The sequence below is a fragment of the Chlorocebus sabaeus genome, chromosome 26 (assembly GCF_047675955.1).
Source record: "Chlorocebus sabaeus isolate Y175 chromosome 26, mChlSab1.0.hap1, whole genome shotgun sequence".
NCBI lineage: Eukaryota > Metazoa > Chordata > Mammalia > Primates > Cercopithecidae > Chlorocebus > Chlorocebus sabaeus.
The window spans coordinates 16,938-77,885 of NC_132929.1; the positions used below are offsets into that span (position 1 = coordinate 16,938).

Here is a 60,948-nt window from a genome sequence, read left to right on the forward strand (position 1 = left end):
CCCAATCTCAGACATTCCAGCCACCAGTATTGTGAGCCAAAAGGACCTTTTTTACTTATAAATTACCCAGCCTCGGATATTCTGTTACAGAAGCACAAAACAGACTAAGACACAAATGTAGGAAAAAACTCACTGAAGCTGTAGGGAAAATGGTGTTGACCTAAGTCACTTTGAAAATGAATAGAATCCGTATGCTGAAAGCAAACGAACTATACTTCATCACTGGATTCTATTTTATAAAGTTCTTTCCAACAGAAGCAATTGTGAACAATTGTAAAACCACAGTATCTGTATCTGGAATAAAAAAATGATTTACATAAGTCACAGATGGTAGGAACCAGGTCTCTCACTGTTGAAGTGGGAGGTTACAAATTAGCAAGGGGAGAAGGCTAGAATGATTCATGTTATAGTAGATCAGAGGTGGAGACATGAACGTAAACTTATGTTTAGTTTAATACAGATACACACAGTTCTACATAGAAAACTTTACAATTAGGTGTGTATAGGTAGGTTAGACACACACATATACTTCCTAGCATTGCTAATGAGGAACAAGTGCTCATTCAACCATGTGCTCATTTGGCAGCCAGATGTAAGTTTTCCTACCATTCTGAAAGGAATCAGGCTCTTTGAAGAAATGTCTGATACTAGAACTGGGACAGTAAATATAGGAGTCAGGATAATCTTGGAGTATCAGAAAGTAAGTAAGTACTAAAAAAAATTAAAATATATCAAAGAAAAATAAGAGCCAATAAAAACAGCTACTGATGGCCAACACAGGAATGAATTGTAGTGTTGAATAATAACTAAAACTGAAAGTAATTATCTAGGTGTCTGTATTTGTATACACAGGTCAATAAGAAAACGGAGTTGCATAGAAATCTCCTTTGCAAAAATAATCCAAGTAATTGATGTAGACATTCAGCCATCAATAATGTGGAGCCAACTCCTCACTCCATAAGTGTGGGCTCCGCACAGTGACTTACTCCAAAAGAACACATGCAGTATGGGCAAGGAGGAAAAATAACTTCACAGTGGAGAAACCTGACAAACAGTAGCTCTTCCAAATGATCCAAGTGACCATCAAAGGTGACAGTTCACCTTGAGAACATGCAGTGACAATGGGGGACATTCTGCAAAATTCTTGACCAATCCTCCTCAGTACTATCAAGGTCATCATGACATGGAAAGCCTGACACACTGTCACAGCCAGGAAGAGCCCACAGGGACATGATGACTACATGTCATGTGGGATCCTGGATGGGATCCTGGGTCAGAGTAAGACAGAATCAAGGGCATCCAAATGAAATATGAACTTTAGTTAATAATAGTCTATCAGTATTGGTTCATTAACTATGACAAATTATGTAAGATATTAATAAGCCACGTGAGACACACTGATAGAAGATGTTAATAAGAGATGAAACTAGGTTGCAGCTACATGGGAAATCTCTGCATTTTTTGGGGGGGCAATTTCTGAGTAAGTAAAAAAAAAAGATGTAAAATAAAACTTTATTGAAAACAGTTATTTTTTTGAACACTTCCTTGTTTAATTATTTATACCACGAATTACTAGTAATTAACACTGTTAACTAGTCCTGTTTTTTAAAATAAGAGCATTTATGACACAAAAAATTAAACAGTGCAGATTGATTAATAAATCAAAACAAATGCTCTTTACATGTTTTCTGTTAGAGTAGTCACACATATGTGTAAACTTAATTATCATATTTTTTTCTTGTGCTGTGGTTGTGTCCTGGGTTCATTCTCTAAAATGCTATTCGCCTTAGACCAGGAAAAAAAATAACCTTACAGACTCTGTTTCAATTCATGGCTAAATATTTTCAAAACAGTGACTTTGTAAAAATATGTTCCAATGGAAAATTGATTCATTGTGATGGGATCAGTTATTCCAAAGACTTCTTGTCTTTATTTCATGCCCATGCCTACCTTTTAGCCATAATACAACAGAATCAAATATTAGCCACTGGGAAAAAATATTCAGAGAAAGAAAGTATGTGGAAAGAACTTATGACCATGATGATTCAATGTTTTACCACAATGCTTTCTAAAACAGAAGAGTGTAAAAGGATATTCAAAGTCAATTTCCTCAGTGAGGCTTTGCAGAAAATGAGGAAACTAGAGAAACAAAAATAGCAGGACATTCTACAGTTGATTTTAGATGTTGCTATGTTTTACGGGAAAAAAATACTTTTACCTTTTAAAGAATCACAAAAAATTATTGGAAACCCAAACTCTGGGATGTTTGCAAATTTAATTGAGCTTCTGTGTAATTATGTCTATATAGCTAGCCACAAAGTTGATGACTTTTTAAAAATCTGTGCCTTATTTGTGTAATAAAATACACAATGAATAATTAATGCTCATAGGAAAACATGTTAGAGCTTGTGAAAGGAAAATCAATCTTGGGGACCCAAAATCACTAAACTAAAGGGAAAAGTCAGGCTGGGAATTGCTGAGGGCAAATCTGCCTCCCATTCTATGCAAACTCACCCATCTGCTCAAGGAGAGAAATGCATATCTGATTGCCTCATTTGAAGAGAGTAATCAGCAATGCAAAGGATGAAACCATTTGTCTCTTACCTACCTATGACCTGGAAGCCCCCTGTCTGGCCTTCTCAATTTTCTGGACAGAACCAATGTACATCTTACACATATTGATTGATGTCTCATGTCTCCCTAAAATGTATACAACCAAGCTGAGCCCCTGCCACCTTGGGCCCGTGTTGTCAGGACCTCCTGAGGATGCATCACAGGCATGCATCCTCAAGCTTGGCAAAATACACTTTCTAAAAAATCTGAGAGCTGTCTCAGATTTTCAGGGTTCACACATGTAATGTAGGATGTCAATGTTTATAAAACAGACATTATTCTACCTACTATTACAAATATGCTGCCAATTAACCTTAGACTTTCTCAACAAAATAAAAAATTTTGATGAGGTACAAATAATATATTTAAACTTAAATAATGTTGCAAGTTTTAATATGGCTACTTTTCAATTTTTCAATACTATTTTTTACCACTTTAACACTGTAAGAAAAATTAGTAATTAAAACATGAATAAAAGTGTTTACAGTAGGGTGCATATGTTTCCTCCAGACTCTGCCCATCCCCAGCTTTCATCCCAACTGTCCTGATGGTGGCTCTAAGCATTGCTCCTTTCTCTGTACCAAGATCTCTCCCCAGAAACAAACCCAAATCTTACCATATGCTATGGCACGCTGTGATGATGAACAGCGACGAGCAGCCAAAGCCTCAAGGTAGGGAGGTTTTTGTAAAACAAGACTTGTAGAATGTAACATGTGAAAGTAAAACCCATAGCAGAGCTCCCTCCTCAGCACATGGGGAGCAGACAGGAAGCTTTTGCCTCACCTTCCTCAATGGCCTGCAGCCACATCTCCCTAGGTCAGTCTTAAGGACAACGAAACTCTGGTCTTCAAGGTGGACACGCTACTAGGTGCTCCAAAGCCATGGTGACCCACTCTCAGGTGGGTCCCGAGGAGAACAAAGCTCTGGTTCTAATCCTAACCCAAACCCTGTCCCAAGACTTTGACCCTGAACCTAAACCCTGATCCCTACCCTGGTCCCTAATTCTGATCCTTACTTTGACTCTAACTTTGATCTTGACCCTGACCATGACCCCACCTCAAACCATACTTCTGGCCCTGAGTCTGAGCATAATCCCTGTTATTATGTTTACGATCTATCTCTAGTCTTACCCTCTAGTGGTAAATAGCTGTACCCAAATGCACTTTTAAATTATTAAACTTCTTTTCCTTGAATTATCTAAGGACATCCTAAAGGAAATGTCATTATGTATTTTGTAGTCCCTCTGAGTGGCATGGCTTCAGATAAGTTCTAATACTTTGCAAAACATAAAAGGTTTGGAGAGTGACAGCACTGGGTTGTTTGGGATGCATGTTGGCATTCACGATAGTCATGGTGCTGTTCTCCAAATATTTTCAGTTCACTTTTTTTTTTTTTTTTTTTTTTGAGACGGAGTCTCGCTCTGTCGCCCAGACTGGAGTGCAGTGGCCGGATCTCAGCTCACTGCAAGCTCCGCCTCCCAGGTTCACGCCATTCTCCTGCCTCAGCCTCCCGAGTAGCTGGGACCACAGGTGCCTGCCACCTCGCCCGGCTAGTTTTTTGTATTTTTAGTAGAGACGGGGTTTCACCATGTTAGCCAGGATGGTCTCGATCTCCTGACCTCGTGATCCGCCCGTCTCGGCCTCCCAAAGTGCTGGGATTACAGGCTTGAGCCACCGCGCCCGACCTTCAGTTCACTTTTTATGAATGCATTCTGACTGTTCTATCCCACCTACTTAAATTTTCACATGGCCACATGACTGTTTTTTTTTTTCTTTGCCAATGGAGGTGAGAAGAAAATAACATGTGGCTTTTTCAGGAGAAATTTCCAAGAAACAGAGTTCTATTCCACATGCTTTTTTCTCTTTTCTATAGCAATGGGGATCTTATTGATGGTCCCTCCTTCCGTCTGGATTCCTGTTAGGATGATACAGCACAGAGCTACCTCTCACTGGACCCATGATGATATGTATATAAATGAGGAAGAAGATTTTTGAGCCACTGAAATTTGGAGGTTGTCTGTCACCACAGTTTAACCTAGCTCCCATTGACTGATGCAGGGCTGAAGAATGAGTCCAAACTGGATCTGGACAAGACATGTGGAGAGCACTCCAGGTTGAGTAAAATTCAAGTGTTGTCTCAAGATAACAGTGAGCACAATGTTATTGGGTGGGTGTGGGATAAATAAGGTATATCAGGTGAGAATAATGAGAAACTCAACTTTAAAATACGGTGCTGATTTGGACTGTGGAGAGATTCAAATGCCCTGCTTAGCATTTGAGATTGTGACGGTTGAACAAACTAATTAAAAGCCCTAAATGAAGACTTGGGATAAATATCTGAGGGTGTCTAATATCCCAATTTTTCATCCTAGAATCGGCAGAGTCCTTGACCCCATTCTACTGAGACTTCCAAAAGAAAAAAGACCTACATTTCTTCAACAACCCACATTGAGAGACTTTCCCGCACTTTTGACCTGTGGCTAACACTCCTCACCTTTCATTCTGTCATCAGCATTTTGGGGAAACACCTTTAACTCTCTATGATTTACAGGTTATTAAGTGGCCCTTGTAATTCCCTCCAGAGGTGGAAAAGACTAATGATGATGGTGTCTGAGCTCACAGCAGCAAGCAGGTATGTGTGCTCAGCAGTCACGTGGCTCATCTGCTAGGAGCTTACTAAATACGATATTCTACAACATTGCTTAACACAAGGGGAGACGCTCCTGACTCAGAGGGTTTAATTGCTCGCCTACTTCTTTTTCTGCCCTCTTGGGCTCCTAAAATGAAAAGAACCCTGGGGTGATAAAATGAGTCAAAGAGGTACCAGCCATATCACAGCAAAATAGATTCCTAAAAAATCCCTGATCTAAGATGACAGCCTTGGCTGGATAAGTTTGTATGTGCTGATAGCGGACATGGGAGAGTGAAGGTGGTTGAAATGTTCATATTAAAGAATTTCCACCCAGATTGCAAGAAAAGAGAGAGGAATGGAGATGGCAGCATGAGTCCCTACAATAAAAGCAGATGTTTTGAGATCACTTATATTTGTTCTGACAAAAATTAAAGACAGAAACCAAAGTTTAGCCTGAGGCTAAAATTAATTGGGCAATAAGCCAGAGGCACATATGACATAGACAGATTTAAACATTTCTCCCTTATATTAATACAAATACTAAACTTACAAATAAATTGATTCCAAATAAAACAAATATTCAAAAAATTTGATGAATAAACACTGGGGTCTACAGTAGTATTTGAAGGAGAACTCACAAACAGGTTTGGTTTTTGAAGGTTAGAACTGACAGTCTAGAGAATTCATTTCATTCCAGAGAGAGAAAGGAGGAATTTCTTGGGTTCCTTCAGGAATGAGTCTGGCTTTGCCTCATCTTTGTTTGAACTATGGATACGGCAGAAGAAAATTGATGACTTCACCGATTTAAGGTGCAAAAAGTCACTGGATTCTCTAAGAAGCCTGGGATTCTTCTGCTGGAAAAATAAGTTTGTTGAGAAAAAACGAGTTGAGGAGGCTGTTACTGAAGTGAAGCAGAATTGTCTTTATATAATCTGCTCATTACCTACTCTGTAGTGTGGATAAAAATTATTCAAGCAAAAGGTCCTCTTACTGTTCCTGGAATGTAGTGGATAGAGAACAGATTAGTTTTTTTCCCTCAGAACACAACCACTAGAAACATTCTACCTCAGATGAGATATTGCCTAATTATTTTCAAAAGACAGTGAAAAATGATGGATGTAAATGTTTGCTACAAAAAATACATGCTAGAAACAGAAGCATCTGGGTCACAGTTATATTACAGCTACCTGTGTTCCCCTGTCACTGAGGTTAAAGCAAAAATGTCCAATACAATCATTCACAGCATGGGAGAGGGGAAGGTGAAAGTTGGAAAGGCCAGTCATAAAAGGATCAGAATTTCAGTCCATAAGGAAGTGGCTTTGTGCATTGTCTGTTGCTATGTGCAAGGTGAAGGCTGGGGCAAGAAAACATGCAGTAACAAGGGCTCCTTTGTCCATCTCACCTCTCTAGATACCAGGTTGCAGACATGTTGCATTTTAATTGAAAGGTTGATATATTTTTTTTTAAAGAACACTTGCAGTGTTTGAAGTGACAAAGGCTGCTGTGACAAAAAAGCAGGGAAAGGCCGGGCGCGGTGGCTCACGCTTGTAATCCCAGCACTTTGGGAGGCCGAGGCGGGCGGATCACAAGGTCAGGAGATCGAGACCATGGTGAAACCCCGTCTCTACTAAAAAATAGAAAAAAATTAGCCGGGCGCAGTGGCGGGCGCCTGTAGTCCCAGCTACTCGGGAGGCTGAGGTAGGAGAATGGCGTGAACCCGGGAGGCGGAGCTTGCAGTGAGCCGAGATTGCGCCACTGCACTCCAGCCTGGGCAACAGAGCGAGACTCCGTCTCAAAAAAAAAAAAAAAAAAAAAAAAAAAAAAAAAAAAAAAAGCAGGGGAAGGGATTTTTTTTTAAAAGCAAAAAACAACAACAAAAACCCCACAAAAAAGCAAACAAAAAACAAAGGAGGAAGTCAGCTGTGACTACTTCCAGGAAAGGACTCAAAGAGGCAATTGGAAATTTTATTCGCTTTGCAACTGTAGGTTTTCCAGCCTGCTTCCTTTCTAAAGTATATTACTTTCTTTTTGGTTCATGAAATTATCCCTTTCTGTTTTCTGGAACAGCTATGTATTTTCTTTATCTATCATCTATCTACCTGCCTATCATCTATCTATTTACTATCTATCTTTTCTACCTTTCACTATCAAGAGCTTGGGTCAGGCAGGATAGAATTGCAGTGTATGTTCACTCTACCATTTAAAACAAGAACTTTCGTAGGCATTCTCCATCATATCACAAACCTGAGCTTTCTAAAACAGGGTGTGGCAAACTACCATGCATGGGCCATGTCTGACGCAGTCTGCATTTGTAAGTAAAGTTGTACTGGGACACAGCCACATACATGTGTTATATGACATCTCTGGCTGTTTCATGGTACAATGGAAGAGCTAAATCATTAACAGAGAGACCATATGGCTTGGAAAACTTAAAATGTTTAACATTTAGCCCTTTGCAGAAAATATTTTCTGACTCTTGTTTTAAAAGATCTTTGTTTAGAATGCTACCTATTGCCTTCTGGATAGAATCACAACTCTACCACAATAGACACAGCTTGAACCCTGCTTCTATATCCAGCCTCATCTTTTATTTCCGCTTCTCCTTATTTTCCTCGTGGCCATGCTGATGGATTGTCAGCTTCCCAGATGTGAGAGAATCTCTCGTCCCTTCCTGACATTCTCATGCTCTCCCTCTGCCTCTAGAGAACTCCCTGTCCCATCTCTCATGACAAGTCCCTTCTTCAGCCCCTTTGCTCCTTCCTTAAGGATACCCGTTTGGCTCTATTTTGGGTGACATGCTCCTTCTGCATCTCCCAGAGCCATCCTGTGTCTGTCAGCTACTGCATTTCTTTGCATCTCTGTCATATATCACCAAATCTGCCTAAGCTTTCATGAGTCACTGCATGACTCCACCAGCATTGTCCCCACTAACCACCAGGCTTAGACATTTGTCCAGTATGCTCAGGGTTGTGGGGAAGTAGCAGTAACCAGCCGGGGAGCATCATCTCTTACATCAGAATCAAATCTGTAGATCTCTGCCATTCATAAGTATTTGGAGTTTAAAATTAGCATAAAGATTTTCCTTAAAATAAGAACAAATGGCTTGAATAGGCTTTTGAAACATATGATTTTTCCTCTGGTTCATTTCGGTGTTCAGTATTCAGACATGAATCTAAACACAACTCTGCTCTTAGTAGCTGTGTGACCCTGGGAAAGTCGCTCAATCTCCCTCCGCTAAATTGTGTTGAGTGAATAATGAGAGTTGTTATTTGTATTTAGTGAATAATAACAAACAAAAGGCATTTAGCTTTCTGGAACCTGGCATGTAGTAGATCCTCATGAAATACCAGCTCTGTTGATAAAACTAGACAAAAAGGAGCTTTCAAAGTCAACAACAACATCACACAGTGAAGGACATAGATAAGAAGCTGCTGCTGCAGCCTGGAGCTCCTGGGGGCCCGTTTTGTCCGTGATTTAGCAGGAATGCACTACCTTTCCATGAGGAGACATTGCCCACAGAAACCAAGGCCATTCTTTGAAGACAAACATGTTTTAATAGTGTTTACATTGTGTAATTGTATAATATAAATAATAATTATTAATAATGTAAAATTGTTTACATTATTATATTACGACTATTGTACGGACCTTTACACCTAGATATTCTGAAGTTGGTGGTCTGTGAGTGGCATTGAGTGATGACTAACACACTCTGACCTGGGATAGAACAACACGTGCCCCTGCAGTTTGCTGAATTTCAGGGCATCACCACCTTTTTTCAAGAGTGTGTTTTCCTATCCTCTAGAGTTTTGCCCACTTAAGCAATGGTTTCGCTGTAATAAAGAATTACACTATTTATCAAAATGTTACTTTGGAGAATAAAGTTTTCTTAAACTATCAGGCCCATAGCTAATGCCAGTGGCTCCAAGGATGAGAAGGTAAAAAAGCCTTTTTTTGGGGGGGGCCAAGAGAAAAAAATCACATTTCAAACTGTCTCGTGCTAGTCACTGGAAAATTAGAAGTGAACACACTCCCCTCCCAGCTCAATCACAGCTACTAAATAACCAAGATCTCCTGCAGGTGCCTTGGCTTTGTGAGCCTAGAGTTGCTGGCTGGTACTGGGCAGCAGACAGCAGAGCTGATCCCATTTCTCCATGCTTTCCCCATGCTGTGGGGGACACAGGCACATTGAATAACCTGAGTCCTGGCCTGGTGCTGGCTGGGAAGCTATTTGATGTCAGGCTCATAGTGGACTTCTGAGTTGAAAAGAGAGTATGGGTCACCCAGCCCCACTTACTCATTTTACAAAGAATGAAAATGGGTCTCTATTCCAGACATGAGAGTACACATTGTAAGACTGTGCAAGCTTGCTGCACTTGTATCCGCTCAGCACACACTTACTGAGTGCTGAGTGTCTCCAGCATGAGAGGGGCTCTAGTCCCTGGGGTCCCACCATCCACAGACAACAGCAGCACTTCGAGGGACAGAGGTGCAAAGAACAATGTGGGGGCCCTTCTGTTGGAGAGGCAGCTAGGGAGGGTCCTTAGAAGAAGTGACAGCTGAGCTGTTCTCTGAAGGGTGAAGCTGAATTACTTGAAGTTTAGGACAAAGGAGTGTTTGGGGAAGTGGAGCCTATAAGCCAAAAGCATAATGACTTGTCCAGAGAAGTGTAACAACTTCCATATTGTTTCTATGCCAAATTTGAACAGGAATCAACAAAGGAAAGAGCAGGATCCCAGAGCCAGGGCCTTGGATTTCACCCGCTGGCAACGGGAATGTTCACTGGGAATTTTGGGGGTCAAAACATGAAAGTGTTTTCTCTTAGCTCCAATTCTCTCTGTCTCTTTCTGTACCTCTCTCTCTCCCTTATCTTTAATTTTTATATTATCCTAAGAAAACGCAGATGTGTCAGACATGGGGATTAGCAGCTTGCCTCTTTCTGGATGACTTCAGGGGAGCACTTTGGCCTATGTGAGCTTATTTACAATAATTCAAGAATCTTGCAAAAAAAAAGTCATGGTAGCAGAGGTTAGAAAATCTCCTAGTATTTCGTCTGATACTTTGAATTCATGATTAATATGTTTAATCTTTGGCCGGGCACGGTGGCTCAAGCCTGTAATCCCAGCACTTTGGGAGGCCGAGACGGGCGGATCATGAGGTCAGGAGATCGAGACCATCCTGAGTAACACGGTGAAACCCTGTCTCTACTAAAAAATACAAAAAACTAGCCGGGCGAGGTGGCGGGCGCCTGTAGTCCCAGCTACTCGGGAGGCTGAGGCAGGAGAATGGCGTAAACCCAGGAGGCGGAGCTTGCAGTGAGCTGAGATCCGGCCACTGCACTCCAGCCTGGGCAACAGCGAGACTCCGTCTCAAAAAAAATATATAAAAAATTAATCTTCATCTTCTGAAAGGTCACCAGGTGCACAGTGAGACCATAAAGGGGTTCTATTTCTGTGGTTTGTGTCTTCAACAGTCAGTGGTTTTGCAGCAACAGCGTTGCATGTTGGTTTTAGGCTGATGATGCTCAACAGTGGACAATTCTCTTCACCTGCCTGGGCCCCACTGCCCACCCTTCCATACAGTGCAGGGTCACAGCTGAACTCTCCGAGATACCTTGCAGAATCTCAGCTTCTGAACTGTCAAGTGTCTTCTAGGTGAAGGCTTAGTCTCATAGCCTTTGTGGTTTCTTCCAGGTAACACTTGGTTTTTTGACCTAACCCTGGTATTTGTGTGACACAAATGTGAATGTGCTCCCTGTGGCAGCGCTGAGGAAGGATTCAGTCATCACAGATGCCGAAAGGCAAATGCAGTGTGCTTTTTTCCATCATCTCCAGTCCTGTATTATTTTTACACATCAGCCCATTTGAAAAAGAAAACGAAAAAGCCTCCTGTTAGAATTAAATCCCTTCTGGAGATAATGGGTATTTTTAAAATCTTTAATTTTGTTTATAGTCACATTTGCTCCCAGTGCCGGCCAGGATCCACTAGAGGGCAGACACACCCATGTGTATTTGTGTGGTGCTGGCTGAGTGGTAACAAGAACAGTGCCTGCCAGGATCCACTAGGGGGCAGAGACACCAGTGTGTACTGTGGTGCTTGCTGAGTGGTAATAAGAACAGTGCCTGCCAGCATCCACTAGAGGGCAGACACACCCGCATGTATTTGTGTGGCACTTGCCAAGTGGTAACAACAGTGCCTGCCAGCATCCACTAGAAGGCAGACACAACTCTGTGTATTTGTGCAGCGCTTGCTGAGTCACAATAAGAACAGTGCCTGCCAGCATCCACTAGAGGGCAGACACACCCGCGTGTATTTGTGTGGCAATTGCCAAGTGGTAATGAGTGCCTGACAGCATCCACTAGAGGGGAGACACACCCACGTGTATTTGTGAGGCGCTTGCAAAGTGGTAATAACAATAGTGCCTGCCAGCATCCACTAGAGGGCAGACACACCCGCGTGTATTTGTGCGGCACATGCTGAGTGGTAATAAGAACAGTGCCTGACAGCATCCACTAGAGGGCAGACACACCCGTATGTATTTGTGTGGGGCTTGCTGAGTGGTAATAAGAACAGTGCCTGCCAGGATCCACTAGGGGGCAGAGACAACCCTGTCTATTTGTGCAGCACTTTCTGAGTGGTAATAAGAACAGTGCCTTCCAGCATCCACTAGAGGGCGGACACACCCGCGTGTATTTGTGTGGTGCCTGCTGAGTGGTAATAAGAACAATACCCGCCAGCATCCACTAGAGGGCAGATACACCCACGTGTATTTGTGTGGCCCTTGCTGAGTGGTAATAAGAACAGTACCTGCCAGCATCCACTAGAGGGCAAACACACTCGGGTGTATTTGTGTGGAGCTTGCTGAGCGGTAATAAGAGCAGTGCCTGCCAGCATCCACTAGAGGGCAGACACACCCCTCTGTATTTGTGTGTCGCTTGCTGAGCGGTAATAAGAGCAGTGCATGCCAGCACCCATTAGAAGCCAGACACACCCGCGTGTATTTGTGCCTCGCTTGCTGAGTGGTAATAAGAACAGTGCCTTCCAGCATCCACTAGAGGGCAGGCACACCGGTGTGTATTTGTGTGGCTCTTGCTGAGTGGTAATAAGAACAGTGCCTGCCAGGATCCACTACAGGGCAGACACACCCTTGTGTATTTGTGTGACACTTGCTGAGTGGTAATAAAAACGGACACCCTGCCCTCCTGGAGCCAACCTCCAGTGCCCAGGCCAGCGGCACCAAGTAAGAAAAGCTCAGTTTCCATATCTGCATCAGCTACACAGTGCTCTCACACAGGAGGCATCAGCCAGTTTTCTCAGTTAAAGAGATAGAAGCAAAGTGTGTTCTCACTACTTTTTCTATGTACCATGTTATCTAATGTTTTAACTTAATTGAATGAATAAACTCCCTATGCATCTGGACACATGCATGGAAAATTCACAAACACAAAAACACAAAATAGAGTATTTTGCCAAGAGAAAATTTCTTTGATATGTAAATTTCACTTTTTTCTACCTTTTGGTGATTTTAATGTAATGAAATTGAGAAGTCTGTGCCTCTAAAAGACTTTTTAAAGAGCATGGTATTTCTCCATTTTGAAAAAAAATGGTAAAATATCTTCTACTATAGATAAAAGTTAATTGGCTGAGAGTAATAAACAGAAGATTTAAAAATGACTTTTACCCCCGCTATTTTGTCAAGGGCTACAGTGAATTACACACCCTGGCTTGGGTTTGCACACTACGTGCTGGAAGCCAGCAGTCATGCAGGCCATGCTCTCCCACACTTAGAAAAAAAGCCCATGAGAAAGAGCTCCATCAAGTTCACACAGAATGACCTCCAGCAAGACCTGGAAAATGCTCAGTTCCACAAAATACCTGTGTCCAAATCCTTTCAGTGCACAGCTCTGGCATCAGGTTCCTGTGAGGACAGACCCCGAGATGGATTTCTGGTTGGAGGCTGCTGCCAGAGGAGACAATGTGACCACAGATGGCTCATGCTGCTCCCATGCTGCAGGAACCAGTGACTTGGGGGTCCTGCTCGCTGTCCTGTTGGGGAACTGCAGAGATTCACCCCAGCTGGGTGGACTCTGCTGTGTCTCCTGTCAAGAAGCTCCTCAGCTTACCTTGGTTTTTCCTTTTTAAAATTCTCTGATGTTTTCCTCTCCAGTGGGGGCTGCATCTCACCTTAGAAGAAAAGATTTTCCAGCCGGGCGCTGTGGCTCATGCCTGTAATCCCAGCACTTTGGGAGGCCAAGGCAGGCAGATCACGAGGTCAGGAGATTGAGACCATCCTGGCTAACATGGTGAAACCCTGTCTCTACTAAAAATATAAAAAATTAGCCATGTGTGGTGGTGGGCACCTGTAGTCCCAGCTACTCTGGAGGCTGAGGCAGGAGAATGGCGTGAACCTGGGAGGCAGAGCTTGCAGTGAGCCAAGATCGAGCCACTGCACTCCAGCCTGGGCAACAAAGCGAGACTCCATATCAAAAAAAAAAAGAAAAGAAAAGAAAAAGAAAAGCAAAAAGAAAAGATTTTCCAACTAGGGGCTGTCTTGGTAGCTGGTCCAGAAGAAGGTTTCCTCTCTCTGGAGTGAGGTCCAGCCAAGTAACTCCAGCAAGAACTCTCACTGAGTGGGGCTGCATCTGCCCTGTTCTCCTCCCATCCTCATGCAGACTGTGGAAACCCATCCATACCCTATGTAAGGTCCTGCATCTTGGACTATAAAATGGCAAAAACCGAATTTAAAATAGATGATTATATTGACTCTATAAAGAAAAGAAAGTTCTGAGGTAGACAATTGGTAAGCAAGCAATTATGTGTAACTTGTTAGAAGACTAGGGTGTTTATTTGTCTCACTGATTATTTTCTGTTTAACAGGAGGGAGCCAGAGGGAGAGAAAGGTGGCTGGGAATTGAGAGGCATAAGATCACCTCAGTCCCAACAATTCCATGTAAATGATGATGGGAGGTGGGCTACTAGCAAAAGTCCCTGGAAATCCTCACAATCTCAGCTTTTAACTTCTGTAAAATAATATGTCATTTATGATCTCTTTAACAGATAACTTTTTTTCTAATTATAAAAGTGTATAATCTCTTTGGAGGATCTTTGGTAAATATAAAATGAGTTGGCCAGGCGCGGTGGCTCACGCCTGTAATCCCAGCACTTTGGGAGGCCGAGATGGGCAGATCACGAGGTCAGGAGATCGAGACCATCCTGGCTAACACGGTGAAACCCCATCTCTACTAAAAATACAAAAAAATTAGCCGGGCGAGGTGGGTGGCGCCTGTAGACCCGGCTACTTGGGAGGCTGAGGCAGGAGAATGGCGTGAATGTGGGAGGCGGAGCTTTCAGTGAGCCGTGATCGCACCACTGCACTCCAGCCTGGGCGACAGAGCAAGATCCGTGTCTCTCTCTCTCTCTCTCTCTCTCTCTCTCTCTATATATATATATATATATATAAAATGAGTTATAAAAGAAAAATTACTCATAATTTTATCACTCTAATTTTGAAAATTATATTACTGCGTTTTTAAATAAATGTAGAAATTTTAGATTGTACTATACATTATTGTATCTGTTTTTCATTCAATATTAGATTATAAATGTTTTACATAGCATAAACTATATATGTAAATCAGCTATTTCCACACCTGGATGCTTGATTTAACCCTCCTTATACTGTTAGCCATTTAAATGATTTCTACTTTATCCTATGAATAACACTTCAACCAGTCATTATTCTTATATATAGCTCATTCAGTCACTCATAATCTTGTTGAGCATTTATTTATAATTTAATTGCCTATTACCTGAGTGGATTGTGGTTATGTGTTTATATGCTTATTCCAAATACAGTGCTAAGATTAGCATTAGAGACAGGAAAATATTTACGGGTTTTGAAACTAGAAGGAGCCAAACAAATCCATGATCCAGCTTCGCATACTCTCACCCACCCTTAGTTCTCTTACACAGAAAGTGAACACAATGCTGTTTTTCTTGTGGCATCACTGTGAAGTTAAAGGAGACACCGACTGTACTTGCAGCATTACACGGACAGCAGGAGGCTGGGCCCCCACCAGCTCTAAGGACAATCACAAGTGGATGCCCCACGATCCTACTCTCAGGATGTTCATATGCCATATGCCCTGTGAGTGTCACTTACCCAGTGAACACATATTTGTTGATTATAAATTCTTTACATGTTCACAAATCTGTTTTTTAAAAAAGGTACAATTATGAAATTAAAAGTTAACTAAAGGGGGATGTTTTCATTATCTCTGAAATTTAACCACCCAAATCTAGATTGTAAAGCAAGGAAATGTGTTATGGCCCGACACTTGCCATCAATACTTTTTCGATGTTAGTGGGCAGGGGAGGGTAGTGGAAGAGAAGGAATCAGAGCTCTGATGGGTGCACATTGTCTTCCCTACAAATCCATTTCTTGTCCGGCCTTCCTTCCTCAGTGGGGCTGCTCTATCCTTTTACACACATTTGAACTGCTCCCCTGTGGGTCATTCTCATTTGCTTTACTTCCTAAATTCCATGGGACCCGCATTTAAGAGGAGAGGGGAACCACTCTGGAGCTGGAGGAAGTTCGCCTTACGTGATATGACTGCCTCCTTCCTCTACAGTGAATGGTCTCTGGTGTCCCTGGGTGTTCAGTTTCTTTCCAATCGTGTGTTACTGACTGTTCAGGTGGCAAATGGCCCATGACCTTTATGGTATTAAAGAGAAAAAAAATAAAAAGCTGTGTTTGTTTTAACTTTTTATTTTAGCTTTGGGGGTACATGGGAGGGTTTGTTATATAGGTAAACACATCTCACAGGGGTTTGTTGTACATGTTATTTCATCATCCAGGTATTAAGCCCAGTACCCAATAGTTATCTTTTCTGCTCCTCTCCCTCAAGTAGACCCCAGTGTCTGTTTCCTTCTTTGTGTTCACAAGTTCTTATCATTTAGCTCCCACTTATAAGTGAGAACATGCAGTATTTGGTTTTCTGTTCCTGCGTTACTTTGCTAAGGATAATACCCTTCAGCTTCATCTATATTAATGCAAAAGACTTAATCTTGTCCTTTGGTATGGCTGCATAGTATTCCATGGTATATATGTAGCACATTTTCTTCATCCAATCCGTGATTGATGGGCATTTGGGTTGATTCTATGCCTTTGCTATTGTGAATAGTGCTGCAAGGAACATTTGCATGCATGTATCTTCATGGTAGAATTATTCATATTCTTCTGGGTATATACCCAGTGATGGGATTGCTAGGTCGAATGGTAGTTCTGCTTTTAGCTCTTTGAGGAATCACCATACTGTTTTCCACCATGGTTGAACTAACTTACACTCCCACCAACAGTGTATAAGTGTTCACTTTTCTCTGTAACCTTGCCAGCATCTGTTATTTTTTGACTTTTTAGTAATAGCCATTCTGATTGGTGTGAGATGGTGCTTCATTGTGGTTTTGACGAGCATTTCTCTAGTGGTCAATGATCTAGAGCTTTTTTTCCATTTGCTTGTTTGCTATGCTTGTGTTTTATTTATTTATTTATTTATTTATTTATTTATTTATTTATTTATTCTTTTTGAGACAGAGTCTTGCTCTGTCACCCAGGCTGGAGTGCACTGGCACTATCTCCACTCACTGCAAGCTCTGCCTCCTGGGTTCACGCCATTCTCCTGCCTCAGCCTCCCAAGTGGCTGGGACTACAGGTGCCTTCCACCACGGCCGGCTAATTTTTGGTATTTTTAGTAGAGATGGGGTTTCACTGTGTTAGCCAGGATGGTCTCGATCTCCTGTCCTCTTGATCCCCCCGCCTTGGCGTCCCAAAGTGCTGGGATTCAGCCTCAATCTTCAGCACATAGCTAGCCAGTTATCCCAGCATCATTTATTGAATAGGGAGTCTTTTCCCCATTGCTTGTTTTTGTCAGAAAAGCTGTGTTTCTAAGGCTTTGCCCAACATACTTTTAACTTTTGACCACATCTTTTCCCCGGTCAATAGGCTCCAGGAAATGCAACAGGATTCTTGGAAATAAAGAGCTGACCCGGCCGGGCGTGGTGGCTCATGCCTGTAATCCCAGCACTTTGGGAGGCTGAGGCGGGTGGATCACGAGGTCAGGAGACTGAGACCATCCTGTGAATGGTGAAACCCCATCTCTACTAAAAATACAAAAAATTAGCCAGGCGTGGTGGCGGGCGCCTGTAGTCCCAGCTACTCGGGAGGCTGAGGCGGGAGAATGGCATGAACCCGGGAGGCAGAGCTTGCAGTGAGCGGAGATTGCGCCACTGCACTCCAGCCTGGGCCACAGGCGAGACTTCATCTCAAAAAAAAAAAAAAAGAAAAAAAAAAGGAGCTGACTCTGAGACAACAAGGTGAACACAGCCAACCTACCGCATAATAAGTAAACAAAATGTGTATCTTTCATTCAATATTAAACAATGATAGACTGAGTATGTAAGCATGTTACCATCACAGGTATGGAAGTGCCTAACTATGACTTAAATTGTAGAGCCTCAGATTTTAGATCTGGAAGAGCCATGGGTTTTAATCCGGAGGCTCAAGGTTACTCTGAAGAAACACGCAGTTTGGGGAGGCTGGAGACTGAGGGGTGGGCTCGCATTCCCCAGCTCCTTCAGTGAATCTCATCTGTTTTATAAATCAGTTTTTGGAAAATGATTCAAACAAGTCAACCCAATTCCCTGTTATTTGGTCAAAGCCATCAGCCCTCAGGCCCTCTTGCCACTGCAGCTGTGGGCTCCCACTCTCCTCCTGCTCTCCTGCTCACGTTGGGGCGGCCAAAGACCTTCTCTTGCTGGGGAGAGAGGTTAGGGAGGGACCATTTTTTGATTACTTGAGGGTGTGGTTCAGTTGTAAACAGTGTAAGTTTTAGAATTTGTGTTATTGTGATGGCGATGACCAACTGCAAAATATTTCCCATTTGCCTTGCAATAACAAGAGCATGTATTTTACGCAATTGAATTTTTTGGATCCTACTTACTTACTTACTTTACGTTATTAAGAATATTGACATTTGAGCAGAGAAGAGTTCTAATTTTGCATCAGAGTCAAAAGTGAAAATGAAAGGAACTGACCCATGAAGGAACAGGTGAGCTGTTTACTTCATTCCTGCCCATCCTGGTTGATGTTCAGCTCTGGCCCTGCATCCCACTTTCAAATGTGGTGGATGCCTCACCTAGGAAAGGCCCTCCCCACACTGGCTCCCTCTGCTCATCCGACTGTAGTTACTTCTCTTAATTCCCCATGAACGCTGTTTTCTAAGTTGGGTGTTTCCGGTAATAAAAAGATATTGTTGCACCACTCATTGAGGACTTTTTGGATGCCATGCTAAGCATTTCATAGTCACGAGCTCATTGTACAAACTACGCTTTATAACACTCCTATGAATTTATATTCCCATACGAATGGATCTGAGGAAGTGGCATGCTGGAGAGATTAAGTAATTAAATGACAGCATACAGTTAATTACTGAAAGGATTTGGGTTTGGACCTGGATCTGTGATTCAAACACTCATGTCTATAATCACACGTGTTGCCATATCATTTGCATCAGGATTTAGAATCTCTGCTGGCAGGCCTGGGAAGGCACATCGTAACCAATAAGAGGTAAATGCCACATTTAGTTCTGCACACAGTGCAGAACCACTGCACTGCCTCTCAGAGAATGCCAGGCGCTCCTGTTTGTCTCAGTGTCTCCAGCTTGAATTGCTTCACCCCTGGCTCTCGGCAATGCTGCTCCTCTCTCCTGCATGGATCACCTGTTCCTGGAATTCCTTTCTCCCATTTCTTAGGTTGCCACTTTACTGTAGCTTCCTGATCTAGGGTAAAGCTTTGATGCTGTGCATGTCCCAAAATGCCTGTGCACTATTCTCACACTGGGTTGATGGTTTAGTTTGGTTTAAAATATATTTATTTCTCTCAGAATGTGAAGGCCAAATTTCATTTTCTTATTATATCTAGAATTTCAGTGAAAAACTTCAGTGCCATTTTCATTCTTGATTCTTTGCAGGTGATCTTTTTCTTTCACCTCTCTGGAAGCTTTTCAGATCTTTATCTCTGATGTTATCAAATTTCACAATAATATGCTTTAGTGTAGAAGAACTTTGAAATTCACTTTGAGGGGAACTCAATAGATCTTTTAAATCTGAAAATTCATAAACTTCATTTCTGGAAAATGTTCTTGATTTTTGAGATATAATTCACATACTACATTTTACTGATGTAAAGTGTTCAATTTAGCACTTTCTGGAAGTAGCACAGACTTCACCACTTTTTAATTCTAACATATTTTCAGCACCCAAGAAAGAAACTGCATTTTCCATTTTTTCCTCCTCCAACCTCTGGCAATCATTCCTTTTTGAGGCTGAGTAATATTCCACTGTGTGGAAATACTTCATGTTATTTATTCGCTCATCAGTTGGTGGACGTTTGGGTTGTTTCTACTTTTGGCCTATTATGGATAATGCTGCTCTACAAGTTTTTCTGTGGACGTATGTTGTTAATTCTCTTCAGTATGAAGACTTGAATAGAACTGATGGATCAAAGAGTAATTCTATGTCTCACTTTTTGAGGAACTGCCAGACTGTTTTCCAAAGCAGCTGTACCATTTAAATCCCATCGATTTCTTTTCTGACATTTTTATTCTTTCCGTCTGCTTTTATTTTTTTCTTTTTGTGAAATTCTATTTTAAACTCCAAAGATGAATTGGGAAAATCAAAGCAACTTCTTCAACAAATAAATTACAAGAAAATGATATACAGGAGATACAGGGGAAACGTATAAATTATATAGACTTAAAAACACATCAGCTAATCACAATGTATGAATTTTATTTGGGAATATAGACAGAACAGAATCGACTATGTGTTTCTGGTGGTTCTGAAGGGTTATAGATATACAGGGGTTTGTTATATTTGTTGTTTATTTACATATATGTTTAAAATTCTCCATATAAGAATGGCGTGAACCCGGGAGGCGGAGCTTGCAGTGAGCAGAGATCCGGCCACTGCACTCCAGCCTGGGCGACAGAGCGAGACTCCGTCTCAAAAAAAAAAAAAAAAAAAAAAAAAAAAATTCTCCATATAAGGGTTTTAAAAATTCCATTGGAAGCCTTATGTTTTAAAATGTACCCAGAATTTGTTTTAATCAGGGATGTTAAGACCTGCAGACATGGAAGTGACTGTCCCATTCATACTCACAGATCCCTAGAAATAGGAGGCACAGGGACGCCCCAGGCAGAGGCAGAAGGAGAGAGGGGAAGGCATGGGCAGGAGACTCTGTTGTGCTCTCTGTGGGACAGCAAGGGCAGGCAGGGCAGGCAGGCTTAGGCTGTCCAGCGTGAATAGCTTCAGCAGGCTCTGGGGCATAGGGGCCATTTCTAGTTGCCTAGTACCTCACCCTGTGGTGATTAAGGAAGGGTGGTATTGTCTCCTACAGTATCAGAGCCAGATAAAGTAGGTGGTTAGGAATATGGGTTCTCAATTGGTAGTTTAATTGGCTGGCCCTGGGAAAGGCAATCTTTTCCCAGTAAACACCAGATGCTAGAGCGTCAAGAAAACAGAAAATAAGAAAATATAATTAACGTATTCTGTGTGCACAGATAGAGTCTTCTTTTGCTTCCCCAAAGGAAGAGTCCACAGGAGCCTGGCACTCCTGGACCTGAGGAAACCCTGAAAATGTTGGTATCTGCAGATCCTCTCCAAAAAGAGGTCGCCAATCTCCTAAGACTGCAAGCTGACCCCAGCATTCTGGGAGCCAAGAGGCAGAAAGAGTCTGCAGATCTCCCTGCTCAGTAAATTGGCTTTCACTAAATACTGTCTTTACATAAGCAGCATTATCCAGTGTCCTGGAGCCTAGAAAAGTTCTGTTTCAATATCTGAAGAAAACAAATTGTTTCTTTTCCAGATGTCAGGGAGGAGCATTTGACTGCTAGTGTGGATTGAGGGGTCTTAGGATCACAGTCTTCCCAATGTGCTTTGAACCCACCCTCTGTGTCTGCCTCACTATCTCCTCTGCTTACCTAAACACTTGGGAACCCTAACCCAAGCCCTTCTAGGAGTCTGTGGTGTGGCTTAGCTGCCTCTGTAGGCATCTCTTGGGGTTAAACATTTTCCACTCTGCTAAGTCAGTGCCATCTATTCTTCTGCTTCATCTTCAGAAGACCCTGAGCCCTTCCCCACCCTCCTTGCCCCACCCTCCACACCAAATGCGTGGCACCCTTGAGGCCATAGGGTTGCTGCCATAGGATTTTTGTATTGAGTGCTCTCATTCCAAGCAACTGTGAGAGATTTCTATGGCAGGGCCTCCGGGTTCCTGTCAAATTAAATTGTAGTTGAGTGTTGGGTGCTATTTAAGAAGCATCCCCCTTTCTCCTTCCTAACAGAGCCCTGAATTATTCAGTCACATGGTTTGAAACATGGGGTGGGTCCTGGTTGACTTAACCAGCACTGTCTCACCATGTGTCACAGTTACTGGTTCCAAGGTGGGTGCATAACTGAGACTCATGCCAGGTGCCACACAGCACTCCCTCAGTCCCCCTAAGGGACTTGGGGATGGGCAAGGGCCTGAGTTGTTCGAATTAGAGTCAAATACAAGTTGTGCTAGGTTGTTAGGAACAAGAGTGTGTTTGTTCGTGCTCCCTCTTTGGTGAAGAATGCAACCTCAGAAATTGTTCCTGGAGATTTCGCCACACGCAGAATTATTCTGACTTCACTGAAGGCAGAGCAGAAAATTGGGAAGAGACTGAGTTCTGGTAGCATCCATGAGTTTCTGTGCTCAGATTCACCCTGAAGCCTGGCCTGCTTCTGAACTACCCACCTGAGTCAATAAATTCCTTGTATTTAAAGTCAAATTGAGCTGGATTTTTAGTTACTTGCACCTGCAGGTGTTCTGTGAAGCTGGTACTGTGAGTTTGCATCTGAGAATATTTACAGTGTTTCTCTCACGGTTGAGTCCATCATTTCAAGGATGCTCTGAGGGTAAAAAGAACGATCAATTGTGAAGCAGTGAATTGTGCTGCCAGGCACAATTCATTGGACAATAGAAAGTCTCATTTCCTGGGCAGTAGAAAGTTTCATTGTACATAAATTACATGTCTTGTTTCATCTCAACCTCTTATTTTTTCATATGCAAAAGAGATAAGGAAATCCAAATAAGTCCAGCAGCTAATATGCCTCTCAGACATGATCCAAAACAGAATTGAATTATGTAAGCCTTGTTAAAATTCATCATCATCATTCATATTTCTGAATATTTAAATTAGAAATTCTGAAAAAGTAGTTTGTTTCAGAGGTAGTTTGTATGTATGTAGGTATTTTTTCAGGATCAGAAGTTTATCTTTTATTATCTAATTGAGTTTAATTTACATATAATAAAATTTAGTAATTTTAAGTGTACAAATCAATGCATTTTGACAAATATACATATTGTCATGTACACAACACTACCATTAAAATACATTTCATTACCCCCAAAATTCCCTTGCATGCTGCTGTAGTCAGTGACCCCTGCCCCACACCACAGCTCCTGGCAGTTGCTTTCTTTCACTCTAGTTTTGTCTGTCTTAGAATACGATACAGGCCACGTGCAATGACTCAAGTCTGTAATCCTAGCACTAGATTGAGAAGCGGGGATCACTTGAGCCCAGGAACTTGAGACCAGCCTGGGCAACATGGCAAAATCCCATCTCTAAAAAAAAAAAAAAATACACACACACACACAAATTAGCCAGGTGTGGTGGCACACCCCTTTGGTCCCAACCCCTTTGGTCCCAGATACTCAGGAGGCTGAAGAATCACCTGAGCCTGGGAGGTCAAGGCTGCGGTGATCTGTGATCACATCACTGCACTCCAGCCTTGGTGATAGAGTGAGATGTTATCTCAAAAAAGAAGTATTTGATATAAATGGAATCATATAGAATATTCTCTTATACTAGTTTCTTTCAGGTATTCTAATGCCTTTGAGATATGTCCATGTGGTTTCCAGTGTATATGTCATTCTTATGTTGGGCAGTAACCATTGTAGGAATATATTACAGCTTATCTATTCTTCAGTGATAGGCTATTTTAAAAATATTTGGCTATTAAGAAGAAAGTTGTTATGAATACTTACATTCAGGCCTTTGTGTCAATAGATTTTCACTTCTCTTGGTTGAAAACTTAGGAGGAATTATTATTTTTTTAAGTTATGGATTTTTAAATGATTGTCAGTTGTCAGTTACTTTAAAGAAATGTAAATTCTTAAATTTAAAAGTTTAGGATGTCTGACTACCCTGACAAAACCAAGCAATGGGGAAAGGATTTCCTATTTAATAAATGGTGTTGGGAAAACTGGCTAGCCATATGCAGAAAACTGAAACTAGACCCCTTCCTTACACCTTATACAAAAATTAACTCAAGATGGATTAAAGACTTAAACATAAGACCTAAAACCATAAAAACCCTAGAAGAAAACCTAGGCAATATCATTCAGGACATAGGCATGGCCAAAGACTTCATGACTAAAACGCCAAAAGCAACGACAACAAAAGCCAAAATTTACAAATGGGATCTAATTAAACTAAAGAGCTTCTGCACAGCAAAAGAAACTCTCATCAGAGTGAACAGGCAACCTACAGAATGGGAGAAAATGTTTGCAATCTATCCATCGGACAAAGGGCTAATATCCAGAATCTACAAGGAACTTAAACAAATATACAAGGAGAAAAAAAAACCATCAAGAAGCGGATGAAGGATATGAACAGACACTTCTCAAAAGAAGACATTTATGTGGCCAATAAACATATGAACAAAAGCTCATCATTACTGGTCATTAGAGAAATGCAAATCAAAACCACAATGAGATACCAACTCATACCAGTTAGAATGGCAATCATTAAAAAGTCAGGAAACAACAGATGCTGGAGAGGATGTGGAGAACTAGGAATGCTTTTACACAGTTGGTGAGAGTGTAAATTAGTTCAACCATTGTGGAAGACAGTGTGGCAATTCCTCAAGGATCTAGAACCAGAAATACCATTTGATCCAGCAATCCCATTACTGGGTATATACCCAAAGGATTATAAATCATTCTACTATAAAGACCCATGCACACGTATGTTTACTGCAGCACTATTCACAATAGTAAAGACTGGGAACCAACCCAAATGCCCATCAATGATAAACTGAATAAAGAAAATGTGGCACATATACACCATGGAATACTATGTAGCCATAAAAAAGGATGAGTTCATGTCTTTTGCAGGGACATGGATAAGCTGGAAACCATCATTCTTAGCAAACTAACACAGGCAGTGAAAAGCAAACACCGCATGTTCTCACTCATGAGTGGGAGTTGAACAATGAGAACACATGGACACAGGGAGGGGAACATCACACACGGGGGCCTGTTGCAGGGTCGGGGCGCCTAGGGGAGGGATGGCATTAGGAGAAATACCTAACATAGATGACGGGTTGACAGGTGCAGCAAACCACCATGGCACGTGTATACCTGTGTAACAAACCTGCACGTTCTGCTCATGTATCCCAGAACTTAAAGTATAAAAAAAAAAATAAAAGTCACAGGATGTTTGTGATAGGTCTATTACACTGATGTTGACATCACACATGGCTGACTATTTGGAGACTCCAAGTGAAATTTCTTGCAGTTCTCAGTGCCAGGAAAATATGTATTTCTGGATAAAAACTCAAAAATTTTAGAAAAACATCCAAGTTTCATAGTCTAGAGCTCTAACACTGGAATCTTCCAAATTTAAGGATTAATGATTTACCTAAATCTAAAAATAGTAGGTTGCAGATGTATTTAAACAGTGTGCCTAGGTAGTATGCTTATATATTAAGATTAAAATGGTCTTCTAAAGTTTATTAATTCTAATATAACTTTTATTGTTTCATGTAGACATATCTTTCTGATTCCCAGGATAATTTAAACAATTAATTCTAAGCAACTATTAACTTAGTTCTAGATTGGGATATCTATTTATGCATTTGAAGCTTTAGATATGTATTTCAAATCAGAAATGTGTGCTGGTCATGGAAAGTTGTGACTTAGAGCCTCAGGTAAGTTTTTTTTCATGTGAACATACTGCTTCCAATTGTTGTTATGCCCAGAGCAGACAATTAATAAATACCCTTGGAACTGAATGAGTGATTAACTGCAAATATCACAATACATCTTCTTAGCGGGCATGATAATTAGACATATTTAGTCCTTGCTGTGACCTAAGAAAGGAATTCTTTTCATTAAATGTTTAATGTCTCACCCTGTTCATACAGCCGGAGTTACTGATTCAGTTTGATGTGAATTCAGTCTTATAAAAGACCCATCATCATAATCTGCACTTATGCTTCCTATAGAATTGGAACTTCCAACTTGTATACAAAATAGATATGCTTCGTATTCTTAAAAAACACAAGAAATCTCCCTTTATTCATAATTAACACAGAATTAGGTATTCTATTAAACTGAACAATAGAACTCACTGGGAGTGACCGCATAAACTATATCACGAATTGTCCAAGTGTCTGGAAAGGTCAGTGGGCCATTTCGCTCCATGCTGTGCCATGAGCCAAGCACGAGGGTTGTCAGTGACTCACTGCGTGGGTCACCCAGGGCACGCGGTGCTGAGGCTGTCAAAGAGCAAGACGGGGCTCCATCTAAACTCAGGCCTCTGCTAAGTGTCCGAACTCGGGCAAGATGCTAAAGACTTTAGAGACGTTCCCTTTTCTATGACTGGGGTTATAACACTCACCCTGTCAGGTTCTCGTGTGCGTTGACAAGGCCAGCACATGATACACCAGGGGCAGAGCTGGACGGGAACCTTCTTCCTCAGACATCAGGGTCCTCATGAGCATCAACAAAATAAAGAGAGCAGGAGAGCAGGAGAGCGGGGCAGCAGGGGAGCACGGGAGCAGGAGAGTGGGGGAGCAGGGGAGCACGGGAGCAGGAGAGCAGGAGAGCAGGAGAGCAGGAGAGCAGGAGAGCGGGGGAGCAGGGGAGCAGGGGAGCAGGGAATCTCCAGCTGTGTCGGGACTGCAGCAGGGACTCAGCAACAATCAGTCTCTTTCTCTTGTTTCATCCAAATCATATATTTAAAAAAAATAGATGGGGTTATCATGGATGTTTATATTGATTCCTGGGATCAGACAAATATACCTTTCCTTGTCATGCTGTTTTCTCTTCCCAGATAGTTTGAAGAGCTTCGTTTTGGACTTGATATTCCTGGAGTGCATTTTTTTTCCTAATTAGTTCAGTCTTGACCCTAAGCCATCACCCCTCCAGAGTGGCAGGACATTCCACTCCACCATTGTTGGGATGCCACAATTTCACTACTAATCAAAGGCTCCTTGGTTGCTGAAAAGTGGGAGACATACCTCTAATAATCAGTCTAGATTGTCACTGCTCACTTCCTCATTTTCCAGTTCCACAGGGGACCCCCCAAAGCCCGGAAAGTCTCATTTCAGGTGTCTTATAGACCATGGGAACCAGGAAACACTGGGAACCCTAGGGCCAGCACCCACCTCATTTGCACCTTATCTCTGTTTCCATCACCCTCTAGGTATTGCCACAGAGCAGTGCTGAGACCCACTGGAGATCTGACTGCTCCCAGCCTGGGAAACTACCTTCTCTCCCTCCACTGATATCACATTTCTACTTTCCACCCCACAGAAATCCTTGAATGAATCACAAAAGGGATTGGTAGTTACCTGGTGTGAAGCAGAGCTGAGCCAAAGGATGAAGCAATATTGCAATGGACTCTGTCATTGATATCACTAGTTCGCAAATCTGTTACCACTATGGTCAAATTTTTATATTCACTTTAAAATTATAACTCATTCTGCTCATTGTATTCAAGGCAACATCTACCCTAAAATATACCCAGGCATTAATTTATACTTTTCTGTTTACAATGAGAATTCATAAGCAAATTGAGGTAGCAATTACATTTTTTTAAATTGAAGGCAAAACAGAAGACACATACACACACATCAGTGAAACAGAAAAGAGAGCCCAGAAACAGACTGAAATACAGCCAGCTGATCTCTGACAAAGGAGCAAAGGCAATTCAATGGAGAGAGGAGAGTCTTTCTAACAAACGGTGCTGGAACAAATGGACATCCATGTGTAAAAAAAAAAAATGAATCTATAAACAGACCTTAACACCTTTTACAAAAGTTAATGCAAAGTAGATATTAAATCAATATATGAAATGCAAAATTTTCAAACTCCTAGAAGATAACATAAGGAAAAACTCTAGATAACCTCGGATTTGGTGATTCTTATTCTTTTAGATACAACACCAAAAGCATTATCCACGAAGAAAAATATTGGGAAGTTGAACTTTAACATAAAAAAACTTTTGTTTTGTGAAAGATACTGTTAAGAGAATAAAAAGACAAGCCAGAGACTGTGAGAAAATATTTGCAAAATATATCTAAGGATTCATATCTGAAATATGCAAAGAACTCTTAAAACTCAATAAGAAAACAAACAACCCAATTAAAAATGGGCAAAAGCTGAACAGATATGCAGATGGAAATTAAGTATATGAAAAGATGCTCTGTATAATGTCTTATTAGGAATTGCCAATTAAGACAACAGTAAGATACCACTACATACCTATTAGAATGGCCAAAATCCACAAGACCAAAAACACCAAATGCTGGTGAGGATGTGGAGCAACAGAAACTCGCATTCATTGCTGTGGGCATTATGTGACATTTTGGAAAAGGGAAAATTACATAGATAGCAAAATAATCAGTGGTTGACAGGGGTTGGGGAGAGGAAAGGATGGATTGGCAGAGAGCCCTGGCTGTTTAGGGCAGTGAGACCACTGTGTGTGATTTCACAATGGTGGACCCACGACAGTGTGCAGATGCCCACACCCATTGAATACAGACCACAAAAAGGTATTAATTACATAAACCATAAACTTTCATAATGAAATAAATGTTTTTTAAAAGAAGATAGTGTTGTTCAGTTACTGTCTACTTTCTGAAATGGAAATGGATAAAATAGATTAGAGAATGTAACAACTAAAATAGGTGTGTAAACATTGTTAAACTATTTTATTCTCATTTAAAAAACATGCCTTAGGCCGGGCGCGGTGGCTCAAGCCTGTAATCCCAGCACTTTGGGAGGCCGAGGCGGGCGGATCACAAGGTCAGGAGATCGAGACCATCCTGGCTAACACGGTGAAACCCCATCTCTACTAAAAACACAAAAAACTAGCCGGGCAAGGTGGCGGGCGCCTGTGGTCCCAGCTACTCGGGAGGCTGAGGCAGGAGAATGGCATAAACCCAGGAGGCGGAGCTTGCAGTGAGCCGAGATCACACCACTGCACTCCAGCCTGGGGGACAGAGCAAGACTCCGTCTCAAAAAAAAAAAAAAAAAAAAAAAAAAAAAAGCCTTAAATATATTTGTTATGCTTTACAATTGAGCAAGTAGTGCAAACACATTAATATAATTCTCCTCTAGCTCCACTCAGAAGTCAGGACTGCAGGGCTTCAGTGCAGGACCGCACGGCTCCACCTGTACCTGCCAAATGCAACAGCCTCTTTCAGTGTCATTAAAATATCTCAATAGGAGGATTGAGTTTAGATCCAACCTGTGTTTTCTCCCCTGGAAAATAAAGGTTTTTATGAAACAAAGAAGGTCTTTACCGTCTTCATCCGAAATGCTGAGGCATCTGCAATGTCTGCTGTAAGTGACACCAGGCTCTCCTCTGAAATCTAGCAATGGGAAAATAGACTGTAGATTCTGCTTTCAGAAAGGGGGAATCAGAACTAGGGCGAAATGCCATGTCCTCATTCATAAACATCCTATTTTACAAATTCCACAGGTTTAGTTATTTTGGGATTAATATGGGCCTATTTTAAAGTGCATTTATTAATTTAGCACGAATTGTTCAAATACATTCTGGATCCTGAGCTGACATCCAGCAATGCTGAGTGTGTGCCTGTGTGAGTCACCAGCACTGAGGAGCCTCAGGTTATTGTATTTATAAAAGCTTAGGCTTGCTCTGATTTTTTAAAAACCATTTTTAACAGTAAAAACTGTTTTTCTTGCTACATAAAAATGTACAAGAAAAACTCAAACATTACTAATGATAAATTATAATTTTATTAATATAAATATTTTTGTGAGCTCAATTTATATGACTTAGTTATTATAAAAGAAATAAGCAAGGCCAGGCGTGGTGGCTCAAGCCTGTAATCCCAACACTTTGGGAGGCCGAGACGGGCGGATCATGAGGTCAGGAGATCGAGACCACCCTGGCTAACACGGTGAAATCCCGTCTCTACTAGCCGGACGAGGTGGCGGGCGCCTGTAGTCCCAGCTACTCGGGAGGCTGAGGTAGGAGAATGGCATGAACCCGGGAGGTGGAGCTTGCCATGAGCAGAGATGGGGCCACTGCACTCCAGCCTGGGCGACAGAGCGAGACTCCGTCTCAAAAAAAAAAAAAAGAAAGAAATAAGCAATATGAGGTGGCCATTACCATCCTTTCCCATTTTATTGTGTTGCTATTGATTTATTTTATACGCTATTGATAAATCTTGATGTATACAGAAAAGTAGTTTCAAAGAATAATAATTTTTTTAAAATCTTGACTTGTAATTTCAAGAAGCTTTCAAAAAATTCTTGCAATTACTTTTTAAAGATTCTAGAACAGTTTTCTATGTCTTAAAGCTAAATAACTACAAAGAGCTAACTCTTCTCACATTCTGTATTATAAATATGTCAGTCACAAAAGGAACAGACAAAATCATAAAAATACATGCATGAAGAAATGGGCCTTGGCTCACATTTACTTGGATCTGGCAATGCACCTGGGTTACAGTACTATTTTTGTGTGTAATTTTACATGAGTGGACTGTTGTCAAAATAAAAATTGTCTACAATCTCTATTCAGTGGTATATTTGCACAAATGGTAAACATATACATAGAGAAAATAGGAGAAATTTATTTCATGGCTTACAAGAAGACAGGTTGAGACATTTAATTGTTTCATTAATGCTACCTTTTATGATGCACTTGTATGGGCATGGTATTTAAATGTATTATTAAAACTTTTTTTTTTCTTTTTTTTTTTTTTTTTTTTTTTTGAGACAGAGTCTCGCTCTGCCGCCCAGGCTGGAGTGCAGTGGCCGGATCTCAGCTCACTGCAAGCTCCGCCTCCCGGGTTTACGCCATTCTCCTGCCTCAGCCTCCCAAGTAGCTGGGACTACAGGCGCCCGCCACCACGCCCGGCTAGTTTTTTGTATTTTTTAGTAGAGACGGGGTTTCACCGGGTTAGCCAGGATGGTCTCGATCTCCTGACCTCGTGATCCGCCCATCTCGGCCTCCCAAAGTGCTGGGATTACAGGCTTGAGCCACCGCGCCCGGCCTTATTAAAACTTTTAAATGATCAATGTTACAGATGGAATTATTAGAGAAAGTACTAACTTATATCCTCTTTGTGTGTGCTTTGGAGGCACCAGGAAATAATAAAGCAGCCTTTTTCCCATCTATTTCCTGAAGGCTAAGCTGTGCTTTTGCAGATTAGGTCTTTCTGTAACACACACACACACACACACACACACACACACACACACACACACACACAATATAGCCTTTAGAGGTTTAAAGGAGGAAAAGAGAATTTGCCTGGATAACTCTCACCTAGGTATTTTCTAGGGAGATCTAGAATCATCTAAGGGTTAAGTTAAGCTGGACTAGCCAATGGGAAAACAAAATGAGGATGCCGGGGAGATGTTCCCAGAACAGTAGCATTCCTAATGGACTAGGCCCTAGTCACGTGCAGTTCCCCAGATGTGGTTGGTGTGGCCAAGTTTCCGGCATGTGATGGCTGCCTTCCTGGCACTTCTTGTGCTGAGAGGAGCATCCCCTCCCCACTGCCAGGGCAGTGGTCCTCTCACCCCCTTCAGAGTAAAGGGCCAGCAGTCGGCAGTCACAGGAAAAGTAGTGAGACAGGAAGGTGAGGAGCATGAAGTGCCACCATCCCAGCCTCCAGTGTCTGGTACAGAATATGATGAGGAACTTCCGTGACTTGGAATCTTCCACATCTTGATACATGGGAGTTTCTGCTAGATATAATTTGGCTTATAAAAAGAAAGAAATATTGCCTTCTTGCATGTAAATATTGTAGAAGAGTTAATGAATTTAACCTGGATGTTTTACATTCTGAGATGCTATTAAATCAATATCCATCACAAAACTATTGATAATTTTTTAGAAGAACAGAAGAGATCTCATCATATGAAACGCAGTGGATCAATTGTAAGATGCAGGCTAACTCCAGAGTAAGTAAAGCATGGAAAAAAATCTGTCTTAGAATGGAAAAAATACAGTGGTGAAACTATTTTTAACTAGAATTTAAATGCAACATTTGAGGATATGAAGCCCGCAACTCATTTTGAAAACTACTGGCTCAGATGACCTCAGCGACAGGAAACCTCTGAAAGATCATTAATCTAATCATAATTTTCTGTGCTTTTGCCTGAGAGTCTATCTGAAAGTGTGCAGTTTTTACAGAAGAGGAATAATGTGTCCCAAACTGGGAACCATTCACAGGTCACCATTCAGGTGGCGCTTCACTGTGGAGTTTTGGTTAGCAGAGGGCTCCAGGGACTGCTGGGGAAGGCCAAGACATGGAAAAGGGCCTAGAGCCAGGGTTACCTGGGAGAGAGTGGACCCATTTTGCCAAGCACCTGAGGACCATGCCATACAGGACCCTCTCAAAATCACTCGTACACTATGTGGGAATAAAGGATAAGAGAAATTAATGTGTACTTAGCATGTGAGAGCCGAAATTCACAGTCAGCCTCAGCAAAGAAATCCATACAGAAGGACGAAGTGCACGTTGTGAGACAAAGATCACCCAATTATAAGATAGAAAACCTCAGTTCTGGAAAAGTCCTGAACCTCTTTGCCCATCCATGAAAGAGGAACAGTGATACTACCTTCCCCACCTTTTTTCTAACAGAACTGCACATTTCTTTCAGGCCCACAGCTAAGTGTTTAATAGGAATAATGTGGAAATACAAGGTCATTGCTCTTGCACAAAAGTTCAAGAAAACTGAGAAAGATCTAAAAATGCTGAAAGGAATGATTTTTCAAAGTACAACATCTTAATTTACATAGAGAGAAATAATTTTGTCTCAAAGATTTGGCCACATCGTAAATGCAGCACTGAAGAGTAGTTAAGCTATGTCTTCAAAGAAAATATATCAAAATTAAATCTGTACTTTTTGAGTGTGAATTGTAATACACAAACCTGGTGCAATATATTTAAAACAAAGCAGAGATTAATTAATTAATTAATGGTTCCCCCATCACCCTTTTCAGAAAACTCAGTAACTTAGTGCCTTAAGATGTTCAAATTGTCCCCAAAAGTTGAGATACTAGATATTTTAAAAACCCTTTCTCAAGCTTTGTTATTCTAGCTTCAGTTGGAAGAAGAAGCTTCCAACTTAAAGATGGTAGACCAAATACTGACCCAGTTGTTTCCTTTCTCTCCCAAGAAACCATGATGGTTATCCATCACGTAAAGAGAGCAGCAGAGACAAAAAAGTGATGTGATGGCCTCACAGCCTTGAGAAGGAGCATCATCTGTGGACCTTCCTGGGGGTGAGGGGCGGAGAAGTGAGGCAGGCGTCAGAAAACAGGAGGGTTGATTAAAATCTGTACATTAACAGTCAACCCTTATTATCCTCCCTCACCGATGCCTGCACCCCACCCCTCAGGTAACCAGTAAGTAGAGCACCAACAACCAACAGCAAGCACCTGCCTTCCAGAGAGAAGAGGAGAAGTTTTTCTCCAGAAAGGAAACCATCTAGACCAAAGGCATCACTTACTAACATGTGGAAACCCTATCGACTCTCGGAAAAGAAAAACCTCTAGACGAGCCTTTTACTAGTGATAACAGACTCCTTTCTTCTTCTTCCTGTGTCACTATTAAATGTGAACAATGAAGAATCACCAGACATTTAAGGGAAACCAATCCCAATGGGAAAAAAGACCAAACCGGCAGGTGGAGTGATTGTTGAGAAACTGTAAGTTGTAGCAAAATAAGAAATAAGAGTATTACATCATCATTCACTTAGTGACACTGTCTGGGGTTTCACTATACAAATATATCACTTTGATATAGTTTTATGTTTTTGTTTTTGTTTTTTGGCAGAGTCTCACTCTGTTGCCCAGACTGGAGTACAGTGATGCAATCTCAGCTCACTGCAACCTTCGTCTCCTGGGTTCAAGTGGTTCTCCTGCCAATTTTTGTATTTTTTTTTTTTTTTTGAGACGGAGTCTCGTTCTGTTGCCCAGGCTGGAGTGCAGTGGCCAAATCTCAGCTCACTGCAAGCTCCGCCTCCCAGGTTTACACCATTCTCCTGCCTCAGCCTCCCGAGTAGCCGGGACTACAGGCGCCCGCCACTGCGCCCAGCTAGTTTTTTGTATTTTTTAGTAGAGACGGGGTTTCACCATGTTAGCCAGGATGGTCTCGATCTCCTGACCTCATGATCCGCCCGTCTCGGCCTCCCAAAGTGCAGGGATTACAGGCTTGAGCCACCGTGCCCGGCCCAATTTTTGTATTTTAAGTAGAGACAGGATTTCACCATGTTGGCCAGGCTGGTCTCAAACTCCTGACCTCAGGTGATCTGCCCACCTTGGCCTCCCAAAGTGCTGGCACTATAGGCATGAGCCACCATGCCTGGCCTGATAGAGTTTTAACTATTCGAAGAAACCATAGGAAGCTACCATTCAAATAGATCAAACATCAGCAACGTATTAAAATATCAGCAATTTCACATGTTCAAGATTATTTTTTAAAAAAAAGAGAGAACAGAATTGATTCAATTTTTAGGCCAGCAACCAAGGAAAAAGCAAAGAATGAAAGATTTTATCATCGCATAATAATAGCAAGATCTTACATTTCTATTGAGCTTTAAAGATTACAGTCCAGGTGCGGTGGCTCACATCTGTAATTCCAGCACTTTGGAAGTCCAAGTTGGGTGAATCACAAGGTCAGGAGTTCAAGACCAGCCTGGTCAATATGGTGAAACCCCATCTCTACTAAAAATACAAAAATTAGCCAAGTGTGGTGGCAGGCACCTGTAGTCCCAGCTACTCGGGAGGTTGAGACGGGAAAATCGCTTGAACCCAGCAGGCAGAGGTTGCAGTGAGCCAAGGTCACGCCACTGAACCCCAGCCTGGGTGACAGAGCGAGACTCAGTCTCAAACAAACAACAACAACAAAGATTACAAAACACATCAATATACATTGTCTTGTTTGATCTTTAAACAATCCTATAATTGTAATTAATATATCAAAAAATTGTAACTCTTGAGAAATCCAGGATGACATAAATGAAGCCTAAACACAGCTTTAATTTGCCAAGTAATGGATGGAGAAGGGATCGGAAGTCAGGCTGACTGACCCCACATCCTCTCCTTCTATTACTTAAAAGAAGTCAGCCAGGATGAAAGCTTGGGAAGGACCTGAGATAAAGGCAGTGGGAAAAGAGCAGTGTCAAGGATGAACTATAAACAGAAGTAAAAGAAGGAACACCTTAAATACAAAAATATATGTCCACAGAGCTGGGAGTTGTATGAAGCCGTGTAATTAGAGAACATCATGTTGACAGCAGACTCTTGACCTAGGGGAAAACGTTCACGACACTGACTCCAAGAAGGATAAACTTGAAGGATTCCAGATGTGAGGCAGTCAAACCCTCACTTGGAAGCACTGTACAAATGTTCATGTTAAGAACTGAAATGAATTTATACCCACATAAAACGACATGTAGGGACAGGCTTACTTTGTAAGATGTTTCTGGACCCTACATTAGCAGCTGGACACACTTACACAACACAAACACAGGCCAGCCTGTCACCTGGGCAGCTGGAGGGTTAGCCTGGACAGGGCAATGACAGTCTCCCCCGAACCCTTTCTTCTCATCTGTGACTGAATCCTATTCACATGCTACAAGGACCATGCGCTTGTGGAATCCAACTCAGCTCCCTTTAGAACCAAAGGATGCCTCTGTGACACATGCAGAAAGGACTTCCTTTTCATTTTCGTTCGGTTTGTAGGAAGAGAACAGCTGCAAGAGAGAGAAAGAAAATGTACACAGTGGCTTGGTGGAGACGGCACCTGAAGAGCAACTTTCGTATTTAGCCCCAACAGTTTATAAACATTCATGCAGTAATTAAAGACATTCCCCAAAACCAGGAAACACAATTGAGTCAGTTTCTGTTAGTGAGCATCACACTGCGACCCTGGGTCCAGATGTCCTTGGAAAAGATCAGAGACATAACACAATTGAGTCAGCTTCTGTTAGTGAGCATCACGCTGCAACCCTGGGGTCAGATCTCCCTGGAAAAGGTCAGAGACAAAACACATCACGGCCCTGTTTATGCAGCTTACTGAAGTTTACACGGAATCCCCACGCCCTCCCTGCGATTGAGCCTTCTATGCAAATGACAGAGACTCTCACTAGAGAAGGAGTAGTAGATTCTCGTCCAGTTCCGTGAGTCAACACCTGCATTGTCTCACTCTCCATGTACACTGGCGCCCGTAGTCCCAGCTACTCCGGAGGCTGAGGCAGGAGAATGGCGTAAACCCGGGAGGCGGAGCTTGCAGTGAGCTGAGATCCCGCCACTGCACTACAGCCTGGGTGACAGAGCGAGACTCCGTCTCAAAAAAAAAAAAAAATGAGTATTAGCATAAACCCTACCCTGTAAAGCTGTTGTGAACATTAGGTGGGATAATAAAGCACTAGGCATAATAGCAGAATTCTAACTGTGTGAACTTGAAGAAATTGCAAAAGCCCTGAAATCATGTTTCCCCAACACGGAAAGCCCTACCTGCTAGGCAGGTATATTGTATGTTGTTGACACAATGAGTGAGCATATGTGAAGGCAGTCCGGGAGGAAAGTCAATATAAAAGGCAAAGTATTTGTTGGTGTTCCACCATTATCATTATTACTATTTCCTAGTGGAAGAACTTTGGAAGATGTTATGATCAGTTCCAAAGCAGCTGCAGCCAGTACAATGCTTGGCACATAGTAAGTGTTCAACAAACCTTTTCTAGTGACTCACATTAAACCAGCATAGCATGCCTAATAGGGTTATAAATTCAAATGTCTTAGGCAACCAAGCAGGTAAGTAAACAAACCAAGCAGCCTGCACGTAGGGTCTGTAACACTGCAAAGCACCACCTTGCCTATAGTTTAAATCCAACATTTTAAAAAACACGTCATGCACCTTGGCTGAGACACCCACTTTGTAGCCTCTGGCCCACACCGATTCTAGCTCTTCATTACACCACATGATGCCCTGCATACCATCTAGTCATTTTATGTGATCCAGTGTTGTCTTTGCAAATATATCTGAAGCATCCTGAAGACGAAGGCTATGACATACAACGCCCAATCACCAAAAATGGCCTAGAACAGTGCTGGTCACATGGTAGATACTCAATGAGCAACTGCTGAACTGGGGCTGTGGCCAGGCGCGGTGGCTCACGCCTGTAATCCCAGCACTTTGGGAGGCCGAGCAGGGCAGGTCATTTGAGGTCAGGAGTTCAATACCAGCCTGGCCAACATGGTAAAACCCCGTCTCTACTAAAAATACAAAAATTAAACGGGCACGGTGGCGTGCGCCTCTAATCCCAGCTACTCCGGAAGCTGAGGCACAAGAATCGCTTAGACCCGGTAGGTGGAGGTTGCAGTGAGCCAAGATGGCGCCACTGCACTCCAGCCTGGGCGACAAGAGTTAAACTCCGTCTCAAAAAAATAAATAAATAAAGAGAGAAAAGCCAGGTTGCAAACACAAGCCTCGTATTCCCAGCACCTCTGAGATGCTGCACGGTATGTACATTTTTCTGCCCAGGTCCTACGACCAGACTTAGTCCAGGCTGGGCCGAGGTGTGGTGACTGGGTCAAAGAAGGCCTTGCCTTGCAGGGTTTTCTTCAACCGCATCAAATATGCTTGTTGCTGAGCCACCTGGGCACGTGGTACTGCTACATCTGGACACGTTATCTCAGCACAGAACAAGCTAGAATATGCTGTACATTGAAGTTTGTTTTTTTTTTTTTTTTTTTTGAGACGGAGTCTCGCTCTGTCGCACAGGCTGGAGTGCAGTGGCGCAATCTCGGCTCACTGCAAGCTCCGCCTCCCGGGTTCACGCCATTCTCCTACCTCAGCCTCCCGAGTAGCTGGGACTACAGGCGCCCGCCACTGCGCCCGGCTAATTTTTTTCTATTTTTTAGTAGAGACGGGGTTTCGGTACATTGAAGTTTTTTAAGAAGTTTGGTCCCGACTTCCTGTACCTTCAAACTTCCTTTGCACCTCCTAGAGTCAGCATGAAGTATATAGAAAGACTAGACTGAAGCTTAACAGATAGAGGTCCTAATCCCACCTCCTCCAGTTACAAACTCTAGAATCATCCCTGGCAGGCAACCTCTTTTAGAAGTTTCACTATTTATATCAGTGAAGTGCAGATAACAATAGTTATCTCAAAAGACTCTAGGGGGTAAAGTATATGACACTGTACAGCCCAACACTGCAATCCCTGGCCATATGTGGCTACCAGGCACTTGAAAAGTGGCACAGGGCCAGGCATGGTGGCTCACGCCTGTAATCCCAGCACTTTGGGAGGCCGAGACGGGTGGATCACGAGGTCAGGAGATCGAGACCATCCTGACTAACACGGTGAAACCCCGTCTCCACTAAAAATACAAAAATTAGCTGGGCGCAGTGGCAGGCGCCTGTAGTCCCAGCTACACGGGAGGCTGAGGCAGGAGAATGGCATGAACCCGGGAGGCGGAGTTTGCAGTGAGTGGAGATCGTGCCACCGCACTCCAGCCTGGGCGACAGAGCAAGACTCTGTCTCAAAAAAAAAAAAAAAAGAAAAAGAAAAGAAAAGTGGCACAGGCTGCCCTCAGTGTAAAATACAAACCAGGTTTCAAAAACTTAGTACAAAAACGAGAATGTAAAATATTCCATTAATAATGTTTTTATATTGATCATGTTATAGTAATATAATTTTGGAATAAATTGTGTAATTACTAAAATTAATGTCAACTGTTTCTTTCATTTTTTAATATGGCTCCCAGAAAATTTAAAATTATATCTATAACTCACATTACATTTTTTTTTTTTTTTTTTTTTTGAGACAGAGTCTCTCTCTGTCTCCCAGGCTGGAGTGCAGTGGCGCGATCTTACCTCACTGTAAGCTACGTAGCCTCCCAGGTTCACACCATTCTCCTGCCTCAGCCTCCCTAGAAGCTGAAACTACAGGCGCCTGCCACCACGCCCGGCTAATTTTTTTGTATTTTTAGTAGAGACGGGGTGTCACCGTGTTAGCCAGGATGGAGTCGATCTCCTGACCTCGTGATCTGCCCACCTCGGCCTCCCAAAAAGCATTCCAAATGTCAGTTTCCTTCCCCTACAGGTAGGACATCAGTGATCACGATTCACATACCCTTCCTCTTGCCAAACTGAAACCCTGCATTTATTTATTTGGTAAATATTTATAGTGCCTGGCCCTGTGTGAGATGCTAGAGACACAATACGAAGCAAAACCAGACACTGTCTTCTTCGTGGACCTTACAATCTGGTGGGATGGACAGAGAAATATCAATACTTTCGTAAATAAATGTAAAACTGCAGTTGTACAAGTGTTGTGAAGGACAAGTACCCAGGGTGATAAAAGTAGGGTATTGGTCCAAGAGTCAGGGACAAGGATGTCTCCCCTGCAGAAGTGATGCTTAAGTGGAGCTTTGAAGGATGAAGAAGAGTTTACAAGACTAAGCCAGGGGAGGAAGAGCAGACCAGGGAGAAGGAATACTAAATAAATGGCCCCAAGGAAGGCAGGCGCTTGGGATGTAAAAGGAACAGAAAGAGGCCAGTGTGTGGCGGGCACTGAGAAAGAGGGATGAGTAGACAAACCTGGGAGAGGTCGGAGGGACCAGATCTGCAGGGCCTGGGTTAGGTTCTGGGTCTGACCCTACAAAGGGGTGGGAAGCAGACCAGTTTCATGAGCTAAGTATCTAGATCTGCTCTGCATTTTGAAAAGGTTTCTCGGCCGGGCGTGGTGGCTCATGCCTGTACTCCCAGCACTTTGGGAGGCCGAGACGGGCGGATCACCTGAGGTCAGGAGTTCAAGACCAGCCTAACGGTTAAAACCCCGTCTCTACTAAAAATACAAAAATTAGCTGGGCGTGGTGGCGGGCGCCTGTAATCCCAGCTACTTGGGAGGCTGAGGCAGGAGAATCGCTGGGACCTGGAAGGCGGAGGTTGCAGTGAGACGAAATCGCGCCACTGCACTCCAGCTTGGGCAGCAGAGCGAGACGCTCTCTCAAAAAGGTTTCCAAAAAAAGAAAAGAAAACAGAAAATATTTCTGTCCGCACGGTGCAAGGCCGACAGGAGAGCGGCCCCCGAGCCTGCGGGCAGACCACATAGGGCACTGCCACTGTCCAGGCAGGAAGCAAGAGGGGCCTGAAGGATGAGCGCTGGGGATGGAGAGCACATGCACCGGGGGAGCGCGGGAGGGGGTGCTACTGAGCATACAGGATTCACGGGGCGGACTGGTGGACTCGGGCAGCGGGGTCCAGGTCGAGCGTGACCCCGGGCTTTGGACTGGTGCGGGCCCGCCACGAGCGCTCTCCGGCTCCTTCCCGCCCCCGATCTTCCCATCCAACGGCTCCCTCCTTCTCCCTCCGACCGCTGCCCGGCCCAGCCGCCCCGCCTGACTGCCTGGCCCGCCCTCTGCCGCCACGCGACGCCCGTTCTGGGTCCAGAACCCGGTCTCTCCTCCCGTCCCGAGGCCCCGGCTGGGCCGCCACCCTACGGGGGCCTGACGACCCGGCGCGGCCCAGCCCAGGCCCACCCTCTCAGCTCCTCAGCTTCCGGGGCAGACGCAGGTCGCAGGGCTCGGCCCGGCCTCTCTTCCCTGCGTCTTTCGGGCTGGGTCCCTCTCCACCGTCTGCTGCCCCCAGCCCCCGGCGCTTCCCCTCACCCATCAGGGCGCCGGCCTAGGCCCAGCTCCCACTCCCAGGTCTCTCCTCAGCTGCTACTCCTGCCTCCACCCGCCCTGCCTTCTTGGGACCCCGCCCCGCACAGGCCAGGCCGGCTCCTATTGCTCCGTCTCGCCGTCACGCTGAGCTCACTTTCTTCAATTGGGTTGCTTGTCTGTCACTCAAGAAGGGGTGGGCGCAGCTGCCGGTGGAGGCGAGAAACTCCGGCCCTTCCGCCCAGCAAGTAGAGGCGTCTTGAAGAAACAGGAGCCTTTTCCCCGCCGGTACGGGGTCTGGAGGAACGTGATTTCCTAGCAAACGCAAGAGGCAGCTTTCTTTTTCCCCCAGACTTTTTTTTTTCTTTTTGGTATGCAGTCTTAGAGTGAAGGAAAAGGCTTTGGTTCCCTGCGTCAAATCATAGGTTGTGAGCTGTAAGCGGTCCTCTGGTGGCCTCCGCTCTGTGCCCTGCGGCCACTTACCGCACACTCAACAGTGGGGATAGCTGTGGTTTGGGGAACTGAGTGGGAGTGACAGTCGTGTCAGAGGCTGTGAGCAGCCGCGCTGCTCACCCCCGGGTTGGGCTGACCGTGGGCGCTGAGCAGAAGCAGAAGGGTGCAGCTCAGCTGTCCTTTTGGAAGGGATCCGTGGGAGGTGGCATTCGTCACTGCACCTGCGGTTCGGAACAAGGCCGGGCACCGCGCCAAGGACTCACTCCTGCTGTCTCTCTTCATGCTCACAGCAGCCCTGTGGTGGAGGGAGCACCCTGATCCCTTTGCTGCAGACGAGGAAACTGAGGCCCAGAGAGGGTCCGAGATCTTACAGCTGGTGCGGGGCAGAGCAAGACGCCAACCTATGCCTGTTGGATTCCAAAGTTTATACTTTAATCGTTCGTCTGGCAGATTCTTACAACAATCCTGGGAGGTGTGTATTCTGTTGTCCCTTTGCAGATAAAGAAACTGATACTCAGCAAAGAGACTACGTAGTGACTACCGCTTATAGGGCACTGCACAGTCTGCAAAGCAGTTTTACGTGTTGTTTCATTTGATCCTCAAAACATCTTGGAATTAAAGACATTTTTGTTAGTCCTATTTTACAGGTGAATAAAGTGAGGCTTGGGGAGGCTGAGGCTTAGCCATAGCTAACATTGCTAAAGCTCTGGCAGGGGTTACTCTTTCTCCTTACCGGCTGGCCCCAGCCTTGACCTTGTGATGATAATGATGATGTGCTAGGGGACGGAGCCACAGCACAGAAGGTTTCGAATGTTACCTGCTGACTTGGGACACTCATTTCATACTCTTACGGGAAAGGGAAATTATTTTCTCCGTTCCTTTTATTACTAACTTCGATAGCAGGGAGGGCTGTTAGAGCCAAACCTGCACTCACACAACACTGAGGATGAAAGCCTTAAATTTTGTATCCTGGGTGCCTCATTTTGCTTCATTCTAGTCCTGACCCTGCTTAATACACATTTTATCCAAGGAATGAATCACTCACTTTAACTTGACAAGACTGTGTAATTTTTTTGCTGATATTGCCAGTGCAGGTTCTTTGATTGCAAGTCTTAGGAATCAATTCTGGCTAACTTTACCTGAAAAGGATTTTATTGGCAGGCTAGTGTCTAACTCACAGAGGTAACAGGAAGCTGGAGAATCAGACTTAGAAAAGGACAGAAAGCAGAGATGCTTTGAGAGTTTAGGCAGGCAAGTGAATCAATTCCATGTTTTTCTTCCCTTTCTTGACCAGAGCTTTCTTTGATGAGTCAAGGTCCCTGAAGAAAGGGTTCCATTGGCTGAGCTCAGGTAACAGGTCCACACTTTAGATAAGGAGGGCAGGCACCTTGATGGACAGCTCCACTAAGACTGCACAGAAGTACAGAGTTCCAGATCCCTCTTCCTGAACCTCAACTGCTTCCAGTGGGCAACTAGGTTTAGGTGCCCTGTTTTCAGGCTGGGATCAAATAGGAGGAGTTCCTGCAGTGGAATGTCACGATTACACAAATGCAATTGTGTCTGGCATGTGGGGGAGCATAGTGGAGATCCCGAGCTTTGGAACCTTACAGACATTTGTGCTATTTACCAGCTGTTTGTCCTTGGGTAAGTTACTAGATCTCTCTGAGCCTGTCTCCTCGTGTGTACAATGGGGAGAATAACGGTACCAGCCTTAATGGATTGTTGTGAGAAGTGAGATCACTGCAAAGGTACAACACTTAGCAAAATGTCTGCATGTAAGTGCTCAATAAGTTGTAAGTTCTAAAATTGTAACCTTCTAGTAGGCTTTCCATAACTACTTATTGTGTGAGTGAATTATCTACCCCTCATTTCTCTAATCCATTTGACTTTTGTTTGTTTCTTGTTTTTGAGACAGTCTCCCTCTGTCACTCAGGCTGGAATGCAGTGGCATGATCTTGGTTCACTGCAACCTTCGCCTCCCAGGTTCAAGAGACTCTCCTGCCTCAGCCTCCCAAGTAGCTGGGACTACAGGTGTGCACCACCACACCCGGCTAATTTTTGTATGTTTAGTAGAGACGGAGCTTCACCATGTTGGCCAGGTGGGTCGCGAACTCCTGACCTCAAGTGATCCGCCTGCTTCAGCCTCCCAGAGTGCTGGGATTATAGGCATGAGCCACCACACCCGGCCAGTATGGCCCGGGAGCTTAGAGACAAAATCTTTACCATGGTCCACAAGACCCTAGATAATCTGGCACTTTACTTCTCAGACTTAATCTATTCCTACTCTCTCCCTAACTTATTGTTTGAGTCTCACATACTAATTTCACATTCTGTGAACAGTTTCTTCTCATCCCTGTGCCTTTGCACTTGCTGTTCCCTCTCCTGGAATGCTCTTCCCCCAGCTCATCACATGGCTTCCATCTTTACTTTATGCAGGCCATGTTCTGTTACCTCCTCCTCCAAGTCTTCCCTGACAACTCTGTCTCCTATCATCCAGCCCCTCCACCCCTCTTCTTCCCTTAACCTCCTCTAATCTTCTCCCTAGCACTGCATGTCATATTACCTTTTTTGTTTTCTGACTTCCACATTAGTTGTAAGCTCCATGACAGCAGAGATGTTGACTGTCTTGTTCATAGCTATAGCTCTGCTACCTAGAACATATCTATTATAGTACATAATATGGGGTCAATATCTTTTTTGACCATGTGAAATAATGGTTGCATCACTGAATAAACAAAAGTGACCCACGGGTAAATGGAAGGTCTCTATGAACTTGACTTATACTGAAATCATTCTAAACACCTACAGATTAATCATGGCCCTTCTCATATAGAATTATTGTCAAATACAACCCCTGCCACCACACCAAAAGGCTTTTTTCATTTTTTTGAGATGGAGTCTTGCTCTGTTGCCTAGGCTGAAGTGCAGTGGTGCATTCTCGGCTCACTGCAACTTGCACCCCCTAGGTTCAAGCAATTCTCCCACCTCAGCCTCCTGAGTAGATAGGATTGCAGACACCTGCTGCCACGCCCAGCTAATTTATTTATTCATTTTGTATTTTTATTAGAGATGGGGCTTCACCACGTTGGCCAGGCTGGTCTCGAACTTCTGACCTCAAATGATCTGCCCACCTTGGCCTCCCAGAGTGCTGGGATTACAGGCGTGAGCCACTGTGCCTGTCCCAAAAGGATTTTTACATGGTAGCTCATAAACGTCAAAACCTTCATTTATCTGCTAAAGGAAATAGAACTAGCATTTATCATGGGTTTACTATGTGCCAAGAGTTATACTGGATTCCATTATACACATTATCACACTTAAAACTGTCAACTTTCTATGGCATATTAGTGTGCCCATTTTGCAGATGAGAAAGATTGAGGATCAGAGATGTGAAGAGCTTGCTAAGGCACCACAGCCTGGCTGGTACCCAGTCTGACTTCGCAGTGCATGTCTTTCTCTTGATACTACTCAGTGGAAACAGCATTCCACTGGGCATTTAATTCTTCATTCTTTTTTTCACACTTATTCATCCTGGATATAGATGAAACTATGTATTAAGGTCTTTACATGATTTATCTCATTTGATCCTCATGTTTCTACAAAGCACATACTATCACCTTTATTTTACAAACAAGGAAACTGAGGCACAGAGACTTTAGATGTTTGCCCACGGTTACCTGGTTGAGTGGTGAAGCCAGTATTTAAACCCGGCTCTATTTAATTTCAAGGCCTCTGTCTTTTCTGCAATAGCACACAGTCTCCATCAAGACCACTCTGTGACTCAGATAGAAAAAGAAGAAAAATGGCTAAAACAGGCAAATAAAGTATCAGTAAGAAAATTCATGGTGACTTAGTTCTTGAAACGGGAAGCAAAAGGGCAGGAGGCAGTCAGTCAGTCTAGCACCAGTGCTTGCAAGCTAGAGATTCACATAACATGGTTACTTAATTTGCAAAGACCGCTCTTCCAGAACTGGGGGGTTATGGTGTACTTGTGTGAGTAGAGCCCAGGAAGGGACTGGACTCTCCTGGTGAGCAGTGGCTGTCAGCCCCGGGAGGGCGTGCTCAAGCCGCCTGCGGGAGACCAGCACCCTCTGCTGGCATCGAAAGCCACCTTCCAACACAAAGCAAGCCGGGTGTGTGTGTGTGGGGGGGGGGGGGGGGCATTGGGGAAACAATGAGATTTGAAATTTTTCATTTCTTTTTTTTTTGAGACAGGGTCTCTGTGTGTGTGTGTGTGTGTGTGTGTGTGTGTGTGTGTGTGTGTCATTGGGGAAGCAATGAGATTTGAAAAATTTTTTTTTTTTTTAGAGAGGGTCTTGCTGTGTGTGTGTGTCTGTGGTCGCATTGAGGAAGCAATGAGATTTTAATTTTTTTTTCTTTTTTTTTTTGAGATGGGGTGTTGCTTTGTCACCCAGGCTGGAGTGCAGTGGCACAATCATGGCTCACTGTAGCCTCAACCTCCTGGGCTCAAACAATCCTCCTACCTCAGCCTCCGGAGTAGCTGTGACTAGAAGTGTGCGCCACCATGCCCAGGTAATTTTAAAGCTTTTTTGTAAAGATGGGGATCTCATTATGTTTGTTACCCAGGGAACTCCTGGGCTCAAGTGATCCCCTGCCTTGGCCTCCCAAAGTTTTGGGATTACAGGCATGAGCCACTGCAGCTGGCTGAGATTTGCAAGAATTCTATCGCATGCAGTAAATAAAAATAATAGCTGCCACTTAGCAATATAACATTGGGGTGGGGAGCAGGGGCTGTTTTAAGGATTTTACATCAATTTATTTACTCCTAGGTACTTTATATACTGCATCTAATTTAACCTTTACCCTAACCCCCTGAATTAGGAATTATTGTTATGACTTCGATTTTTCACATGAGGAAGCTGACAGAGAGATTAGGTCATTTGCTGTAACGCTATTAAGTGGCAGATCTGGGGCTTGAACGAGTGGACTCTGACCTTCCAGGTCTGTGCCCTGGAAACGACCACATTGTCCTTCTTTGAGTCTGGAGTGCCCCTTGGCAACTCTCGTACAGAGCCTCACTCAGAGCAGACACACAGCAAGGGCTCAGTGCTTCTGAAAATAGTAACCAGGCTGGTACTTGGTGGTGAGTTTACTGCTTTTTGTATTCAAGCTCAGGGAGGCTGTAGACTCGCTGGGTGGCTGACCTTAGAACTCCCTGCATCTGTCTGAACCAGAGATAAGCCCCCAGCCAGTGCTCAGCTTGGCCCCTGGGATCTGCTTGTCCAATAGTAACAACATTACAATAGTACATTGTGTTTGAGTACGACAAAGCAGACAGTCCTAATGAACGATGCAAAACATTTAGTACCCAGGGAGGCACCAGTACTGACAGATGAGAACAGACAGCCCCCTCACTCCCCATCGTCCCAGGAGACAGTCCCCCTGCCTCCCCCACAGTATAGCCAAGGCTTTAACCCTTTTACTTACTGGAATGTGGGGAGACGAGGGCATTGGAGGTGGAAGATGAGGTCAGGGCTGCTGGGAAGAGTGGTTTGAGGCAGCTACTATTTACCAATGAATATGGAAGAATTTCAATATTTTAACAGTTGGTGTGGCTATGCTGGCTGAATGCCGCCATCCTTACTGTGGGTCCTGGGGTAATAGTGGAAACTAACTCATGCAGGGGTTACACGAGGAAAAGCAAGTAAAGGTGCTGCTTCTACTTCAGAGCAGGTGTTCAGTCAATGAGCATTGGTCTTAATGGCCTGAACAGCGGGGGTTGTTGGGGTGGGGAGAATGAGCTAGTCTTGCTGACTCCGGACCTCGTCTTACCATCCATCGCTTTCATCTTCTTCAATTGTAGCTGGGTCCTGGAACCCAGAGCCTGGGGTGGGTTGGGGGTTCCTTAACCAGTCTGTGGTCACTTTGCTTCACTAGACACCTCCCTGAGTTTTACAGAACTGGCTCAGTTTGTCCAGAGCCACTGCCCATTTGTTGAAAAATTGAGGCAGCCATGATAGAGGAAGGGAAGGCTTGGCTGTGGAGGGCTGGCTGCGGGAGGTGACCATATGGTGAGGCTCTGGTTTATCTAGGAAGAAACTCTACATTCTATCTGTTCTTTCCATGAACATTTGTGGTGCTTGGTGTCTGCTAGTGGCTGTATGTTAGTGATCAAAACAAACATGGTCCCTGTCCTCCTGGCATTCACAGTGACACAGTGGAAACAGACAGCATATAAACAAACAAACAAACATATCAGTGTGATTATAAACATGATAAATGTAATAGGAAAACGATGAGGCTCACTTCCCCACATTCCAGCAATCAAAGCAGGAGGAAAGTGTAGTCATGGAGGTCCTCCCCCTGGAGGTGATGATTCTATTGGGACCTGGTGGATGAATAGGAGTTTTCCAGGTAAGGAGTGAAGGGTGGGGTATTCCAGGTAGAAGGAAAAGAAAAAAAAAATCATGACTTCAACTGGGTGGTTGGATTACAAAAGCAGAGAGAAGAGAAGAGAACAGAAGGGTTAATTAAGCAGAAGGCAGTTACTAAGGGCCTTGTTAGCCCTGCTGTGGAGAGGGTTATTTTATTCTATGTATAATAGGAATCCGTTGGAAGGTTGTAAACGGGAATGACAAAATCTGATTTAAGTTTTGAAAAATATCTAGTTGGTTGCTGTGACCAGATTGTGTTGAGACTAGCTTGTAGAATACAAAGATGGAAGCAAGAAGTCCAAGTGGGATGCGAATATTAAAAAGCCCCCACCCTCATAGGAAAAGACTGATTGTTCTAAGGTCTTAGTAATAAGTAACCGACAGAACTGGTCTTAAACCTAATAGGTTAATAGCAACTCATCTCACTGAATCTGCATCTGAAACCAATGAGTCAGTGATAGTCTGTCCTTTGAGAATCAGCCAAGCTGCCCCAGATTCACTGCAGTGAGTATGTTTCTCAGGCTGGTGTCACCCCTCTCTCTGCTTGGAAACCAACCTCATCCCAAAACAAATTCTTCCCCAAACCTATATAAGATTAACAGTTCGTTTTGCTCAACCAGACTATACCTGACCATCAAACGGCTCCTGTGCGTAAAGAAGCAAGAAATGCAGCTGGTTGTAGACACTAAGGGATGGTTTTATCCTCCAGTAGAGGTTGCCTTAGACTGATCAGGCTGCTACAACAAAATACCATAGGCTGAGTGGCTTAGAAGCAACAAATATTTATTTATTACAGTTCTAGGGGCTGCGAAGTCCAACATCAAAGTGTCATCAGATTTGATGTCTAATGAGGGCTACTTTATTGGTTCACAGATGGCCATCTTCTCACTGTGTCCTCACATGGCAGAAGGCGAAAGGAGCTCTCTGAAGTCTGTTTTATAAGGGCACCAATCACAGGCCGGACGTGGTGGCTCACGCCTATAATCCCAGCACTTTGGGAGGCCGAGGCGGGCAGCTCATGAGGTCAGGAGATCGAGACCATCCTGGCTAACACGGTGAAACCCTGTCTCTACTAAAAATACAAAAATTAGCCGGGCGCGGTGGCAGGGTCCTGTAGTCCAAGCTACTCGGGAGGCTGAGGCAGGAGGATGGTGGGAACCCGGGAGGTGGAGCTTGCAGTGAGCCAAGATCATGCCACTGCACTCCAACCTGGGTGACAGAGTGAGACTCCGTCTCCAAAAAAAAAAAAAAAAAAAAGCAAAAAAAACCGTATATATATGTAAATATCAAAGTCAATTGATAGTGTTATCCAACTCTTCTATGTCCTTCCTGACTTTTTAACACCTTTATGGGCTTATTATTATAACTTTTTTTTTTGACATGGAGTCTCACTCTGTAGCACAGGCTGGAGTGCAGTGGTGCAATCTCAGCTCACTGCAACTTCCATCTCTTGGGTCCTGATTCAAGCATTTCTCCTTCCTCAGCCTCCTGAGTAGCTGGGATTATAGGCACGTGCCACCATGCCCAGCTAATTTTTGTATTTTTAGTAGAGATGTGGTTTCACCATGTTGGACAGGCTGGTCTTGAACTCCTGACCTGGTGATCTGCCTGCCTCGGCCTCCCAAAGTGCTGGGATTACAGGTGTGAACCACTGCACCTGGCCTATACATCTTTTTTTTTAACAGTGTATAACTCGAATTTATCACAGTTGACCTTCAAGTAATGATATACAAATTCATATATATGAACCTGATGTATATTAGAACTTTGTATCAGAACCTTGTTTATATAATGTATGTAATGATATGCAAATTCCTAAGAACCTTACACCAGAATAACCTAGCATTCTCCTTCTAGCCTTCCTACTATTGTCATACATTTTATGTCTACATATGTTATAAAGCTCACAATACATTGTTGTTATTTCTGCTTTAAATAGCTATGTTTGGCTGGGCATAGTAGCTCATGCTTGTAATCTCAGCACTCTGGGAGGCCAAGACACTAGGATTACTTGAGACCAGGAGTTCAAGATCAGTCTGGGCAACATAGTGAGAACTCATCTCTATTAAAAATTAAAAAAAAAAAAAATTAGCAGGGCATGGTGGCACATACCTGTTGTCGCAGCTGCTTGGAAGGCTGAAGTGGGAAGATTGCTTGAGCCTGGGAAATGGAGACTGCAGTGAGCTGGGATCCTTCCTCTGTACTTCAGTCTGGGTGACAGAGTGAGACCCCGTCTGAAAAAGAAAAACAACAGCAGCTTATGTTCAAAATAGGTTTAAAAATTAAGGAAAACAATCTATTATATTTATTCACATATTTACTTACTCTTTGTTCTTTTGTATAGATTTAATTTTCTTCTCATTATCATTTTTTTCTGCCTGAATAATTTCCTTTAATATTTTTGTAGTGCAGTTCTGCTGGTGATGAATTTTCTCAACTTTTGTATGTCAGAAGAGTATTCATTTTACCTTTGTTTTTGAAAGATGTTATTTTTGTGTGTAGATTTGTAGGTTGACAGTCACCTTTTTTTTTCTTTCGGTACTTAAAAGATACTGCTTTATTGTCTTTTGAGTTGTATTGTTTCAGATGAGAATTCCCTGTCAGCCTTATCTTTGTTCCTCTTTATGGAATATGCCTTTTTACTCTAGCTGCTCGTAAAGTTTTTTTTTTTTTTTTCTTTTGTTTTTATTTTTGAGACAGGGTATTGCTTTGTTGCCCAGGCTGGAGTGCAGTGGTGTGATCACAGTTCACTGCAACCTCCAACTCCCATGCTCAAATGATCCTCCCATCTCAGCCTCCCAGGTAGCTAGGAGTATAAGCATACACTACTATGCCTGGCTAATTTTTAAAATTTTTTTGTAGAGAAAAAGTCTTGCCATGTTGCCCATGCTGGTCTTAAACTCCTGGGTTGAAGCGATTCTCCCATCTTGGCCTCCCAAAGCACTGGGATTACAGGCATGAGACATTGCTCCTGTCCATAAGGTTTTCTCTTTATTACTGTTTTTTTGTTGTTGTTGTTGTTTTGTTTTGTTTTGTTTTTTTGACAGAGTCTTGGTCTCTTGCCTAGGCTGGAGTGCAGTGGTGCAATCTTGGCTCACTGCAACCTCCGCCTCCTGGTTCAAGCAATTCTCCTGCCTCAGCCTCCCAAGTACCTGGGGTTACGGGCATGAGCCACTGCACCTGGCTAATTTTTGAATTTTTAGTAGAGACAGAGTTTTGCCATGTTGGCCAGATTGGTCTCCAACTCCTGGCCTCAAGCAATCCACCCTCCTCAGCCTCCCAAAGTGCTGGGATTATAGGTGTTAGCCACTGCTCCTGGCTAAGATCCCGTCTCTAAATAAAAAAAGGAAATTCAGAATATGTGGAATACAGAACACCAAAGGCCAAAGTTATTTACCTCTCTGAGGTAATCTCTGTAAACAATTTGATATATATCCTTTCAAATTCATACTTGCTATTCATATATATACACATATATATGCATACATTGACATATTCCCCCTTCCCTGCTGTCATGCTATTAGAATCTTCTTTGTTTTGTACAAATTGGACCAACTCTATGTTCTTTACTGGCCCATATTTCTCCTATTCAGTGATATGTTATGAATATGTGTTTAAGTCAATTTATGCAACTCTTCAATATCATTTTAAAAGGTTACAATACACGATCATATGAAGGTATTACAATTTTTTCCAGCAGTTCCCTTTTGCACATGTAATAATTTCCATTGATTTGCCAGCAAGAACATTCTCATGTCATGGCTAAATCCTTTTGTACAGACCTCCTTAATTATTCCCTTAAAATAAACTTTTAAATAAAGTTGCTAGATTAGTCTCGTTTCTTAAAAAGTTCTTTTTTGGTAGTTTATATGTAACACTGTAGTTTTATATGTACTTACAAATAGCTAGAGTGCCAGTAAAAAATGTGATAAAATTAAACTCTTTCACATATGCCAAAAATATTTTGATTTAGTGCTTCATTAAGTGCATGATTACGTCTCTCTATCTTTTGATTTACCTTTTATCTTTACAGTTTTCAGCCGAGATACTTAGAGGTCACATAGTAAATTCTTTTTTTAATAATCTCCATCTTTCTAAATTTGGTGAATCACAGTAAGTTATTTTTAGGTTGTTGAAAGCTGTGTGGCTCTGTTCTAAATTTGAGCCCAGAAATCATGCCACATACAAAATATGCTTTGTCTTCCAACATCAGAGTGTCTGGTAGAAGGTGACTGTTCTTGAAACTTAAAAAATCTAAATAGGACAAGAAGAGAATCTGGAAAATATTTCTGTTTCTGATAATATGGCTCAGGAGGTACTCTGCAAACCCTCTCTCATAAAATAGACATGCTGGATAGTCCTTGCAAAGACATACTTGGACTTGCCAAAAAAAAAAGAAAATCCAGAATCTCTAAGAATGAAGATGAAGTGAAAATCAGAAGGGCTACTATGAGAATGCGGAAGCAGCCCCAGTTATCAAGGGACGTGTTCATGTGTTCAGTAAAAAGTTTCAAACCTAAAAAAAAGTTGAGAATAATATAATTGCTTTACATGTACACATCATCAACAATTTATCATTCATGGCATGACCAGTTTTTTTTGTTTGTTTTAAGGTAGGGTTTTGCTGTGCTTGCCCAGGCTGGAGTGCAGTGCAAGATCTTGACTCACTGCAACTTCTGCCTCCCGAATTCAAGCAATTCTCCTCCCTCAGCCTCCCCAGTAGCTGGGATGCCTGGCACCACATCTGGCTAATTTTTTATTTTTAGTAGAGACGGGGTTTCACCACATTGGCCAGGCTGGTCTTGAACTCCTGACCTCAGGTGATTTGCCCGCCTTGGCCTCCCCACGTGCTGGGATTACAGGCATGAGCCACCGCACCTGGCCACAGCCAGCTTTGTTTCATTTATATTCCCACTTCATTTATATACATTCCTTCTTTCTCTGAATTATTGTGAAGTAAAACCTATACATCATATCATTTTTTAATTACCTTGTATGTATCTGTAGAAGACAAAGAATTTTAAAAAATATATTCACAATGTCATTAAACGCCAAAAAATTAATATATTCTGAAAATAGCCACAAATCCAGAGTTCACATTTTCTTGACTTTCTCATAAGTGATTTTTTTCTAGGTTACCTATTTCAATCAGATACCTGTTGGCTTATATTTACTTTAGCGCAAGGAAAAACTTCAAACTGCAAGAGGAGTCCCTCCAAATACAGAAAGGAGCAGTATTTTAAGAGGTATGTTAACTAAAATGTGGCAATGTAAGGAGCAGAGCAGGAAGAGCCTTTAAGTTCAAAACGTACAAGTCAATTTCATAGTCAGGTTCCGTGGTCCTTCCGCAACAGCCTCTGGCATCTGTTTTCTCTACAATGGCGGTAACAATAGTAGCTATTTCAGAGCAGGAAAAGGCTTACAGCAGTGCTAGAAGAGGGTCGTGGCTACGTAAAGTTTAGCTATTTGTATATTGTAACAAACCTACAATTTTTTTTATGTTTTGCCAATAATAGATTTCTTTTGGAAAAGTAGCTGCCTCCTGTTGGGGACACCGCAGTTCCACTAAGTGAGCATTGGTGTCTGCTAACCTTTGCCTCTGTTTCTCTCAGTAATACACTGTCAAGCTGTTCCTTGATTTAGCAAATTTATATACTTTATTTTTCATTCCCTCCCCCCTTTCCCTGAGACACAGTCCCGCTTTGTCGCCCAGCCCGGCCCGCAGCAGCGCCATCATGGCTCACCGCCACCTCCACCCCCGGCTCAAGCAATCCTCCTCCATCAGCCTTCACAGGAGCGGGGACCACCTGCGGGGCCCACGAGGCGAGGCCCTGCTGATCTTTGTGGCTTTTGTTTTGTTTTGTTTTTCCGTTAAGAGACCGGGTTTCGGGCCAGGCGCAGTGACTCCGGCCTGTAATCCCAGCACCCGGGAGGCCGACGCGGCGGATCACCCGAGGGGAGGAGCTGGAGACCAGCCGGACCAACGTGGAGAAACCCCGTCTCTACCAAACAAATAAACTCCCAGCACTGTGGGAGGCCGAGGCGGGCGGATCACGAGGTCCGCAGATCGAGACCATCCTGGCTAACACGGTGAAACCCCGTCTCTACTAAAAATACAAAAACAATTCCCGGGCCTGATGGCGGCGCCTGCAGTCCCAGCTGCTCCGGAGGCTGAGGCGGGAGAATGGCGGGAACCCGGGAGGCGGAGCTTGCAGTGAGCCGAGATCGCGCCGCTCACTCCAGCCTGGGCGACAGCGAGACTCCGTCTCAAAAATAATAATAATAAATTTAAAAACAAATAAAAAACTAAAAATTAAAAACTAACCGGGCATGGTGGCTCAGGCCGCAAGCCCAGCCACTCGGGAGGCTGAGGCAGGAGAACCACCCAAACCCGGGAGGCGGAGGCCCGGGCGAGCCGAGACCGGCCACTGCACTCCCGCCTGGGCCACAGGAGCCAGACTCCGAGCTCTCAAAAAAACCAACGAAAAAGACACCGGGTTTCACCGTGTTGCCCAGGCGGGTCTGGAACTCCCAGGCTCCAGCGAACCGCCGCGCTTGGCCGTCCAAAGTCCCGGGATCACAGCGTGAGCCACCACGCCAGGCCGATCACGCCTGTAATCCCAGCACTTTGGAAGGCCGAGGTGGGTGGATCAGGAGTTCCAGAGTTCAGGAGTTCCAGACCAGCCTGATCCACATGCTGAAACCCCGTCTCTACCAAAAATACAAAAAAGTTAGCTGCGTGTGCGGCGGGCGCCCGTAATCCCGGCTATCAGGAGGCGGAGGTTGCGCTGCGCGGGGACGGCGCCACCGCACTCCAGCCTGGGTGAGAGTGAGGGTCCGTCTCAAAAAAATAAAAATAAAAACCAATTGGGTCGTGCGCGCTGGCTCACGCCTGCAATCACAGCACCCCCGGAGGCCGAGGCGGGCGAGAGTAACCGGAGGTCGGGAGTTTGAGGCCAGCCTGACCAACAGGGAGAAACCCCGTCCGTACCAAAAAAAAAAAATCAGCCGGGCATGGTGGCTCAGACCTGCAATCCCAGCCACTTGGGAGGCTGAGGGAGGAGAACAACCCAAACTCAGGAGGTGGAGGCCACGGCCAGCGGAAACCACATCACTGCACTCCAGCCTGAGCAACAAGAGTGAAACTCCAGCCTCAAAAAAAGTAAAAAAGAGACCATGTTGCCCTGGCGGGTCTGGAACTCCTAGGCTCAAGTGATCCCCGGCGCTCAGCGTCCAAAGTCCTGGGATCACAAGTCCTGGGATCAAAGTCCTGGGATCACAAGCCAGGCCGATCTATTCCTTTCTGATTAATAAATTGAGCCGGGCGCGGTGGCTCAGGCCTGAAGTCCTGTATCAGGATTTTTAAGGAATTAGAGAGACTGATGGGGTTTAGGAGGATATTTATTAATTATTTAGGTGCACCTGCCCTGTCGATTAACATTTAAAGCAGAGAGTTCTGAACAGAGTTATCTTTTAAGCCTTTTGTGGGACGGAGGTAGATCTGTGCTGGGGGAAGCATATTATAGAAGTGAGAAACAAAGATAGTTATTTAATTGAAACATGTATTATATTATTTTTTGCTTTTTTAGGAAAAATATGTTTTGTGACTTGAGTTTATTTGTTTAGTGACCTTGTAGTTGCACAGTTAGGGAATTAGGGTTTTTATAATGCCCCGGAGGAGAAGATAGATAAGGCTCACTAGCCTTAGAAAAACAGGTAGGTAGTTTTTTTAAAGGACTCCTGCTGTTCCTCTTTCTCAGGGGGAAATGGTTTTTTTTACATACAACTGCGTTTTTGCATACATATTTTTTAATTTCTTTTAATTCCTGTTCCAATCCCAGTACCCCGGGAGGCTGAGGCAGGCGGATAACCCGAGGTTGGGAGTTTGAGACCAGCCCAACAAATATGGAGAAACCCCATCTCCACCAAAATAAATAAATAAATAAATAAATAATAAATAAAATACAAAATTAGCCAGGCATGGTGGCTCACACCTGCAATCCCAGCCACTCGGGAGGCTGAGGCAGGAGAACCACCCAAACCCAGGAGGTGGAGAACATGGTGAGCCGAGACCATGCCACTGCACTCCAGCCTGGGCAACAAGAGCAAAAATCCACCTCAAAAAAAAAAAAAGAGAGAGAGACTGGGTTTCACCATGTTGCCCAGGCTGGTCTGGAACTCCTAGGCTCAAGTGATCCTTCACGCTCAGCCATCCAAAGTCCTGGGATCAAAAGTGTGAGCCACCACATCAGGCCAATCATGCCTGTAACCCCAGCACTTTGGGAGGTCAAGGCAGGTGGACCACCTGACGTCAGGAGTTTGAGACCAGCCTGGCCAACATGGTGAAGCTTCATCTCTACTAAAAATACAAAAATTAGCCAAGTGTGGTGGTGTGCACCTGTAATCCCAGCTGCTCAGGAGGCTGAGGCAGGGGAATCACTTGAACCCGGGAGGCAGAGGTTGTAGTGAGCCGAGATCGCACAACTGCACTCCAGCCTGGGTAGCAGAGCTTCGTCTTACTAAGGGAGGAGACAACCCCTCATATTGTCTTATGCCCAATTTCTGCCTCCAAAGAAAGAAGAAGTAAAAACTAAGAGTCAGAAATGAAATCCACAGGCAGACAGCCCGGTGCCACACCCTGGGCCTAGTAGTTAAAGATCAACCCCTGACGTACCTGGTTCTGTTATCTATAGATTACAGACATCGTATGGAAAAGCACTGTGAAAATCCCTATCTTGTTTTGTTCCGATCTAATTACCGGTGCATGCAGCCCCCAGTCACGTACCCCCTGCTTGCTCAATCAATCACGACCCTCTCACAGGCACCCCCTTAGAGTTGTGAGCCCTTAAAAGGGACAGGAATTGCTCATTCGGGGAGCTCAGCTCTTGAGACTGAAGTCATCCGGCCGAATAAACCCCTTCCTTCTGTAACTCGGTGTCTGAGGAGTTTTGTCTGCCACTCATCCTGCTACATTTAATACTAATACTAATACTAATAATTGTGATTGTATTTAGAAATTCTTGAAATAAATTTTTAGCTACATCAGATCAATTTGGGTTCCTTCTTAAAATGACCATTTCATCTTTCGGTTCCTGTATTATTGTATTCCTTAAATTCCTTGGGTTGGGTTTCAACTTTCTCTTGAATCTCAATAATCCTCACTCCTATCCATATTCTGAATTCTGTGTTTGTCATTTCAGCCATTTCAGCTTGGTTAAGAGCATTGCTGGGAACTAGTGCAGTCATTTGGAGGTAAGAAGACACTCTGGTTTTTTGAATTACCATAGGTTTTACGCTGAGTCATTCTCTTATGTGTGGGCTGATGTTCCTTTAATCTTTGAAGTTACTTTCCTTTGGATGGGTTTTTTGGCTTGTATATTTGATGCCCTTGGGGGTTTGATTGTGGTATAACGTGGGTTCAGTTGATTGATTTTGTGTCTGGATCATTTTAGGGGGGCCAAGGCTCAGCTCAGCACTCCCAGGCTACCTGCTCTAACTCTGGGGAACTGGTTGTAGGCTCCCAGCTTTCTTTTCTGGCCCCCTGATTTAGGAATTTGCTGCACTAGAGGAGCCAAGGTGTTTCTGGTCCACTGACCCCCAACATTCCAACGGGGGGTGTCAGCCAGTGTTACTGGGGCAATGGCACGGGATTTGTGCTCACTCATGCAGCCAGCAGCTACAGCAGCACAGTGGGGTGCACGCACATCCGCTGGGGAGGGGCGCTGGGGAGCGCAGGGTAGCAGCATTCCTGCACATGCTCTCACACTGGCAGTGGCATGGCAGGGATGAGGAACTTGTGGGGGCAGGGTTGCTGGTGTCCATGTGTGCATCCATACCAGCAACAGCAGTGGCATGATGGGGGCAGAGTTGCCAGTGTCCGTGCATGCGTTTGCACTGGTGATTGCAGTGGGGTGGCAGGGGCAGGGTTATCAGTGTCTGTGTACGTGTTCCTCCTGGCAGTGGCGACATGGCAGAGTGACCACACATCAGCAGGGGTGGAGGGCAGCAGTCGCAGTGGCACGGTGTGATACCTGCACACATGTGCACCAGCATGGTAGGCAAGATCTGCCCATGCGAGTGTGCTGGCAAAGCAGTGGGGGAAGAGGCCATGGGTACACTGGTGTGCATCGGCAGAGGCCAGTCTGCTCGAGCTTCCAAAAGGTTAGGTGCAGTCCACCAGCAAGGGAGCTGTGATGAGGGTCCCTGGGAAGCACCCTGATTGGGCATCCAAGGCTGTGCTGCAAACAGGCATGGGCAGGCTGGGACCTCAGGAGAGGCCAGCAGACAAGGGGGCACTCATATCAGACTGAGCAAGACCAAGGGCAAGACCATCCTGCCCTGTCCAGGTCCAACAGTCACGCTAAGGCTAAAATCTCCTAGAGGAGCATGGCGAACCTTGGGGGACAGATGTCACTGGCCACGCTCCACTGTAGCCATTCCCACGCCAAATCCTCTGGGCTCTGCACAGGCTGGAGTCCTGCCCCTACTACCTCTCTAGGTAGCTCTTCCTGTCAGCTCAAGTATCTGTGAGGGTTGTGGGGGTTCCTGCAGCTAGGATTGTGGAAGTTCATGCTGAGAGTTGGCCACTCCTCACCTGTTCAGTTTACTCCTTCCTCAGGAGGTGCTAGGAGCAAGGAACAAGTCCTGGTGCTCAGAAACCCCGTGTAGGGTTCCCAGCTTCCTCCCCCTTCAGTCCAGCATCTGTGTCCTCCCTCTGTCCACTCTCAACGCTTTTGTTCTGAAGAGCTGCTCAGAGTGTGCAAGTCTCTCTCAGCGTCCCAGTATCTTTGTGGGAGAAGATTCCTCCTGGCTGCATCTACTCAGCCATCTTGGCTCCTCCTCAAGAATTTCATAATACAATCAAAAGCATTAGCAGCAGAATAGGCCAAGCAAAAGAAAGAATCACAGAGCCTGATATGGTTTGGATCGTGTCCCTGAATCTCACGTTGAATCATAATTCCTCACATTGGAGGTGGGTCCTGATGGGAAGGTGATTTGATCACGGGAGCAGTTTCTCGTGAATGGTTTAGCACCATCTATCTGGGTACTGTGCTCGCAAGAGTGAGTGAGTTCTCATAAAATCTGGTTAAAAGTGTATAGCACCGCTCCCCTCACTCCCTCTTGCTCCTACTCCGGCCACGTGAAGTACATGCTCTCCCTTTGCCTTCCACCATGAATGGAAGCTTCCTGAGGCCTTCCCAGAAGCCAAGCAGATGCCAGCACCATGCTTCCTGTACAGCCTGTGGAACTGTGAGCCAGTTAAACCTCTTTTCTTCATAAATTACCCAGTCTCAGGTACTTCTTTATAGCAATGCATGAATGGACTAATACAGAAAATTGATAAAGTGAAGCATTACTATAAAGATACCTCAAAATGTGGAGGCAGCTCTGGAACTGGGTAATGGGCAGCAGCTGGGAGAGTGTGGAGGGCACAGAAGAAGAGAGGAAGATGAGGGAAAGTTTGGAACTTCCTAGAGACTGGTTGAATGGTTGTGACCAAAATGCTCATAATGATATGGACAGTGAAGTCCAGTCTGATGAGGTCTCAGATGGAAACGAGGAATTTACTGGGAAATGGAGCAAAGGTCACACTCGTGACACATAGCAAAGAACATGGCTGCGTTGTGTCCACACCCCAAGGATTCATGGAAGGACAAACAAGAATGATGACCTAGGGTATCTGTCAGAATAAATTCTTAAGCAGCAAAGTGTTCAAGAAGTGTCATGGCTGGGTTTTTTTGTTTTTTTTGTTTTGTTTTGTTTTTTTGGGGGGGGTTGTTGAGACAGAGTCTCACTCTGTCACAAGGGCTGGAATGCAGTGGCACCATCTCAGCTCACTGCAACCTCCACCTCCTAGGTTCAGTGAGCCTGGTCAGCATGGCTGCTTTTTAACAGTCTATGACCAGTTTTGGAAGTAAAAGAATGGCCGGGCACAGTGGCTCACACCTGTAATCCCAGCACTTTGGGAGGCCGAAGCGGGCAGATCACAAGGTCGGAAGATCAAGACCATCTTGGCTAATGCGGTGAAACCTCGTCTCCACTAAAAACTACAAAAAAATTAGGCTGGCGTGGTGGTGGGCGCCTGTAGTCCCAGCTACTTCGGAGGATGAGGCAGGAGAATGGTGTGAACCCAGGAGGTGGAGCTTGCAGTGAGCCGAGATTGTGCCACTGCACTCCAGCCTGCGCAACAAAGTGAGACTCCGTCTCAAAAAAAAAACAAAAACAAAACAAAACAAAAAAGAAAGTAAGAGAATGACTTAAAGGTGGAATTTATAATTAAAAGGGAAATAAACCATTAAAATTTGGAAATTTTCCAGCCTTGCTATGTGGTAGAAAAGGAAAGAGCATTTTCAGACAAGGAATTCAAGGGGGCAGTGGAGCAACCTCTTGCTAGAGACATAGGCAGAGACAAAAGGGAGCCAGGGGCTAATAATAGTCAAGGCCATGGAGGAAAGCCCTAGAGGCATTTTAGAATCTTCAAGGACACCCCTCTCATCACAGGTCCAGAGGTCTAGGGGGACAGTATGTTTTTGGGTACCAGGCCCCAGGTGCCACAGCTTTGTGCCACCTTGGAGTGCTGCTTCCATATCCAAGCCACTCTGACTCTAGCCACAGCCCAAATAGCCTCAAGTATAGCTTGGGCTGCTGCTCCACAGGGTGAAGTCAGAAGCCTTGGCAGCTTCCACATGTGTTAAGTCTGCAAAATGCAAGTGTGGTGGAGCCTTGGAAGCTTCAGGTCACCCAGCTGTCAGAGGGTGTGCCAGGAATCCAGGCGCCCAAGCAGAAGGCTGCTACAAGGGCAGAACCCCCAAAGAGAGACTCAACTCAGGCAATTCTGAGTGGGATAGTGGGGTTGAGGGCCCCACAAAAAAAAAAAAAAAAAAAAGCCTATAGTAGGACAATGCCTAATGGCGCTGTGGGAACAGGGCTGCCACCTTCCAGACCCAGGAACAGGAGAGCCACCAGCAGTGTCCACCCTCAGCCTGGAAAAGTCATTGAGCTCCAACCTGTGCGAGTAGCCAGGTGGGCTGCGCCCAGCAGAGCCATGGGGGTGGGAATGTCCAGGGCCTTGGAGGAGCCACCTCTTGCCCCATGGTGCCCAGGATACAGTACATGGACCCAAATATTATTTTGGAGCTTAAAGGTTTCATGCCTTCGCTAATAGGTTTCAGTCTTGCATGGCCAATTTCAGTCTTGCAATAACCCTTTCTTTTGGCCAGTTTCTCACTTTTGAAATAAGAACGCTTACCCAGTATCTGTCTCACCATTCTATCTTAAAAGCAAATAACTTGTTTTTAGTTGTACAGGCTTACAGGTGTAAAAACTTTGCCTTGAATCTCAAATGAGACTTTAGACTTTGGACTTACAAGTTGATGATTGGAACAAGCCTTTGGGGACTATTAGGAAAGGGTGATTATATTTTGCAATGTGAGAAGTACATATTATTTGGGGGGCCTGAGGTAAAATGATAAAGTTTGGATATTTGTTCCCTCCAAATATCCAAATATCATGTTAAAATTTGTACCCAGTGTGGAGGAAGGACCTAACAGGAGGTATTTGTGTCATGAGGACAAACCCCGCATGAATGGTTGATGCCATCCTCTCTGTAATGAATGAATTCTCTCTCTTAATTCCTGTGATCACTGAATGTTTAAAAGAGCCTGGAACTCCCCTCCTTGCTCTCTTGCTTCTGCTGTCTCATCTGTGATTCTGCACACAGGGCACCCCTTCACCTTCCACCGGGGTGAAAGCCCCCGGGACACTCACCAGGTGCAGACGCAGGGGACTTGCTTCTCAGACAAGCTGCACAACTGTGAGCTAAA

The 60,948-nt window shown here is 43.9% G+C and overlaps 3 long non-coding RNA genes across 5 annotated transcripts; 1 reads left to right on the forward strand and 2 right to left on the reverse strand.

The window, feature by feature from the left end:
* Positions 1 to 20,810: 20,810 nt before the first annotated feature.
* LOC140710412 (uncharacterized) lies at positions 20,811 to 28,650 on the reverse strand. The gene is made up of 2 exons (XR_012091370.1): positions 26,010 to 28,650; positions 20,811 to 25,887 (listed from the first exon to the last, which is right to left on the reverse strand). It is a non-coding gene; the product is annotated as an uncharacterized lncRNA (long non-coding RNA).
* Positions 28,651 to 33,483: 4,833 nt separating this feature from the next.
* On the reverse strand, positions 33,484 to 40,375 carry LOC140710413 (uncharacterized). The gene is made up of 2 exons (XR_012091371.1): positions 40,284 to 40,375; positions 33,484 to 35,955 (listed from the first exon to the last, which is right to left on the reverse strand). It is a non-coding gene; the product is annotated as an uncharacterized lncRNA (long non-coding RNA).
* Positions 40,376 to 40,447: 72 nt separating this feature from the next.
* Positions 40,448 to 60,011, forward strand: LOC119619360 (uncharacterized). Of its 3 annotated transcripts, XR_012091372.1 has the most exons (5): positions 40,448 to 40,565; positions 41,021 to 41,202; positions 45,122 to 45,263; positions 47,999 to 56,377; positions 57,744 to 60,011. It is a non-coding gene; the product is annotated as an uncharacterized lncRNA (long non-coding RNA). The 3 variants fall into 3 exon arrangements; XR_012091373.1 differs by having other exon boundaries at positions 53,002 to 60,011; XR_012091374.1 differs by having other exon boundaries at positions 56,326 to 60,011.
* The last annotated feature ends 937 nt before the right edge of the window (positions 60,012 to 60,948 follow it).